Source organism: Geotrypetes seraphini, chromosome 6, assembly GCF_902459505.1.
Source record: "Geotrypetes seraphini chromosome 6, aGeoSer1.1, whole genome shotgun sequence".
NCBI classification, from domain to species: Eukaryota; Metazoa; Chordata; class Amphibia; order Gymnophiona; family Dermophiidae; genus Geotrypetes; species Geotrypetes seraphini.
The window spans coordinates 162,696,847-162,768,935 of record NC_047089.1 but is presented as its reverse complement, the minus strand read 5'-3'; positions in this window follow the sequence as shown (position 1 = coordinate 162,768,935).

Genomic DNA, 72,089 nt, shown 5'->3' with positions numbered 1-72,089 from the left:
AGAAGGGTAAATAATGGGGTTCAAGCACAAAATCTATACAGACACTTTGAGAGAAAAATATTAATCTAGTACCTACACAATACTCTCTCAACCCTATTTCTATTCAACAATTTCTAATGTTCTTGAGCAGTTCATATCATGGATGGAAGCGTTACACTTTAACTTTCCACTCCTAGGCAGATGAATTCCACCTACCAAAAAGTTAGTCTCTACTAATAGGAGGAAAAAGCCTCAGATCCCTGTTTGCCGCCAGACATAATCTTTGCCAGCAAACTTGAAAGGGAAAATCCTCATCAGCAAAAAACCCTCCAACCTCCTATTAGTATTTTACATCATCATTTATATCTCCTTCTCAAATACTTTTATATATATTAGTTAACGCAATCCACTTAGCTTTTACATATATTCCTAAATTGCTCAATGATGTACATTGTCCACCACTGACGAAGGCAAGCCTGCGTTTCGCTTCTGCTGTGTCAGGGTGAGGAACGTATCAAAACTTTTTGTTAAAGCAAAGACTACTGTTAAAACAATATCCAACTCTAAGGGCCTCTTCTACTAAACCGCGCTAGTGGTTTTAGCGCCGGGAGCTGTGCTGAATCACCCGTGCTGTTCCCGACGCTCATAAGAACTCTAGCGCGGTTTAGTAGAAGAGGGGGTAAATGGCTCTCCCCCCGTCATACAAATATTCACTTCAATCGGCAGTCAACATTTCATGCTCAAACCAGCGGCTAAAAGCCAGATTCTATAAATGATGCCTAAATTTAGGTACCTAGACAGATGCGCCTAGCCAATCCAATATTTTTAACTGGCTTGATTGGTGCTGATAATTGAAAGCACTATTAAAAAACTTTAAAAAAATTAATTAGCTGGTAGGCATCTAGACCGAGGTGCCTACCATCAAATAACATAGTAAATGACACCAAGGGCTCCTTTTACGAAGGTGCGCTAGCATTTTTAACGCACGCACTGGATTAGCGCATGCTATAGCGCATGCTAGCCGAAAAACTACTGCCTGCTCAAGAGGAGGCGGTAGCGGCTAGTGCGTTCGGCATTGTAGCGCACGCTATTCCGCGCGTTAAGGCCCTAACACGCCTTCGCAAAAGGATCCCCAATTGTTTTTAAAGCTCCCCTATATACTCTTTCAAACATAGAGCAAAGGTTTACTGATTTCAATTAGCATTCAATAAAGAAAAAATATGCTCAGAGACCTGGAGGACCACAATAGGGGACACGCCCCAAATGTAGCTCCACCATCCATTCATAGCATATAGGGGTCCTTTTACGAAGGTGTGCTAGCTGTTTTAGCGCACGCTAAATATTAGTGCATCTTAAATGCTAACGCGTTCATTATATTCTATGGACGTGTTAGCATTTAGCGTGCCTTAGTAAAAGAGGGAGAGAGTTCTTTAAATTTTGCTTGCTTTTAATGTCCAATAATCAAAATTCTCCAAAACTTCAAAAAACTGTATTCAGGCTCGCGAGAACTGAAGGCAGCATTCGGAGGGCGGCGCTGGCCCAGGCAGGCGGGCGGAAAGCTCACGCCTGCCAGCCGATGCTGAAAACATCATTCAGAGGGTGGCGCTGACACCGCTGGACCACCAGGCAATGGGATAGGCTTAAGGAGGTGCGGAACAGGACGGGAAGAGGCGGCGCGGGCCCAGGCAGGTGGGCGGACTCGCGCCTGCCGACCGATGCACCGCCGAACCACCAGGCAATGGAGGAGATTTGAAGAGGGACGGGACTGGGCGGGGTGTGTTTTAAAAAAGGACGAGGGTTAAAAAGGTACTGGGATGTTTTTAATAAGCCCGACTGAAGGGGGGGGGGTGTTAAAAATTTATATCTTCGTTACAGGATGGGACAGGGGTGTTGTAAAAAGGAACGAGGATTAAAAAAGGTACTGGAGGTGTTTTTAAAAGGCCCAACTGGGGGGGGGGATGGTGTTAAAAACTTATATCTTTGCTACCGGATGGGACAGGGGTGTTTTAAAAAGAGACGGTGGTTAATAAAGGTTGTATCTAATTTTTGTTTCATGGTTCTGCATACTGGAGATTGCTCTCTGCTTTAGGAGGGGTTGGGGGTTCATGCTGTGTTATTCTTGATTATTGTTCCAGTTTTGTTTGGGACTTGTTTCTGTTTTGGGCTATGCCCTGTTTGTAATTTATTTTGGAAACCAATAAAAAATGTACCATAGAAAAGAGAGAGGGGATTAAAAAAGGTACTGGGGGGCAGGTTTCAGGACAGGGCAATGCAGTGGGACAGGGTACAGAGCCTGGCAAGGAGAGCCTGGCAGGGAGAATTTGGTTCAGAATGATTTTTTTCTTGTTTTCCTCCTCTAAATGGTCAGGTGTGTCTTATGGAGCGAAAAATACGGTAACTTAATACCTTAAAGTAGTCTTACTACCGTAGTTATAAATACTGTATATGTTAATGTTAGTAAAAGTTAATGGCTAAAAAAGGAGGGTACCTCATAATGCTTTAAGTCATTCAAAAGTACGGCATTCAAAGTTGCTTGAAAAATGGCGAAAAAACGCTGCCAGAGTCATTTAAAAAGGGAGCTACGTCATGATGTACGAAGACGTGATGACGGCATCACTGTCAAAATTCCCACCAATAGGGACAGAAGAAATCCAAAGTAATGCAGAGAAATCAGCTGGACTTTTAAATGGATCAAACATTAAAATCAAGCAAAATTTAAAGAACTAAATGTTCCCAATGGAGCTCACCCATTTTACAGTAGCTTCATCAGGAGCCGACACCTACTTGATCATTACCACTGATGCTTGTTGATTTCTTCACTTCAATCGAATCCACCTCCTAAGTCACCGCCGGAATTTTATAAATTGATGATCTGAATGATTTTTTTTTAACTGCTAAAATTTGAACACAAAGGTGTATATATAAAAAAGTAGGGGTTGGGTTTTCTGATTTGTGATGGAGTGTTGAAGAAGCACAACCAAAGTTAGCATGACTGAAATCTTTTTCTCCCCAATATGAATTGTACTTTAGTTAACTTAGGCCCCCTTTTATGAAGCCGCGTTAGGGGTTTATATCACCGGCCGCTATGGTAAAAGCTCTGATTCTGATAGGAATTCTATGAGTGAGCTTTTACCGCAGCAACTAATGATAAAAAAAACCCCTTCTAACGTTCTTGATAAAAAGGGGCCTTACTCAATTAACTGGTCTGTGATTAGCTTCTATTAGGCTACCACAATCTGTTTCTTCCCTTGAACTGTTTATCTAACTATAGTTTTATTTAAAATTCAGCTATCCTCCTTTTATGTGTTCATGACCATGTAGTCTGTCTTATCAAGTCAAAACTTCAACAATACTGTTTAAGCTTTTCTTACATATCAAGAAATGCATCTTCTCACCACCTTCTCTCCTTCTAGGTACTTCCTAATATCCTTTATTTTGGGGGGCCAAGCTGCTCTCACCCGTAGCCTTGTCTTCTATCACTAACTCTTGAGATTATAAGTGTCACTTTTTGTGCTGAATACCTAAAATACCTTTCTGAGATGGTGTATCATGCACCTTCTCTAGGCCAAATTCAAATCCCACCTGAAATGCCATAATTCTCCAGTGACTACATTCTAACATAGTACAGTAAATGACAGCAGATAAATATCCGTATGGTTCATCCAGTCTGACTAATAAAGAGATTAGGGTTGTACCTACTGTTTTGTGCAGGTTATACATAGTGTGACCATATGGCTCCAGAAAAAAGGGGACGGATTGAGACATCCGGGTTTTACTTCCATTGAAAGCAATGGAATGTAAAACCCGGATGTCTCAATCCGTCCCCTTTTTTCTGGAGCCATATGGTCACACTAGTTATACACCTCTATGCAGTGGCGTAGCCAGAGTAGGAGGCACCCTCCACCTTCCTTTCCTTCCCCCCCTGCTTTTCCCCCGCCCCCATACCATACTAGCTCCAAACGTCTAAAAAAAGTCCAGAACTTTTGTTAAAGTTTGATGATGCCTGCTGAGCATCCAAGTCCTAAGCCTGCCCAAAACACGCCTCTAACACCACCCCCTTAAGGTTTGGATGAACTGGAGACAAAACGACCAGTAATTGACTGCGCTGATTAAAAACCAATTAAAATGCCATTAAAAAAATGGAGGCGCCCTTGTATTGCCTAAGCCACTGTAGGTGTATGTGTGGTTCCAACATCAGAAGTTGGAACCACACATACACCTACAGTGGCTTAGGCAATACAAGGGCGCCTCCATAGGTACAGTTAGGTGCCTTTGTAGATTTGATTCTTGGAAATGTAGGCCTTTAAAACCCTGGCCTATATTTCCGGTGCCTACCTTACACATAGCTGTAATTCTCCAAATGGTGCATGATTGACACGCGATCGGTGCTGCTTTTGTAAGCGACTACCAATTATGGCGCCTTTTGGAGAATCTGGTCCATATTATTTATACTACTATAAACAAAATGGAAGAAACTTCTTGTGATACACCCCCAGTCAGAAATCAGGTTTCTATACAACTAGAGTGCTGTATAATAAGAGGAAAAGGTCTCGGAGCTCCTACGCTTTCAATGAATAATCATTAGAATAGCTTATGCAGGTCAGGTTATCATTCATCGACCAAAAACCTCTCTCTTTTTTTAATCTTTTTTGAGTTTGTTTTAAATAACTTCAAATGAATATATTTAATAAAGATGCACTTATCTTAGTGCTTCGTTTTAAAGTGCAATCATGCAGTTCAATGTAAATTTGCCCAACGAGTCCCGTTTCGCCACCATTAATGGCTTCCTTGGGGGATCCTTTATTGAAAATGCATTTCTGGCACCTACCTTACACATAGCTGTAATTCTCCAAACGGTGCATGATTGACCTGCGATTGGTGCCGCTTTTGAGAGCGACCACCAATTATGGCGCCAATTATGGCACCAATTATGGCGCCAATTATGGCACCAATCCTTTTGGAGGATCTGGTCTATATTATTTACAGCAAATAAGAACCTTTGCTGCATGATGCCTGGTCTCTTGTTTTCTTTTTGTTGTATTGATGCATTTGGTAACTGGCATAATGAAAACCCTTTTTGAGTGCAGTGCTAAAAAGAATCAAAAGATCTTTTTTTTTTTTTTTTTAAATCTCCTGGGACTGTCTTTGGAATCATGAACTACTTTTCAAGAAGCTGCATGGCTTTGTCTGAAGCTCCAGCCTTTCACTTTGCATATAACTGTGTACCCACGCTGAGGTCTTCAATAAAGTGAACTGGCTGGTCTTGATTTGAAGTAGACAATGCTCTATATCAAGTAGCCACCTACTAACCATTCTCTGTGCCAGACTTAACATGAAGTTGCTTCTTCCTGACATTAGTTGAGTAGTATGTACAGGTTAGGATGGAAGTTGTTTAGCAGAAAATATTGTGAGTCACATTGTGAGTAATTGCATTATATCTGTACTTCCTGACGAAGAAGAAGGGACTTTGCTGTCAAGCACTTTCTTTTCTTGTCAACCTCCTCCTTTATCAGGGCATGTTTTGTATCATTAGAGGAAGCTCTTAAATAAATGACATTCCCACTATCATGGGAAAGATTTTAAAGACAACATCACTGTAGTACATTTTCTTTTTCTCAGTTTGAAACTTGCTTCTATGGGTTAGGTCAAATGACTTTAGTTTTGTGAATTTATTTATTTTACAATGGAATTTTTATTCCTTAAGTAGAAAACCAGGGCCCCCAGGGTTCCATGTTTCTGGAGGAAAGACGTAATCGGAATGCAAAATTATGAAATGATAGTCTGATATCCTACATGTTGACTGGGCTGACAGGAAGGGCCCCCATCTGCTTGAAACAAGTTTAGGCTAGGTTTTACAGCCAGGGCTGTAAAGTTCTATGGCACAGAATGTTGGCAGAAAACCACAGAAACACGATGGTAAAGGCCAAAGGGCCTATCCATTATGCAGATTTACATCCGGTACGATGTGTTGGAGGATGACAAAATGCGCCTTATTTACAACAACAGCAAGAACATTCTGTGTTCCTGTTCAAATTAAATGAGAGGGTGGGCTACTGTAGAGAATTCCTGATAGTGGGACTTTGAAGGGAATTATAAAAGTGGGGGTAGAGAGGTGTATGGTGCCTTCCTTCCACCAAGGAATTCCAGGAATATATGAGTGTTTTGAGTGAGGTGCCCACCCAGGGGGCCAAGAGAAGGAAACTTAGTCCTTTTCCCCAGAGACCAAGGGAGAAGGAAAGGGTATGACCTTTTCTCCGAGAAAGTAGAGTAAAAAGAGTTTATGCCAAAAGCTTGGCTTACCAACCTAGGGGTACAAAGAGGGTAAGTCTATAGCAGGGCTGCTACACTTTCCTGGGTTTCCAGGGTCTCCAGGACACTTACACTTTCCTGGGTCAACTGAGTGTATACATGCTTAAAAGTTTAGGTGTGAGCCCTTACATCATCCATGTTTTCATGGCAGAATACAGAACTAGATTGCCGGCCTTTTCTTCTGAACAGTATAAATTTGATGTTGTTGCAATTGTCGCATCAAATGTGATTCTCTGCCTCCAACACTGCCCATCTGCTGCTGACCAAATGGGTGGTACATCATTAGTTTGATATCTCTTCTGAAACCTGTCCACCTTGGGATGCCCTGCTGGTAGTGAAACTACCGACAGCATAGCTTTCAGCTTCACAGATGTGCGCAAGCCCCAGTAGCGCAACAAATCCATATACCATGGCTGGAGATGCCATCTACAGAGCTGGTGTAAATGCTTGCATCTAAATCCTAGAGTTTGTACGTGTGGGTTCTACATATGCTTCACCCAAATGAACACTCTGTAAATTAAGTGGATATTTGCAAATTAGTGTTTACATGGAATTTTGGCATTTTTGGGTGCTTATGTACACACATGGGCATTAGTGCCATTCTTCTAAATCAGGCTAGTCCAAGTTCAGTCCTTAGGAGTAGGGTTACCACACGTCCGGATTTACACAGACACGTCCTCTTCTTTTTAGAGGACATGTCTGAGCGTCCAGACGGCTTTTCAAAACCCGGCACTTTGTCCGGGTTTTGAAAAGCTTTCAGCTCGGGCCGTCGACAGGAGGCATCTGCACATGTGGATGCAACGCAGTGATGTCACATGCATGCGTGCTTGCATGTGATGTCATCATGTAACACATGCACATATGCCCTCCCAATGTGGCTCCGAGCACTTGAAGGGGCGGGGCTGGGAGTGAGGCTGTGGCAGAACGGGGCGTGATGTGGGCAGAACGGGGAGGAACTGGGCAGGCCTGAGGGCGGGGCCATGGGTCTGGATTTCATAAACATAAAATCTGGTAATCCTACTTAGGAGGCTCAAAGCAGACCGGATTTTCAGGATATTCTTAATGAATATACATGAGAGAGATCTGCATTCAATGGATGTGGTGGGGATGCAAATCTTTCTCATGCATATTCATTAGGGGTATCTTGAATACCTGGCCTGTTTGCAGCCCTTAAGAGGAAAGAAGGTGGAGGGCACAGAGGAAGGAAGGTGGAGAACATAAGAAGAACATAAGAATTGCCGCTGCTGGGTCAGACCAGTGGTCCATCGTGCCCAGCAGTCCGCTCACAGGGTGGCCCTCTGGTCAAAGACTAGTGCCCTAACTGAGACTAGCCCTACCTGCATATGTTCCAGTTCAGTAGGAACTTGTCTAACTTTGTCTTGAATCCCTGGAGGGTGTTTCCCCCTATGACAGACTACGGAAGAGCCTTCCAGTTTTCCACCACTATTTGTGGTTTGAAGGTGAAGCAGAAATCAAAGGTAATGTCAAGCATAGGCACCAGCTTTGTGGGTGCCGTGGGTGTTAGAGCACCCCAAATATATTTTGCAGCACTGCTCAGACATCAGAGCTGAAATCTTCCTGATGTATAGCTTCAGAGGAAAGCAGAAAGTAACAGGAATATGTGAGGCTGGATTTAAAAGTTTGGTGAAAAAGCAAGTTAAACAATATAGTCTCCATCGAGGGCTATACACTTAATCCAATGAGTTTCCAGTTTTTTCGTAGGTTATTTTTCCTATGATAATGAAAAAACTGGAAACTTGCTGAACTAAGGGGTCCTTTTATCAAGCTGTGGTAGGGGTTTAATGTTCGTAATACCGCGCGTTAAACCGCCTGCCACGCTAACCGCTAACAGGCGTTAGTTTTATAGCTGGCTGGTTAGTGTGTGATGAAATGTCCGACACGCTAACCCCGCTAGCGTGGCTTGATAAAAGGACCCCTAAGTGTATAACTCTTGATGGAGACTGTTTAACTTTCTTTTTTTACCAAACTTTTCAAACCACCCTCGTAGGTAAACCTTTTACTTATATGTTAAATTACAATGCTACATTCCTTCTGGCCTTACATTTCCCCAAGAGAAAAAATTACTGATTTCATCAAGGTAATGTATTAAAAAGAACCTGCCAGTTTCATTCAGTTTGAATGCACAAAGAAATCGATGACTGAATCATATTAAAAAAATACACAAAGCTTTGCTGACAGTTAAATGTACCTGCTTTAATATTGTTGTATTTCTTCTTAAAAATACAATGTCTTTCGTTTTGCTGTAATATGCTTAATGTACTCTGTGAAGAAAGGTAGCCTTTTCTGTCCTCTTTGTTAAATCTTTTAGGCCTTTGCTACTTTCTTTTCGATCTTTTGTTCTTTGAGCCTTTTTTTTCAAAACTTACAATGCTGCTGAATCAAATATATGCATATCCTGTCACAGGGAAAAATATATAAATTTTAGTGAAGCAAATTCAATTCCAAAGTGGGTTAGAAAATATAAGAAGAATTGTCATTGTGCATTGAAGCTCAAATCTTGCCAGCTATGTATGCAAAGAACACAAGGGATGAATAACATTGCAAAATGAAGTGTATCAAATATACCAAGTTTCATCATAATGGAGAAAGGGGAAGAAAATATCAATAGTTTACTTAGAAATAAAGCTCTAGATCCTACTGGTATAAATTCTCAGATTACAAACAGGAATACAGTGAGAAGATAGCAAATATGTTAGTCTGAGAAACATGGCAATGAGTCTGATGCACGCAAAAGTTTATTTTTCCTGGCTTTCTCCCTGCTTGTGCCTCTTCCTTGAAGTTGACAGGAAAGTGGGCCCTGTGGTCTTGCACTGTGTGCTGCTGCTGACTCATCTTACCCAGCTCAGGGAGGGCAGGGGGACAGCAGGAGTGAGGAGAGGGCAACGCTGTCTCACCTCTTTGGCTGTAGCTTCTAGAGTGCAGCAGATCTTCCACAGAGGAACTGAAGGGAGTAGCACTGAGTACTGAGATTCTGACTGAAAGTGCTTGGGGATAATTTGAAGAATGACATCTCCATGCATAAAACAGCATTTTAGGAACAGAAAGGACTATTCTAAAACTGCCTGGAATACTTACATCATTGCTGAAAATTTCGGGATATAAGAAACTATATAGTATGGTAAATGTATTTACATAACCCTTTATGGACTCTTTGCTGGGAACACTTCATTCAGAAGGTTTACTGGGTTCTAGGTCCCCACTCTCATGAGCTTCTAAGGAAACCAGACACAAATTCCAGAGAATTACTACTTGATACTCTTACAAAGATAAAAGCACTCTAGAAGCACTAATTATAAAGACAATTTATACTGAGGATATCATACCACGGTCATTCAGACAAGACTCATACTCAAAATGAAATATCTTTAAATATTAAACTCATGGACTTAAGTGGCTACCCTCGGAGATAAAGGTGTGGCTTGCTTGTAGAGCTGCTGCCTCTGCACCCAAAGATTGTGAGATCAAATCCCAGTGCTGCTCCTTGTGACCCTGGGCAAGTCAATTAATCCTCCAGTGCCCACCACTTTGAATGTCAGCTTTGAAATGCCAAAGCCACAAAATGGCAGTATATAAGTCTCCATTCCCTTTCCCCTCCCTGGCTTAGAGGTTAAAATTTGTCCAAACTGAGCTCAAGTAAGACAGATTTTTTATAAGTCCAAAAAAATCTTTTATTTTACAAATATTCATATCATTCAAAAAGAGTTAATGTAGTACAGTACTCCTTTCATTTTATATATATTTTCTTTTGTTTATGTTATTTTGTTCAATTAATTCAGTAGGGACTCCGACATGATGTCACATTTTGCCAACTAGCTGTTTCAAGGCATGTCCCCTTACAAAAACATGGGGCTCCTTTTACTAAGTAGCGTAAGAGTATTTTACCATAGGCCAGTGAGGTAAATTCTCCATCGCTCATTGAATTCCTATGAGCATCGGAGCATATACCTTGTCAGCCCTTGTTAAAATGCTCTTATGCTGCTTACAAAAACCCAGCAATAATCTCTTATTAAAAATCTAAAAAAGATTTTTATATATTAGCAAAGGTCTTAAATATAATTTACTAACAGTACCTTTAACTAGCACAACGGCCTTCTCACAAAGACAACGCTCAAGACCACTGGATGACGGAGACAGGAAGGGAGCGGTGAAGGAAGAGAAAGAAGTCGCAGAAAGACTTAACATGTTCTTTTCATCTGTATTCACAAACGAAGACACAACCAACATACCGGAACCTGAGCAATTCTTCAATGGAAATCAAGCACAAAAGTTAACATCCATAGAAGTGAGCCTTGATGATGTGCGCAGACAGATAGAAAAACTAAAAACTGACAAATCCCCGGGTCCGGATGGAATCCATCCAAGGATGCTGAAGGAACTAAAGGAGGAAATAGCGGAACTACTACAGCAAATTTGCAACCTATCTCTGAAAACAGGTGTGATTCCGGAGGATTGGAAGATAGCCAACGTTACGCCCGTCTTTAAAAAGGGATCAAGAGGAGACCCGGGAAACTATAGACCGGTGAGTCTGACCTCTGTTCCGGGGAAAATGGCGGAAGCACTAATAAAAGAAAAAATTGATGAACATTTTGAAAAACACGAACTTCTGATAACCAGCCAACATGGTTTCTGCAGGGGGAGATCGTGTCTGACCAACTTATTGCACTTCTTCGAGGGAATTAACAAACAGATGGACAAAGGAGACCCCATAGACATCATATACCTAGATTTCCAGAAAGCCTTTGACAAGGTGCCTCATGAACGTCTACTCCGGAAACTGAAGAACCATGGGGTGGACGGAGACGTGCATAGATGGATCAGAAACTGGTTAGCGGGTAGGAAACAGAGGGTAGGGGTGAAGGGACACTACTCAGACTGGAGGAAGGTCACGAGTGGTGTTCCGCAGGGCTCAGTGCTCGGGCCGCTGCTATTTAATATATTCATAAATGATCTAGAAACAGGAACAAAGAGTGAGATAATAAAATTTGCGGACGACACCAAACTATTTAGTGGAGCTCGGACAAAGGAGGACTGTGAAAAATTGCAAAGGGACTTGGACAAATTGGGGGAATGGGCAGAGAGATGGCAGATGAAGTTCAATGTTGAGAAATGTAAAGTATTGCATGTGGGAATCAGAAACCCGAGGCACAGCTATACGATGGGAGGGATGTTATTGAATGAGAGTACTCAAGAAAGGGACTTGGGGGTAATGGTGGACATGACAATGAAGCCGACGGCACAGTGCGCAGCGGCCGCCAAGAGAGCGAATAAAATGCTGGGGATAATCAAGAAGGGTATTACAACAAGAATGAAAGAAGTTATCCTGCCGCTGTACCGGGCAATGGTGCGTCCGCATCTTGAGTACTGCGTCCAGTATTGGTCACCATACCTTAAGAAGGATATGGTGTTACTCGAGAGAGTTCAGAGGAGAGCGACACGACTGATTAAGGGGATGGAAAACCTTTCATACGCTGAGAGATTGGAGAAACTGGGTCTCTTTTCCCTGGAGAAGAGAAGACTTAGAGGGGATATGATAGAGACTTACAAGATCATGAAGGGCATAGAGAGAGTAGAGAGGGACAGATTCTTCAAACTTTCAGAACATAAAAAAAACAAGAGGGCATTCGGAAAAGTTGAAAGGGGACAGATTCAAAACGAATGCTAGGAAGTTCTTCTTTACCCAACGTGTAGTGGACACCTGGAATGCGCTTCCAGAGGACGTTATAGGGCAGCGAACGGTACTGGGGTTTAAGAAAGGATTGGACAATTTCCTGCTGGAAAAGGGGATAGAGGGGTATAGATAAAAGATTACTGCACAGGTCCTGGACCTGATGGGCCGCCGCGTGAGCGGACTGCTGGGCGCGATGGACCTCAGGTCTGACCCAGCGGAGGCATTTCTTATGTTCTTATAAGACAATGGGTGTGTGTTGCAAAATCAAAAGTCTTTACTGGTAAATAACTTTCCACACAAACTGCAAACACACTGGGAATAGCAAAATGCCTACTTTACCCAAAATGTAGCTCAGTTTGGGAGACCAATGAAACAGCACAAACAAATTCTAACTAATCCTAATACTTGACAAAGAGAAAAGGCATAGAGAACAAAACAGGAAATAATCCTTTCTTCTGCTGTTCTTATGGTGCATCTTATGTGATATCTATGACATGTTAGATGCCCTGTTATAAAAGTATTTTCTTTGGGAACAATTTTATAAGCAATTTGAAACATAGATATATAGATAAATGGCAACATATAAATACCATAGTGCCTATCCATCTATGAGAGCTCTGCAATCTCTTTCTTTCCCTCAAAAATCTGAGCTTCTTCCATGCTTTCGTAGATTCAGATATCACCTTTGTTGATATCACCATCACTGGGAGGAAGTTTCATGCATCCATAACATGACCATTTATTTTATTCCTCAAATTGGGACATCTACTAATTTTTAGGTAATAACATTGTAGATATCTGTCTTTCTTTTTCTCCCTGCCCCCCTTTCTGCCTCCCCCCACCGCTGCTGATTTCTCCAAGCCACTGCCGCCGATTTCTTCCTGTTTCCCCAACGCAGCAACAAGCCAGGTGCGTGCTGTGACTTTACAAGCGGCAGGCCCACAAGCCTTCCCCCCCTCCAGCTGGCCCAGAACTTCCTCTCCGACATCAGAATAGACATGGGGGGGAGAAGCTTGTGGGCCTGCCACTTGTAAAGTTGCATACCATTGTTCCCAAGCACAGTGCTTTTTTTTTTTTTTTTTTTTTAAATTGCTCTTTCTGAAAACGGGACATTTCGGTGTTCTGAAACAGTGCTTTGGGACAACAGGAAAGGCTACCTAAAAATGGGATGGTCCTGTTCAAAACAGGACGTAAGGTCACGTTATGCATCCACTCTCTTTTCCATAAAAAAATATTTCCTTAGATTACTGCTGAATATTGCCCCTTTTACCCTCATCCTTTGTCCTCTCATTGCTGAGCTTCCTTTTAATTGAAAGAGTGAGTGATAATATAGTTCTATGGACTTGTATTTCTAGGCCTGAAGGGTATTCAGAGGCTTATGTGAGCATTTCATGAGTGGTTTTTTTTTTTTAAAAACCAAACCCACCAATATAAAGGAGTCTAAATCACTTATATCTTAATCCAAAACAGGTTGGCACTTGAATGAAAATGAGGAGCATCTGATATAATGCTCAAGAAAGTTCTTTATATTTTTTCCCTTGTTTTTGGTGAATTCCTGCTTGAGAGCAGGGTATATATCTGTGACTGGTTATTCTGTTTTTATGGATTTTTTTCTGATGCATGATGGTAGTTTTTGCCCCTGTCCTGGTATTATTTCGGTAATGGGAGGGTGCAGTTATATCTGAGTCTTTTTTATTTTTTTTTTTGGTCACTTTTTGATACAGTCAGTGCACCTGTTTCAGATTATCCCATTTGTTCGCTCTAAACATTTACTGTGTGATATAAGCATTTCATGAGGACAGCTTATGTCATGTGAGAAATAGTCCTGGAAAAATTACTAAGAGCTTGACCATTCAGCTAGTCAAAGAAAACAGACTTTATAACTTAACGTAGAGACAGGATAACTGCAGTATACTTGGCAGCAACAGCATACAAATCATAAAAAAGGTTAATGATAAAATGTGGACGGCTGTGAAACTGGACAGGCAAAGAACAGAAAACGTTTTACCTACAGGTACAGAACAAAGAATTTCTAAGCACTCAGGCCAGATGCAAACAGCTGTTGTACTGATTTCTCACATTGCTTCCTTAGCATTTTATTTTGTTTTGTTAATTATTTATGTATAATGAAAAAAATTTGACATTAGAAATATACTTATTAGTATTATTAGTGCAATTGTTGGATATGTAGAAAGGGGGGGATGATATATGTATTTGTCATAAAATATAATTTGATAGAATTTAAGTGCTGTTAAAGTGTACAATGTCTGTATAATATGTTGCACTTATTTTTGGCTTTAAAATGAATAAAGATATTTAAATAAAAATAAATATACTTAATAATGTATTGGGCTGTGATTCTTCTGGAACCGTGTTCTTCTGGAATCATGTTACATTCTTCTGGAACTAGTAAGATCATTAATTATACCATGTATGGCTGAATGTGCATCTGATTGCCCTTCTGGAAAGGAAAAACTTTGTAAGTCACTCCTATCTTGCGTAGTGACCAGTTTATAACCCTAATAAATACTAGGCCTCTAGATGGTCAAGAGGGTGAAGGAGAGTGTCATGGAAGAGTAAGCTAACCTATGCACCTTTAATAAATAAATCTATTTTTATGTATTCATGTGATCCGTTTGGGGGAAATTCTATAAGATGGGCCTAAAGTAAGGCACCTAACTTACCCCCCCTTTTGCACTGTTCCCGATGCTCATAGGATCTCTATGAGTGGAGCAGCACAGAGCGTTCAGCACGATGGCCTGTGCTAAAATTCGCTTTTACTGTTTTGTAAAAGGAGGGGGGGGGGGTTAATCAGTAAATTGGCTTCAATAAAGAGCTTTAACAAGTTCATAATTGAAAAAAAAATAAAGTTTAATTTGGAGATAAGTATGTATCTTCTTAGGTGTGATCTACAAAAATAGGTGCATATCGCATCAAAGTAGTTGTGTTTAGGGATGGAGAAACACTTCCAGACAAATTTGATCAACCTTAACATGCTGATGTAATTTCAAAAGTTTTCTGTAATATCACTGTCTGTATACAGACTCTTCCTCTATAAACTGCTCTGAACTGTTTGTGGTATTGCGGTATATAAAAATAAAGTTATTATTATTAACTAGTGTTTAAGCCCGTTACATTAACGGGTGCTAGTAAAGCCTCCTTCCCTCACATGTCCCCTATTTTCAGCCCCAGGTCCAGCTCCAGCTCCAAACCCATTTTTACCCCCCAGCCCCCTTCTCCCATATTTTCCCTTTCAGCCCTAATCCCCTTTTCTCACCAGCAGCATTTCCCTCCCCACCTCACTTCCCTGTGCAGTAACAGCAGCAGCATATCCTCCCCCCTCCATTTCCCTGTGCAGCAGCAGCAGCAGCAGCATTTCCCTCCCCACCCCACTTCCTTGTGCAACAGTACCTCTTCCGTGCTCCCCCTGTCCCTATTCCCTTCTCCCCCTGTCCCTCTTCCCTGCTCCCCCGGTCCAGCAGCACCTCTTCTGTGCTCCCCCTGTCCCTCTTCCCTGCTCCCCCTGTCCAGCAGCACCTATTCTCTGCTCCCCCTATCCCTCTTCCTTGCTCTCCCGGTCCAGCAGCACCTCTTCCCTGCTCCCTCAGTCTAGCAGCACCTCTTCCCTTCTCTCCCGGTCCAGCAGCACCTCTTCCCTGCTCCCCCAGTCCAGCAGCACCTATTCCCTGCTCCCCCGGGTGGTGCTCCCCCTGTCCCTCTTCCTTGCTCCCTCCGGTCCAGTAGCACCTCTTCCCTGCTCCCCCTGTCCCTCTTCCCTGCTCCCCCGGTCCAGCAGCAGCCCTTACCTGCTTCCCCGGTCCAACATGGTCGTTTGCAGCCTGGTGAGGATCGCGGACGGCTTTTGCGAACCTCGCAGGCCGCTCTGCATCTTGATAGCATGTTCCCTCTGACGCGATCACATATGTCAGAGGAAACGTGCTACCGAGGTGCTGTGCGGCCTGCGAAGTTTGCTACAGCTGGCCGCAATCCTCACCAGGCTCCTTTGAAGGCGTCGGCAGCGGTTGGTGAGTGAGGGCGGGAGGGGGGAAGCTCCGGAGTGTTCCCTGCCACCGTATTCTATAATAGAATTCAGCCAGGGAACAGAAAACACGGTGGCAGGGATCATGAAATCCTAAGTGCGCATGCGCGCTTAGTGTTTTATTATTATTGATAAACACAATTCTGTAAAGGACTTAGGAGCCTATAACGTAGGCCTTTAAATCCCTGACCTTTATTATAAACATCTAAGTTTTAAGTTAGGCACAATTCTGTAATAGGTGCCTAAGTGTGATTGACATGCAATAGGCACCTAACTGGCCCTAACTGCCTCCGCTGTATTACTATGTAGCAAAATTTTATTTATTTTTTTTGTTCCTGGGTAATAAGTGTTTTTTCTTAATTGCCTATGCCACAAAAGTATAGAAAATAACTATCATTCCTCTCAAACTTTGCTTTTATGACCAGGACATTGATATTTTGAAATTTATCTCTTTTGCAGAACTTTCCAGATTGGTTTCAAGCTGAGTAAACTTAGGGGCCCCTTTACCTACTCCCCCAGAGACAGCAGCTGTCTTTAGAAAAAAGCAGCAATTTAGAGAATGAAGGAGACATAGATCCAATTTACAATATCAGTGGTGCAACTGATGAGAGAAAACCATACTATCCAAACCAAAAAGACCTCAACAACTTGATCATAGATCTTGGTCTCACTAAGTCCATTGCCAAGCTTTTGACATCTAGGGTCAATCAGTGGAACTTGTTGGATGAAAGTATGCAAGTCACAGAACAGAGGAAGCGTCAACAAGCTTTTTCCATCTTCTTCATCCATCAAGATGGGCTCTGTTTCTGCCACAATGTGACCAGTCTTTTGAGGCAATTGGAATTGCCTGTATCCCGAAGAGTGGTGTCTCTTCATTGATAGCACATCCAGGAACATCAAAGCCATGCTGCTCCATAACGGGAATAAATATCCATCTCTTCCATTGGCTCACTCAGTATACTTCAAAGAGGATTACCTTACTAGGTATCTTGAAGTATGATGAGTACATCAGGGACTTCACAATGGTAGCATTCCTAATGGGCCTTCAAGGCGGATTTACCAAGTTTCTCTGCTATCTTTGCCTTTGGGACAGCAGGGACACAAAGGTGCACTGCCAAAGCTGGGACTGTCCACAGTAGACCGAGTGGGGAGAAATGTGAACCACTGGTGGACCCCCTGAAGGTGCTGATGCTACCACTGCACATTAAATTGGGCCTAATGAAACAATTTGTTAGAGTTCTTGATAAGGAGTCAACAGCCTTCAAATACCTTCAAGACATCTTCCCTAATCTGTCAGAGGCAAAAGTCAAAGCTGGTTTCTTCATCGGACCACAGATAAAGAAGATGCTGGAGTGCAAGGAATTTCCCAAGAAGTTAACTAGGAATGTGTAAGTAGATTGGAACAGCTTTGTTGCTGTGGCTTGGGGCATCCTGGACAATCAGAAGACTGAAAACCAAGTGGAATTGGTTGAGAGACTGGTGAAGAATTACAGTAAAATGGGCTATAGGATGTTGTTCATCTTTAGACAGTCATGGATAACATGGGAGCATACTCAGAAGAGCAAGGTGAGCACTTCTACCAGGGTATACTGGGCTTCGAACATTGCAAGTTTCCAAGTTTCAATAAAATTTGATAGATGCTGCTGCTACTTCAGGAAGCCCAAAAGGGGGTGGGGGGATCAGTTGGGAGGTGTGCACAGGGGAGTAGGTGGAATGGAAGCTGCTGCACAGGAGGATGGGAGGGAGGGATGAAAAGCTGCTGAACAAGGGGAGAAGGAAGGAGGAAAGCTGCTGCAAAGGGGGATAGGAGGGATGGAAAGTTGCTGCACATGGGGGGGGGGAGAGAGGAGAGAAGAGAGGAAGAATTGGTGGAGATAGGATGGAGGAGAGGAAGGGAGAGATGCAACAGAGGTAGAAAGGGGTGAGAGGGAGATATCCTGCATATGGTGGAGGGGCGGGAGATAAGCATGGAGAAATGAGAGGGAGAAATGTTAGACATAGGGTAGAGGGCAGGGATAGATGGTACATGTGGAGAAAGAAATGATGCACATGATAATGGAGGGGAGAAAGGAAGAGGTGTTGCATGGAGGGGAATAGAGAGGTTTGAACCAGGGCACAAGGCAGGGAGAGAGCGTTGGTAGACAGTGGGAAAGAAATATTGGATATGGCAGTAGAAGGGAAGATACAGAGATGGAAGATGGATGGTGAGCACAAAGAAAGAAGAATATGTCAAACGGGCAGGAGACCCTGGCGAGCGAGTTAACAAGACAAACAGAAACCAAAGCCTAGCACCAACATGATTTGAATAATAAAATGATCAGATAAGAAAAGGTAGAAAAAATAATTTTATTTTCTTTTTTTGTGATTACAATAAGTCAGATTTGAAATGTGTATCCTGCCAGAGCTGGTGTTAGACAGCGAGTGTGAGCTAGGACTTAACAGAAAGAGGAAAAGTCTTTTTTTATTTATTTTGTTTACAGCGCCGGTATGGGGCTGGAGAAGGCAAAGAGGGCTGGGGTAGGTGAGGAGGCTACAAAATAAACCAAAGCCAGGACGTTTGAAAAAAAAAAAAAGTCCTATTGGGCAGGAAAAGTGAACTGAATTGAATTGAATTTTTTTCCCCTGAATCAGACAGCACATACCACAGCAAGAATTGGCATATTTTGGTGTGTACTGTGGCATCCCACGGTAATTTTACCATGTGTGCATGATACCTATATATTAATATTTTTTTCTTTTTTGACACAGGAGGCATATCTTGGGGCAGAGTGTGGGCATGTTCTGTGCTAATTGGTTAGTGCAGCTACATCGCAGTGAGCTAACCGATTAGCGCAGTTTAGCATGTGAGCCCCTACCACCTACGAAATAGTTAGTGGTAGTGGCTCACTTGATAATGACCATGTACTAATGGGAACATTAATGTGGCACCTCTTACCCTCACTATGCCACTGATGTGGGTCATTATTTAAAAAATTCAGAAAATCGGCCATTATATCTCAGTAGTAGGAATAGCCTAAGCATGTGGAATTGACCCATGTAAGGGCACGCTAAGGCAACTTTCTACCACAGTTTGGTAAATGGGTCCCAAAGGCAGAGTATCACTGAAAACTGGCATGCACTGTATTTAGATAGTCACGGTTTTTGTATGGAGATCTCTCACTGAAACCTTAGGGCCTCTTTTATGAAGCCGTTTAGCACGGGCCGCTGCAGTAACGGCCCTGAGGCTTCAGGGCTGTTGCCATGCGGCAGCCGCTAGTGCGGCTTTGTAAAAGATGGGGTTAGTTTCAGAAAAAAATAAAAATTTCAGTTTTACCTTGGTGTGTGGTCATTGGTTCATAAGCGAAGTGTTCGGGGATATTACTTGAATACTCATTTCAGGGACACTTTTCCTTAGGGGTCCATCGCTATAAAGACCATCCCCCTGGGTGGAGCTACATGTTTATCATTAGGCCAGTCATACCAAAAAACGATGTGGCCCTTATTTGGCTCAAAAATTTGGAAATCTAGAGTACTCTAATTTAACTGTTAGGTTCTTTGAAAAGAAGCTGTAATAATGATAACCTTAATTTGTCTTTCCCATCAATGTAATTCGAAGTCCATGCATGAAAAGTCAATTTGCTCTTGTGCAACTAAAGCTTGGAATTCCTTACCATTAAATATTTGTTTAATTACTAATTATGCTGTGTTCTGAAAGAAGAATTGAAGACTTATTTCTTTCTTAAATGTATTAATTCTTGATTTTATTTGTCGTAATGAAGGCTGTAATTTTTCTGTATTGTTACCCACTTTGAACCTGGTCTGTAAGGATTTAGTGAGAAACAAATTCTTAACATAACATATTAGCTCTCTGTGTGATAGTTATGACAATCTCTTTGATTCTGCCTTTCAAATACACAGTGAAATACATAGCAAGACTGGGAAAGAAGATAATTTCTGGTTAATTCACCCCATCCTCAAAACGCAATTGTTCTAGCACAATTAATTAACTTTAGGTTTTGCAGCACCCTAAATTTACAAAAATGTTAAAGCCCAAAAAATGAGGCTTGGTGCTGTGTTTCTCCCTCTTGCCTTTCTACTCATCATCCAAACTCATTCAATCTAACCTTTTCTTGAGACTGAATTCATATTGATCTTGACATTTACAAATCAACTACTCTGTTCTTCTAGGAACTCCTGCGTTGAGAGCAGTTTGTTGCTAAGCATCAGTGTTATGTTTTAACTAACCTCTCCTTTTACAAAGCAGCGCGACAAAAGCCCCCGAAGCCCTTTAAAATCTCTATGGGCTTCGGGGCAGTTACAGCAGCGGCAGCTGTTAGCAAGGCTTTGTGAAAGGAGGGGAAGGGGGTTAAGTTAAAGTAACTAAATTGCTGTACTTAAGTAAAATTTTTGTATCTTTTGTAAAGAAATACAGGATTGCATTATTACTTTTACTGAAGGTAATAATTTCACTACTTTTACCTAGTTACTTCGGATGCTTGCAGTTAAAAGTAAAAGCCGAAGCAAGATGTAAATGGCAATTCCTCAGAAAGCAAAATGAAACAGCAAAACCTGGATCGGAATTTTGCTACTGCAACCTCGTCACACAAACAGTAGATCATTTCATCTTAGATTTTGCTGTTCAGGGATTATAGCCTACTAGTCTTTAAGCCCATTACATTAACGGGTGCAAGAATAGATGTGTCTTTCTCTCTCTCTCTCCTTGGCTGCTTTCTGTCTGTCTTTCTTTCTTTCTGTCTCTTTTTCCTCCGCTGTCCACCACTATCCCTTGCCAGCTCCCCCTGTCCAGCAGTAGCCATTCTCCCTTCCTTTTATGTCCCCCATGTCCAGCAGCACCTCTTCTGTGCTCCCCCTATCCCTCTTCCCTGCTCCCCAGTCCATCAGCACCTCTTTTGTGCTCCCCCTGCCCCTCTTCCCTTCCCCCTGGTCCATTAGCACCTCTTCCGTGCTCCCCCTGTCCCTCTTCCCTGCTCCCCGGCCCATCAGCACCTCTTCTGTGCTCCCCCTGTCCCTCTTCCCTGCTCCCCGGCCCATCAGCACCTCTTCCGTGCTCCCCCTGTCCCTCTTCCCTGCTCCCCGGCCCATCAGCGTCCCTTACCTGCTCCTCCTGTCCAGCATGTTCGTTTGCAGCCTGGTGAGGATAGCAGCCAGCTGTAATGAACCTCGCAGGCCGCTATGCACCTCAGTAGCAAGTTCCCTCTGAGGTGATCGCATACGTCAGAGGAAACGTGCTACTGAGGTGCTGAGCGGCCTGCGAAGTTTGTTACAGGCGGCTGCTATTCTCACCAGGCTCCTTTGAAGAGCGGCGTCGGCAGTGGTACTGGGCGGCAATGATGCGGTACTGGGCGGCGATGATGCGGCTCTGGCGCTGCTGGGAGAGAGCTTGCCTGCAGCTTCCTCCAGTAGCAGCAGTTGGTGAGTGAGGGTGGGAGGAGGGGAGTGGCCAGAGTGTTCCCTGCCGCCGGGTTCTATAATGGAACACGGCCACGGATCACACACCATGGCGGCAGGGAACACGAAACCCTAAGTGCGCATGTGCGCTTAGGGTTTTATTATATAGGATAAGAACAGTAGAGTGGGTTGTGTTTGTTGAACTGGTTACTAGTCTTCAGCCAAACAGAGGTGATGAAATGGGTCGCTTTGAAGTGGAGAACAAACCGAAAAGCTGGCTGCAATTCTTGGCCTGAGGATTTATGATCACGTGACGCCTTTTTACTGTGAGTTGCATGGGCTTCCTATGGAAGCCCGTGTCACCTTTAAGTTAGGATGTTTATGTTACAAAGTTGTTTTTGGCTTAGCTCCATTATACTTAGCCGATAGATTTCTCAGAGCGTCCCATAAGAATAGCAGAAAGTCACACATCCTTTTGGGTTTTCCATCAGTCAAGGGATATAAAAGTAAGACCTATCTTGAACACACTCTATCATATCAAGCAGCCTAGCATGATAAAGATTTTCAACACCTAATGCTTACATCCTGTTCATATGAACAATTTAGAAAACAATTAAAAACTTTCCTCTTTTCAAAATTCCTGATTTAATACCTTTCATTGTATTATTGAATCATTTCAAAATGTTAAGAGACATCTAAAAGCACATTTTTTTTTCAAATGGCTCTCCCGAATTGAATAATGGAATGGGGACCGCAATCTGCATTAATTTATATTAATTTGTTCTGATTTGTGTTGATTTGGATTTATTTATTTCATATAACTGTTTTAGTGGATATGTTTTAGAAATGTTAATTTCTTTGATGCTCTCAAGCTCTGCCAGTGACGGATCTGTGAAGTGTGCTGTGCCCAGGAGTTGTATTAAGACCTGCACTAAAATATGACTGTTTGCTATCAGGCCACTTCAGAGACTTTTCTATCTCTTAAATTTGTTTTATTTTATTTTTAATTTCTTTGATTTTTGATCTTGGAAATGTATTATATGTTGTTATTACTTATTTTTAGTTTATCAGGTACTTTAGCTAGATTGTGAGCCTGCGGGACAGATAGGGTAGTTTTTCTCAAGTACCTAATTTCTAAACTAAACTAAACTAAACCTTAAGTTTGTATACCGCATCATCTCCACGGAAGTAGAGCTCGACACGGTTTACAGGAATTACTAAAGAAAGGAACTCCAAAGGGAAGAAGAAGGGCTTGGTGGAAAGGAAAGAAGGAGGGGACTAAGAAGGGTGGAGAGGGAGGGAGTGGTTACATTTTAGAGAAAAGCCAAGTTTTCAAATGTTTTCTGAAGCGTTGGAGGGAGATCGAACTTCGAAGAGGGGCAGGTAAGCTGTTCCATAGCTCGGTGATCTTGAAGAGGAGGGATGATCCAAGTTTTCCTGAATGGGAGATGCCTTTTAAAGAGGGGAATGATAGTATGAATTTTTGAGTGGATCTGGTGGAGTTAGGATTCGGGGAGAGCCAAGATAGTGGAAACAGGGGAGGAAGGATGCCTTGTAGAGACTTGAAGTCGCATTTGTAGTGAACCCTGAGGAGAACTGGGAGCCAGTGAAGTTTAGACAGAAGTGGGGAGACGTGGTCGAATTTGCTTTTTGCGAATATTAATTTAGCCGCGGTGTTTTGAATCCGTTGAAGTCTGAGAAGACTTTTCTTTGTTAGGCTTAGGTAGATGGAGTTGCAGTAATCCAGTCTGGATAGAATAATGGATTGAACGAGGACAGCAAAGTGTTGTTGGTGGAAGCAGGATCTGACTTTCCTTAGCATATGAAGGTTGAAAAAGCATTTTTTTACTAAGGAGTTGAGGTGATCGTTGAAGGACAGTGTAGAGTCGATGATGATTCCCAGAACTTTGCTTGAGTGTTCAAGCTGCAGTTTGATGCCAGAGGATAGTGGGATGAGGGTGGGCAGTTGATCTAATTTTGGGCCTAGCCAGAGTAGTTTTGTTTTGGTCTCATTAAGTTTCATTTGAACGGTGAGAGCCCAGGATTGGAGATTCGTTATACAAGATGAGATGTTATCAGAGAGGTTGGTGAGGTTGGAATCGGTATCGAGGAGGATAAGGATGTCGTCGGCGTAGGTGTAAAGTGTCTCAGAGGGGGATAATTGGAGGAGTTTCAGGGAGGACATATAAACATTGAAAAGAATCGGGGATAGAGGTGAACCCTGAGGAACTCCGCAGATCGGTTTCCAGGGGGAGGATGAGGAACCGTTCATGTTAACGCAGTAGGAGCGAGAGCGTAGGAATTTTGAGAACCAACCTAAACCTGTGGAGTTTATGCCAATTTCAGAAAGTTGGAGGATTAGTATGTCATGATGGACAATGTCAAAGGCTGCAGATAGGTCGAATTGAAGAAGGACAGCAAATTTGTTGCAGGAGTGAAGATGTTGGACTTTTGAAATTAAAGAGGCCAGAAGGGATTCTGTGCTGAAGTTGGGTCTGAAGCCATGTTGATAGGGTAGGAGGATGGAGAATCTCTCAAGATAGGATGAGAGTTGGGTAGCTATGATGGATTCCAGCATCTTGGTCAGAAGAGGAATGTTAGCTATTGGGTGGTAGCTGGATAGTGTGGAGGGGTTTAGATCAGTTTTTTTGAGTATAGGGCATAGGGCAATGTGTCCCATTTCTGCAGAAAATAGGCCTGAAAGTAGGGCGGAATTTAAAAGTTTGGTGAGAGATGAGATGGCTTGTATGGGAATATTTTCGTATAAGTAGGAGGGGAAGGGATCAAAGGTACAGCTGCAGGATTTTAACTTGAGGCAGAGTTTGGAGACCTGGGAGTCGGAGACGGGATCGAAGGCGGTCCAGGATCTGTCGACTGGGATGTGGTTGGCATCGGTTAGATTAGGGTTGGAGGTGGCAGGCACCAGAGAGTCGTAAGAGGGTGTTGGAGGGAAGGAGCATCGTAAGGTAGTGACTTTCTCATTGAAAAATTTTGCTAGTTCATCAGCAGATGGCGAGGAGGGGGGTGTGGCGGGATCGTGATTGGAAGATATGGAACGCCAAATGTTGAAGAGTGTATTGCTTTGATTGTTGGATCATTTTAGTTTGATACATTGTAAATCGCTTAGGTCAGTAAAATGCAGGAGCGGTATATCAAGGGCTCCTTTTACGAAGCCGCGTTAGCGGCTTTATTGCACGCAGCTTTTTAGCACGTGCTAACCCCTGCGCTAGCTGAAAAACTACCGCCTGCTCAAGAGGAGGCAGTAGCACCTACTGCGGCCGGCAAATTAGCGTGCGCTATTATGTGAGTTAAACCGCTAACGCAGCTTCAAAAAAGGAGCCCCAAATCTTAAATAAACATAAACATAATACTTTTATAAGCTTCTGTAAAACACATCGAACTTATGGTCTAGAAATCTGGTGTTACATTATGTTACCACAACACACTACTGGCCATCCCATGGAAAATTTTACTATGCTACTAGAGTCAGTGGCATAGTAAGGGGGGGGGGGGTGGACCACCTCAGTCACCGTCTTGGTGGGGACACTGGCACCCCTCCTCCTCTCAGCTATCCACTCCTTCCCACTTCTCCCCTGCTGGCGTGCACCTTCACTTCCCCCCCCACCATACCTTTTGCTCTTCGCCAGCGCGAGCACCAACTCCAACCTGCTGCTTGCGCCAGCGTCGGCTCTCCCTCACATCACATCTGGGTCCTGTACCTAGGAAGTGATGTCAGAGGGAGAGCCGGCACGGGCAGCCAGTTGGTGATGCCATTCGCGCCAGAAAAGTTAAAGAGGTATGGGGAAGGGAAGGGGTGTGCATGGTAGGGGGGTGGAGAAGAGGGAGGGGAGGGTCACCACCGCCTCTGCCACTGACTAGATTGATAGTCTTTAGAGAGAAAGTCTGCTTGTTTGACCCCCCCAAGATTAAAGGGTTTCAACACATTTCACATTTTTGAATAAGTTCGCAAACATATTTAAAGAGAGTTTGTCATCGGACATGATTTTTGCCAGGGGACATGATTGAAACCTTCAAGATAATGAAAGGAATAGACTTAGTAGATAAAGACAGATTGTTCACCCTTTCCAAGGTAGGGAGAACGAGAGGGCACTCTCTAAAGTTAAAAGTGGATAGATTCTGTACAAACATAGGGAAGTTCTTTTTCACCCAGAGAGTGGTGGAAAACTGGAACGCTCTTCTGGAGGCTGTCATAGAGGAAAACACCTTCCAGGGATTCAAGACAAAATTAGAAAGTTCCTGTGGAACTAGAACGTACGCAGGTAGGGCTGATCTCGGTTAGAGCGCTGGCCTTTGACCTGGGGGCCACCGTGGGAGCGGACTGCTGGGCACGATGGACCACTGGTCTGACCCAGCAGCGGCAATTCTTATGTTCTTATGGATGAAAAATTGTTAGAACAATAACAGACAATGATTCCAACTTTGTGAAAGCCTTCTTTGCAATTGGCCAGCATGATGATGATAATGAAGATGAAGATGCAAGTGATGAATTAAACCACACTGCTTCCAATGAGGATGATGATAACAGTGATGATGATAAAGTATTATTTGTTATCAGCTATTCCGGACAGAGATTCTCTTGACCAATACCTGAAGACCCAGTCAATAGATGTCAGTAATATTGTAGCAAAGTTTGATTTGAAGGAACTTTTTAATCAAACTGAGCAATGCACCTTCTGTCAGTGCAGTTGTGAACACCTTTTCAACTTTTCAATAATTTCTCACAAGCATACTTGCATGAGTGAGTCTTTTTGCAATTTACCCCCCTTTTACTAAGCCATGGTAGAGGTTTCTACAGCAGCCCGGGGTGCTAAATGTTTTGATGTTGTTCCAACGCTCATATAATTTTTTTGAGTGTCTGACCTGCATAGGAGCATTTAGCAATAGAAACTTTTACCATGGCTAAGTAGTAAAAAAAAAAAAAAAAAGGGGGGGGGGGTAATTTTACTAAATTCAAAGTGGTTTAAATTATAAACCAATAAAATTGTTGGGATAAAAATGTTAATACTGTATTTTTTGCTCCATAAGACATACTTTTTTCCCTCAAAAAATTGGGTGGAAATAAGGGTGCGTCTTATGGAGCAAATATACTCCCCCCGGTACCTTTTAAAAAATCTGTCGGTCCAGCGCTGAAAAGCTCCTGCTTCTCCCTTGCTAGACGGCTGCCTCCATCTGTTGCGGCAGACTCAGAGCAGCGTAGAAGGCAGGCACGAGCTTTTCATGGTCCTGCTTGGTCTCGTGCCACTCCCTGATTGGCTGCTGTCAGTTCTCACAACTCGCGAGAACTGATGGCAGCCATTCAGGGAGCGGCGTTGGCCAAGCAGGACCATGAAAAGCTCACATCTGCCTTCTGCACCGCTCCGAGTCTGCCGCAACAGAGGGGGCAGCCGTCCAGCGAGATAGGGCAGGAGCTTTCAGAGCTGGACTGACAGATTTTAAAAAGGTACTGGGGAGGGCTGGGGGGCTGACTTGGAGCCGGCTGGCTGCCACTATATGTGCCTACCATTAGATGTGCCCACCACTAGATGTGCCCTGTACGCTGTCCTAGCCTACAACTAGACCACCAGAAGGGGGACAGGGTACAGGGCAAATCATTTGGTTCAGAATTTTTTTTCTTGGTTTTTCCTTCTCTACAGGTAGGTGCGTCTTATAGAGCAAAAAAATACGCTAGTTGCATTCATTATAGATATGATACTTTTGCTTTTTATCAACAAGTATTATATTAAGCAATTACTATTTTTTCTTTCACTTAAGTGATTTTTTTAAATGTGTCCTACTTTTACTTGAGCATTAAAAAAATACATTTATTTTCACTTTTATTTAATATTTTGACCAAGTACTTTAAACAACACTGCTAAGCATACATATCTTCAAAGTACCACCATATTTCTTCCCTCTATTACCCTTTATTCTTGACTGACAAAGGGACATTGACACACAGAATAAGAGAGTGAATCAAGTTACATTATACAAGTATAGAAATGTAGAATCATAGAAAACAGTGGCACTTAAGAATTTATAAGTGACTGTAGCTGAATTCAAGAAAGTATGGCAACACATAGGATCTCTAGAGAGAAGAAGGGCTAGTAGAGGGTATGCATGGGTAGACTGGAAAGGCCCTATGGTCTTCATTTGTCTTCATTTTTTCAGTTTCTCTGTTTCAGTTTGATTCCTGTGCAACATAAAAAACAACAACTGATTTCTGACTTTCAGACCACATCTTTGCAATTAAGAATCTTCTGTATATTACGTCAGAACTTCATATGACAAGATATGAAGTAACTTTACTTTTGGGGGGTTTTTCTCTTCATATATGTTCTGCCCAAACTCCACCCATGTGCACACATGCTGTTCAGTATTTTATATGAGGTCATTAATATGTGCATGTGGTCATATACACATGTAAAAGACCAAGGGGGCCGATGAACAGTGTTAAGTGACCTGCGCTGTCCCCAGCATGGGTCTTTCCTGTATGCTAAGGTCATTTTTAGCACTGCCGGGAAATGGCAGATTATTCTATGTTGACAATAATGGTGACATGCTAATGTTTCAATTAGTGCATGGCCATTAGTGCATGAGCACTTACCACATACAAAATATGTGCTGGTAAGTGCTCACACGCTAACCGGTAAGTGTGTAGAACTGTAGCTGCACTAACCAATTAGTGTAGGACATACCTACTCTCCAACCCAAACCTGCCCCCAGCACTATTAAAGAAAAACTATTTTTTAGCAAGTGGGTAGTGCATGTATTTGCAAAAACCACAGCGTGCATTTTAACCTGTGGGATTAGAACTGAACATAAGACGAAGATCATGAACATGATGAAGATTTTGAGCTTGAAGGCGATAGAATAGAAGTTGAAAAAGATTTCGATCTCCTGGGCTCTTTTATAAACAAGAAGCAACAAGCAGGGAGGAAATACTCCGTAGAATAGCACTTGGTCGCTCTTCAATGAAGGCTCTCAACAAAGTATTCAAAGGCAAGGAGGTAACACTCCAAACGAAGATCAGACTTGTCCACACACTCATTTTCTCAGTGGTCAGTTATGGATGTGAAAGTTGGACACTACAGAAACAAGACAGAAAGAAGATTGACTCATTTGAATTGGTGCTGGAGAAGGATTTTAGGCATGCTGTGGACTGCCAGAAGAAATAACAAATTGATTCTGGAAGAGATCAAACCGGCTATGTCACTTGAAGCCCAAATGATGAAGTTACGACTATCTTATTTTGGTCACATCTTATTTTGGTTTTCAGAGTATCCCAAATTAATATGTATGAGAAAGAGTTGCATGCAAAGGAGGCAATATATTCAAATTGGTCTCATGCATATTCATTATGGATATCCTGAAAACCTGACTGGCTGAGTGTGTCCCAAGGACTGAGTTGAGAACCGCTGATCTATAGCATTGTCTGCTCTGTTTTGTACTCTATTTGTCCCTCATAATATATATATATATATAGATAGATAGATAAATAGCTAGTGCAATGCAATCATATAAAAAAGTAATACAGTAGACTCTCATGAGGATTGATTGATGCCTGTTTCTGGCTGCTTGAGAGTTGAGTGTATGTTTGGGCAGACTGGATGGATCATTCAGGTCTTTATCTGCAGTCATTTACTATGTTACAATATGGTATATATTGAAGAACTAAGGCCAGTACTGGGCAGATTTGCACGGTCTGTGTCACGTATATGGCCATTCAGTTGAGGATGGGCTGAGATAGTTTAGATGAGCTGGAGTAAGCTTCGATGAAGACTCCAGTAGATGCACAGTACCGGGTAGAGCTCTGGGTTTCTGGCCCAAAAATATCTAAGAAAAAGAACAATTTAAATTAAATCATTAAATTATCCCAGGACAAGCAGGCAGCCTATTCTCACATATGGGTGACATCATCAACGGAGCCCAGATATGGAAGCCTCTCAAGCAGACTTGCTTGTGGAAACTAGAAGTTTCGAGTCGACCGCACCGCGCATGCGCGAGTGCCTTCCCGCCCAGCGTAGGGCGTGTCTCCTCAGTTCTCAGTTTTCTGCGGAGCCAAGAAGTCCGTCTTTGACTCTCTGCATTTAACTTCTCTCTTCATGCCTTCTCTCACTGTGGTTTGTGTTATTTTTCTTCACGAATCGCTATACTTACTTTATTTCTAGTTTAAAAAAAACCCAAAACTATTTATTCGGCTGGCTGCTCGGCTGCAGCGGCTGTTTTTCCTTCTATGTCCTGGCCAGCGACAGGCTTCAAGAAGTGTAGCCAGTGTCAACGTGTGATTTCTGTGACGGATCCACACACCAGGTGCCTCAAGTGCCTTGGGCCACAACATCATCCAAAGTCGTGCGAATGCTGTGCTACTCTTCTACCTCGAGCCCTTAAACGTCATCTACTTTCAGTGGAGAAGCTCTTCCAGATGGATTCGACCACTTCTTCAACTCCGAAGCCGACCTCAGTCTCGCCTTCGACCGAGGGCCCTCCTGCCTCCACTGCTTCGACCTCGAGCCTCATCAGACCTTCTTCGTTTGCAGCAGCTCTTTTCTCGACGACGTCTGCTGTACCTCCTTCTGTTTCCTCAGGTCAGATAGCTTAGCAGACAGTTCCACCGGTGGTGCTTAAGGTGCCTAAGACTTCTAAGTCAAAGCACATTTCCACTGTCTCAGTGGAACCTCCATCCAAGGCAGGTGGTCCGGTTTTAGACGTGGATCCATCCTTGCTGGCTTCTTTCCAGACCATGTTAGAGCAGCAATTTGTTCAGTTCCTTACCAAAATGAGACCGAAGCTAGCTACTCTAATCCAGCCTGGGCATTCTGCAGACTCCCGCAAGGTCAAGCCTCTTTCTATGCCTCAGTCTGAGTCTTCATACTCTATGCAGGGAGTAGAGTGTCTGTGAGTGTCTGGTCTGGCATCTAAGCACGTGAAGCAAGGAGCAGATTCTTTGCAAGTGCCTCGGCAGGAATCCTCACACTCTATACAAGGAGTAGAGTCTTTGGGAGTGCATCAAGGTTCCTCCATCAAGCCTCTGGAGCTTCGATCCACAGCTTCCAGTCCTATCCATTCTTGGTGGCATCGGCTGCTTCCCTCTCCGGGGCGAAGTCTCCTCGATCTTCGAGATCTGCTTCCAAGCATCGTTCTCACCGACGATCGAGACCTTCATCGAAGCATCTTTTCAGGCATAGTTCTTCTTCTAAGGAGCGTCCTTCTTCAACTAAGCCTCGATCTACACCTACTTCTACTAGACCGCCAACTCCTCGTTCGAGGTCTCCACTTCCACACCTTGAAGACTCAGCGATTTCGCTTGCCTCATCCAAGTCTCCCTATTCTTTTGGTATCTTTTTTCCAGCCAAAGCTTCATCTTCGACCCAGGCTGCCTCGACGTTCTCGAGTCCTTCTCGAGGCAAGGCATTACCGGATCAGCTATCTTTCTCCTCTTTTCTTTGTCAGATGGCTGTGGACTTGGACCTTCAATTGGACGCTGGTTCCAAATACTCTAAGGAGTATCTCAAAGTCATGCATCTTCCTCAACCTCCAGCAGAGTCACTTAAGCTTCCTATTCACAAGCTTTTGTCTCAAACTTTTACCAGATGCCTGGAGACTCCTTATGCAATTCGAGCTGTTCCAGGAAAATTAGACTCCAGATATAAAACTCTCCATTGTAAAGGATTTGAGGTTTATGCTACCGTTCCTCCTGGAAGAGAAGGGAAAACAATGGACAAATTTTGATGTCGCATCTACCAAAATGCCATGATGTCCTCTAAAGTCCTCAATTATAATTTCCATTTTGTCACTTACTTTGAGATCCTTATTGCTCTTTTGCCTAAATATCTTACTCATTTAGACACTCAAAAGCACTTTGAATTTTAGGAAGTCATCACTTCTCTATCACAACTCAGATTACATCTTTTTCAGTTGTCTTATGATGCCTTTGAGTTGTCTGCCCGGGTGGCTGCTTGTTCTGTAGCAATGCTTCGCCTTGCCTGGCTTCGTACCATTGACATGGATCCTAATCTTCAGGACCGCTTGGCTAATATTCCTTGTGCAGGCAATGACCTCTTCAATGAATCTATTGAGGCAGCCACCAAGAAATTGTCTGAACATGAAAAATCCTTTGCTTCTATTGTCAGACCTAAGCCAAAGCCATCTCCTGCCAAACCTACACACCCTCCTCCCATTTACCAGAGGCGTTTTGCTCCGAGGACGGCTCCTTACACTCGCCATCCTCCTAAGAAACAGCAGCCTCAGAAGCAACAAAAATCTCAACCTTCTGCTGCACCTAAGGCTACCCAGCCTTTTTGACTGTTTACAACAGAGCATAACCTCCACCGTTCTGTCTCTGACCTATCTTCCCCCCATTGGAGGTCGTCTCCATTATTTTTACCACTGATGGACGACAATTACATCCTACCTCTGGGTGCTGTCCATCATCAGGGAAGGATACTCTCTTCATTTCACTCGGGTTCCACAAGAGCTTCCTCCAAGAGAGTATCCTTCCAGTCCATCCCAGACCGCCCTTCTTCTTCAGGAAGCTCAAGCTCTGCTTCGTCTCCATGCCATCGAACCAGTTCCTTTGGAACAGCAGAACAGGGGTTTTTACTCCCGTTACTTCCTTGTTCTGAAGAAGACGGGCGATCTGCGGCCCATTCTGGATCTCTGGGCTCTTAACAAATTTTTAGTCAAAGAAAAATTTTGAATGTTGTCCCTGGCATCCCTTTATCCCCTTCTAGATCAGAACGACTGGTAATGCTCTCTGGATCTCAAGGAGGCCTACACTCATATTCCCATTCATCCGGCCTCCCGTCAAATACCTCAGATTTCGGATGGGGAATCTGCTTTATCAATACAGAGTGCTGCCTTAGGCCTTGCTTCCTTCCCCAGAGTGTTCACCAAGTACCTGGTAATGGTAGCAGCAGCTCTAAGGAACCATGGTCTTCAGGTATTTCCCTACCTAGACGACTGGCTCATCAAAGATTCCATATCTCAGGGGGTTATTGTAGCGACCCAACGGACTACGTGGTTCCTACAAAGTTTGGGATTTGAAATCAACTTTCCGAAATCCCAGCTTCAACCCTCATAGAATCTACAATTAATCGGAGCTGTTCTGGATACTATCCAACTCAGAGTATTCCTTCCACAACAATGTCTGGAAGCTCTCCTTCAACTCTGTCATGCAGTGTCTTCCTGCTCTTCCATCTCAGCGAGACACATGATGGTACTACTAGGTCACATGTCCTCCACAGTACACGTGACTCCTTTTGCCAGACTTCACCTCAGAATTCCTCATTGGACCCTGGCTTCTCAATGGACGCAGGTTTGTGACCCACTTTCTCAACACATAACAGTCACTCCTTCTTTGAAGCAGTCTCTCCGTTGGTGGATGCTCTCTTCCAATCTCTCCAGAGGCATGCTTTTTCAAACACCCCCTCATCAGAAGGTCCTCATGACAGATTCTTTGACCTACGCTTGGGGTGCTCATCTCGATGGTCTCCGTACGCAAGGCCACTGGACCAGTACAGATCGTCAATGTCACATCAATCTGTTGGAACTCAGAGTGATTTTCAAGGCTCTCAACGCTTTTCAGCATCTTCTTCACGACCAAGTAGTCCTCATTCGGATGGACAACCAAGTCGCCATGAATTATGTCAACAAACAGGGAGGTACGGAATCTGCCTCCCTTTGCCAAGAAGCTCTGAAGGTTTGGGACTGGGCAATCCACCACAACACCTTCCTCAAAGCTGTCTACATACAAGAGGTGAAAAATTGCTTGACGGACAACATTGTTCTTCCTGTGTTCTTTCCAAAGCCTCATTCTCATCCTGGATAATCAGCTCTTCATACTCTGGACTGTAAACGTGTTTTGGCCTTCTATTTGGAACGCACCAAACCACATAGAACTGCTCCTCAACTTTTTGTTTCCTTTGATCCAAACAAGACTTAAAGATTTCCCATATGAAGAACGTCTGAGCAGACTACGCTTATATTCTCTCGAAGAGCGAAGAGAAAGGGGGGACATGATAGAAACATTCAAATACATCACGGGCCGCATTGAAGTGGAGAAGGAAATATTTTTTCCTAAGGGTCCCACGACGACAAGAGGGCATCCGCTAAAACTCAGGGGGTGGGGGAGGTTTCATGGGGACACCAGGAAATACTTCTTCACCAAAAGGGTAATTGATCGATGGAATGGTCTTCCATGTCAGGTAGTCGAGGCAAGTAACACGCTCGACTTCATGGGACGATGGGACATACAGGTGGGGTCGCTCAAGAGGAATGCTTAATAGATGGACTCTCGAGGGAGGGAGGGTTCTTGAGTGGGCAGACTTGTTTGGCCGTCGGCCCTTTTCTGCCGTCATACTCTATGTTTCTATGTTTCTCTATGTTTCCTATCTCTAAGCGTATCATCTCCAACTGGATGGCTGCTTGTATCTCATTCTGCTATGCCCAAGCTGGATTACCCCTACACAGTAGAGTCACAGTCCATAAAGTCAGAGCAATGGCAGCTTCAGTAGCTTTCCTCAGATCTACACCTATTGAGGAAATTTGCAAGGCTGCTACTTGGTCCTCGGTTCATACTTTCACTTCTCAATATGGTCTGGATGTTTTCTCCAGACGGGATGGCCAGTTTGGCCAGACAGTAGTACAAAATTGATTTTCCTAAATTGCCAACACTCCCACCATCCCATTCTGGTTAGCTTGGAGGTCACCCATATGTGAGAATAGGCTGCCTGCTTGTCCTGGGATAAAGCACAGTTACTTACCGTAACAGGTGTTATCCAGGGACAGCAGGCAGCTATTCTCACAACCCACCCACCTCCCCTGGTTGGCTTCTTTGCTAGCTATTTGAACTGAGGAGACGCGCCCTACGCTGGGTGGGAAGGCACTCGCGCATGCGCAGTGCGGTCGACTCGAAACTTCTAGTTTCTACAAGCAAGTCTGCTTGTGAAGCTTCCGCAACCGGGCTCTGTTAATGACAACACCCATATGTGAGAATAGCTGCCTGCTGTCCCTGGATAATACCTGTTACGGTAAGTAACTGTGCTTTATAGACAGTGTATGTTTGGGCAGCCTGGATGGACCATTCAGGTCTTTATCTGCCGTCATTTACTATGTTATTGTTACTATAAAAATAGGCCATACCATACTGTTCTAGACATGTGGTAGGCAAAGCATGGGCATACTCAGGTGTGGCGTGCCAAGTTTACACTTATATTTCTGCCAGAATTGATTTTATTTTCATTTTTATTTAAAGTATGACAGTATTTCTTTGATATTTTTTTCTGGTTGCTTGAGAGTTCTGGTTAACAGAGAGTCTACTGCACTGCCACTTGTTTGCAGCCTTCTAAGTGCACTAGTCATAATTCTTTATTCCTGTCTGAAGATACCACCTCACTAGCACACCCAGGCTCCAAAGGTCTCTCTAAACTGAATCCAGAAGGTTAGTTCAGCATTAATATTATCATTTTATTTTACAGTATTCTCACTTCATTGTTGGCTTAGAGTTTAACAGCTGAATTGTTAGATGCAACCTTCTATTGCAATGAGAGTTAGAAGAACAATGAACCACAAAAATAGCTACTTTGAAATACTTCATGTAGGCTACCATTCTTTGGTAGTTACACAATTAAGCAATACTACATTTTTTCTCTTTTATTTCATACTTGCCAGAATTTTTTTTTTTCAATGCACTGGAAGGTGGGAGCCTTGATGTAAAATTATGCTGATATTATATTCCAGCTGCTGGAGGTCTTTTGTAGTCAAGTCCCTCTAATTTTGTAGTCAGTTACCCTGTCTTTAACAAATCTACTTAGGAAACACCATTATAACAAAAAATTTAGCTTATTAAAACTTCTGGTGTACATCTATATTGTTTTCATTTGTTGAAAATGCCTTATGATTTTCTGCTGTGTCATAACATGACAGGAAATGCCTTGTTTCTTTATTAGCTGTGAGCAAAAACCTGTTGAAGGTTTTAGTTTTGATGATGGAAATGAATACCACTGTTCATAGGGAGCACTGTTGCGACATGCAGGCAAAATAAAAAGAAGGAAAAGGGAGCAAATGAAGATAAAAATAGTTGTTGTTCCTTTTTTTTTTTAACAAAGTTTTACTATGTAATATGAACGGTAAATTCACATGGAGGAGTGTGTGACGCAGTGGTTGGAGCTACAGCCTCAGCACCCTGGGGTTGTGGGTTCAAACCCCACGCTGCTCCTTGTGATCCTGGGAAAGTCACTCAGTCCTCCATATCCCCAGGTACGTTAGATAGATTGTGAACCTACCAGGACAGATAGGGAAAATACTTGAGTACCTGATTGTAAATCCGCTTAGATAAACCTTGATAGGTGGTATATAAACATCTAATAAACTTGGCACTTGAAAAGTGATTATTTAGTATGTTGGCCTAGTTCTAAATTGTGTGTGTGGGGTGTTTTTAATAAGCAAAATTTCACAGAGAAACTACTTGCATTTTTCGTTTTGAAAATAAATAAGTCCAAAGTATTTATGTTAAGAAGCCAATATAGAGAGGCAGGTGCTATGGGATCCTTTTACTAAACTATGGTAAATGCTAGTTCATGCTTTAAGAATATGTCCAGATATGGTTAAATGTTAAATTCCCTAAAAACCTGACGCCTCAGCCCCACCACTCCTCCGCATAGTTTGATTCAAAAAGCGGGAAGTTTTAATGTGGGAGCTTCATCATCGGCTGTCTGGTTAATTACAATTTTCACTTGCTTCTTTGTTTTGCTGTTCGTTTATTTTACTATTCGTTAATAAAGCATCAATGTTTTAAAGGTCATAGTGTGAAATTTAAGAATTGTTTATATAACTTTAAGCTCCTAATATGAACTTTAAGAGTTCTTCATATACTCATCTCCGTGTCCACCCAGGGAGTCAGACCCGACATGTTTCACACGAATGTGTTTTATCAAGGGTCTCCCTGTCGAGTATAAAGAAAGAGAAAATAATCAGTTATGGGTATATAACCTCTCCCTCCCATATCTAATAAGTTTCAAAACTTTACATTCATTTCTGTGATATGCTCACCAAGGGCGCCGCTGTCATCCGACTCCACTCAATTCATGAGGAAAGATGGCGGCGGCGTCCTCGGAGTGGAATTTAAATCCCCTGTCACTAATTTCAAAAAACTCCGCCCCCTGCATCCTATTGGTCCTTTCTGTGTTACAACGTGCCCCATTCAATCTCTACATTCAATCCTTGAGGCTGTACCGTATCTAAAGAAAAAATGAATCTCTGTTCTATCTCATTCAGTTTTAACCGATCAACCTCCCCCTCCCCCTCCCGTCCTCCTACTTTCCTGATGACCCGCCATCGTAAGTCTGTCACAGTGTGGTTAAATCTTCCCCAATGCTCAACCAGCGGCGCTTGTGCGATCTTATTTGCAATTCTTGATTTGTGCTCCGTTAACCTAATCTTAATTTTCCTACTTGTGCGACCCACGTATATAAGGTCGCACGGGCATATTATAACATATATCACCCCTTGGGAGTCACAGTTAGTAATGCTAGAAGCTCTTAAAGTAACAGGGCGCCCCGGTACTTGCCAGGATGTGCCCTGAATGGCAGAAGGGCACCACTGGCATCTTCCACATGTGCCGTGGTAACCTATCCTGTGTTCTTCTTCCAAACGAGTACCATATTTTTGGAAATTCACTTGTTGTCCTAGCGTGCTCCCACGGGTGTAAGCGGACTCCTCTTGGCTCGAACTGGAGAGCATTATGAAGAGAGCAATTAGAGCAGAGTTACACTGCAGTACACTAGTCCAATACCTTAAGAATGCAATGATCCCCAGGGGATTACGCATTTTAAAAGAACCGAAAATGATTACAACTGATAAAACATTTGGAGAACGTTGGACAGCTATCTTAAACAAGTGCTCACGCGATCTTATGATCCTTTTGGTAGAAACCACTGAAATTACAGAAAAAGAACTGTGTAATAAGGTTAGCACTATTGAAAATGAATTACAACAAACATTAGATACGAATGAATTTGACAAGAAACTGAAGGAGCTGAAAACCACCATGAAGACCTTTAGGGATGAAATCAGGACTAATAAAATTAAAAAATGGAAGAGGGACCAATGGGACTACTCACAGGATCGTGTATATTCGTGGCAAAAGAAAATTCCTACACCTATATATAAGAAGAAAGTCACGTTCGACAGCACCTCGGGTGAGTCGGATATTTCAAGTGAAGGCTCGTTGGAGACATCAACAGAGAAACCAGGGGAGTCTACCAATATAGACTCCCGAGGACAGGGACGGACAAGACGACAGCGGGCGAGGGGCAAGACTCGGACATCCCCTCGACAATAGTAAATCTTTCAACAGTAATTCTCACGAAACCACAGACGGAAATCCTAGAGAAAGGACTAGGTTTTGTCAAGACACACCCGCCGGATTTTTTCAAGCTACACGTAGCATTCTACAAGTTCATTAGGAAAATGCAACTGAAGGTCTTTTTTGGACAACAACAAGAACAAACTTTCCAATTGGCAGAGGAAGAACTAACGGAAGATGATTCATTAGTAGAGAGGGATTCTATTTTAATATGCAAGACAAAATCCTTTTGGATTCCTCCAGGTCCTATGGACCCTTTAATCCATACCTTTCGTGAATTAGTTAGCAGGGAATTGAGAGACCTTCAAAAAACTTGGCATACCATGGCACCCTATAATACTACAAGAGCCCAAAACATAGGTTTTCAGGAGCTATTGGCAAATAAAGATATTATCATCATTAAGGCCGACAAAGGGGGTGCCACGGTTATCCAGGATAGGGCTAAATATGAATATGAAGCAGCACGCCAACTAGCGGATACTCGAGCATACAAACTTTTACACGCGGACCCCACGGTAAAGCTGGGGGAAGACATTCTTGAATTTTTGAATGACTATCGTGAGCGAGAGATAATCACTAAGAAAGAATACACCTTTCTATTTGAGAAAAATCCGAGAATTCCGAGGATCTCATTTCTACCGAAAATTCACAAGTCCTTAGACAATCCACCGGGGAGACCCATCGTCAATACCCGTTCTTCTATTCTGGAACCTCTTTCAAAAGTGGTAGATTTTTTTCTGAGGGAAGAAGTACCAAAGATAAAATCCTATATTAAGGATTCTTCTCACTTTTTGAGAAGTTTAGAAAATACCCAAATTAACACAACAGAAACATGGTTGGTCACTCTGGACGTTGTGTCGTTATATACACAGATCCCTCAAGATGAAGCTTTAGGTGTGATCAGAGAGTCCCTCCAAAGACGTGAACCCCACCGGATCCCAACCGAATTCCTGATGCAGTTAGCCACTTGGGTCATCAAGAATAACTACTTTAAACATCAACAGGCGTTTTACCAACAGATACAGGGGGTGGCTATGGGCGCAACCCTCGCCCCTTCTGTGGCAGCCTTATATATGGCTAGATTCGAGGAGACTTGGGTCTACACATCACCATGGATGACATATATAGAATCTTGGGGTAGATTTCTAGACGACATTTTTTTCATTTGGCGAAGCACCGCACATGACCTACATTTATTTGTAGATTTTTTGAACTCAGTGGACCCCAATATAAAATTCACGATGACTTACCATAGGACTGAAATTGATTTTCTAGATATCACAGTACGAATACAGGGGGACAAAATTCATACGTCTCTATATCGTAAACCTGTCACACGAAATACGATTTTACATTTCAGTAGCTTCCACCCATTTAAATTACGTTTCAACCTACCTGTGGGGCAGTTCTTGCGGTTACGTAGGGTTTCCTCTACTATAGAAGAATACTATCGACAGGCTAAAGATCTGAAAACGCGCCTCTTAAATAGGGGCTACCCTTTACGCTCTATAAAGCAGGCCTTTTATAGGGGCAAGTATGCCCAAAGAGAACTTTTGCTGCAAGAACCCACCACTATTCAAGAGGAAGTTGATAGGCTTACCTGCGTTTTACCTTTCTCCAGAGTGGTAAAAGCGGTAATAATAATATTCAAGAAATATTGGTTTATAGTTCAACCTCACATAGAGTTGAGTTCTTTTCCAAGAATTGCTTACACCCGTGGGAGCACGCTAGGACAACAAGTGAATTTCCAAAAATATGGTACTCGTTTGGAAGAAGAACACAGGATAGGTTACCACGGCACATGTGGAAGATGCCAGTGGTGCCCTTCTGCCATTCAGGGCACATCCTGGCAAGTACCGGGGCGCCCTGTTACTTTAAGAGCTTCTAGCATTACTAACTGTGACTCCCAAGGGGTGATATATGTTATAATATGCCCGTGCGACCTTATATACGTGGGTCGCACAAGTAGGAAAATTAAGATTAGGTTAACGGAGCACAAATCAAGAATTGCAAATAAGATCGCACAAGCGCCGCTGGTTGAGCATTGGGGAAGATTTAACCACACTGTGACAGACTTACGATGGCGGGTCATCAGGAAAGTAGGAGGACGGGAGGGGGAGGGGGAGGTTGATCGGTTGAAACTGAATGAGATAGAACAGAGATTCATTTTTTCTTTAGATACGGTACAGCCTCAAGGATTGAATGTAGAGATTGAATGGGGCACGTTGTAACACAGAAAGGACCAATAGGATGCAGGGGGCGGAGTTTTTTGAAATTAGTGACAGGGGATTTAAATTCCACTCCGAGGACGCCGCCGCCATCTTTCCTCATGAATTGAGTGGAGTCGGATGACAGCGGCGCCCTTGGTGAGCATATCACAGAAATGAATGTAAAGTTTTGAAACTTATTAGATATGGGAGGGAGAGGTTATATACCCATAACTGATTATTTTCTCTTTCTTTATACTCGACAGGGAGACCCTTGATAAAACACATTCGTGTGAAACATGTCGGGTCTGACTCCCTGGGTGGACACGGAGATGAGTATATGAAGAACTCTTAAAGTTCATATTAGGAGCTTAAAGTTATATAAACAATTCTTAAATTTCACACTATGACCTTTAAAACATTGATGCTTTATTAACGAATAGTAAAATAAACGAACAGCAAAACAAAGAAGCAAGTGAAAATTGTAATTAACCAGACAGCCGATGATGAAGCTCCCACATTAAAACTTCCCGCTTTTTGAATCAAGGAGTGGTGGGGCTGAGGCGTCAGGTTTTTAGGGAATTTAACATTTAACCATATCTGGACATATTCTGGTGGATCATATATTACCGGTCTGGGTTATACTATATAGTTTATCTTTCAGCCACTTGATTTAGAAACTGCAAGTTCATGCTTTAAGGCACATTCTGTTACGTCCCTTCCGGATTCCATGCGCTAGGTGTTCAAGCCCAACCTGCAGTGCAGGTGTTGCAGAAATCACATCTTTTCTGAAATACATGTTCCACCCCCTTAGCCTGAGAGTTAGTAAACAATGCTAATTTCAATTTCTGCAAACAGTCCGAGCAGAAGTCTTTTGCAGTTGCTCTGCTTCTGTTTCTTATTTTTTCGCTTAATGTTCCTTCTTTTGGTAGTTTCAGTGCCTCAAGCCCCCTCCCTGGTGGTACCCTGTCAGAGAAAAGGAGGCAGTCCTTTGATGCCAGACTGCAGTTTCACAGAAAACCTCTGGTGGATCTGTGGAGCTAGCCTGCTGTGTGCCACCTTCTTCACCCTTCCCATGGGAATCTGCTAGCCAGTGACTCTGTCACAGGTTTCTAGCACAGGCTATGTGCGTCTGGACTGAAACCCACCTGGGTTTCAAGGCACAGGCTGCCTTTCCCATCCCTGACTGCAGGACGGAGGTTGTGAATGGTCTCTGGCCAGTTGGCAGTCTGAAGATCTTCACTAACCCACCCACTAGTGCAGCTGTACTAGGATGCCCCTTAAGAGAGACACCTGTGTGCAGCTGTACTAGGATGCCTCTTAGGATGCTGTTTTAGAGACAGGTATGTACCTTTTTGTTCTCATTTTTGTATGGTGGAATGTGATCAGTGAGCACTGGGGGAGTGTGGGGGTGTCTTACCTTGATGCATGCAGTGGTCATCTGGTCAGTTTGGTATCTTTGTGGCACTTAGACTCTTCTAAAACAGATCTAGTTCTAAACATATAAGTTCTGTCCAGGATGTCTTGCAAAATGTTTGATTGTCACTGCAAGACTTCCATGTCTAACCTACCCTTGACACTGCCCAAAGTATGCCCATAACATGTCTCCACAATGCCCATCTCGTGCCCTGAACATATAGAAGATGGAATACCTTGCTCAATGTACAAAAAGACTATTTCGATTATCGGCACTTGGACGTACTGGCAATTAGGATGTCCAAGTGCTGATTTAGGATGCTCTTTGGCCGTTTATGTTTTTTGATTATGGACCCTTTGGTGTTTGGGTTCCAGAATGGTGCTGTCCCAGGAGATGTATGTGCAAGAGGCAAGGCTCTTGGTGAATCCATAATAGTTTAGTCTTAGATGGGTTCATCTGGGGTTTGCTTAGGATGTCCGAGCCATGGTAAGTTGAAAATAGGTTTGCCTGGAAAGGGAAATGTGCACCTTACAAATGGCAAAGTCCACCATGTAGACCCTGTTATAAGAGCTAATAGGAAAAAACTAGAACCTTATTAAAATGAGCAAAGGTGGGAGTCAAACCTGGGAGTTTCAGAGGTCAGAACAGGAGCATTACCGTGGTGAGCTAGAAATGCTTTCTTGTGCTTATAGCAGTTTGGATTTGCTTATACCGCTTCTTATAGGCCGTTAATTCTGCTACGAGACAAAACACTGCAGTTGTATATTATTGTTTCTTCACCATTTCAGAAATGTATACTTTACCATGATAAAAACTAACAAAGTATGCCATGTTTAAAAGGAGAAATATAAGATGAGTTGAACTCAAATTCTTAGCATGGAAGGGGGAAAAGTTTATTTTTCTGCTACACAGCAAAGTTGTACAGTAATGTTATATTCAACTCCTATAAGAAGTGGAAAGCATCATCAAAGTGCACCTGGAAGATACATGCAGTGCTTTTAAGCACTTGAGCTATGTTGGGGATTTGGGAATGGGAGGCTCCAGAAATGACTTTAGGTACAAGCTTAGAAGCTTACCATGTAAACCTAATGAAACTTCACCTCCCCCAAACACAATGACAAGTTATAAATTAAATAAATGAAGATTGGGAAGTGAGGTTCACATATTTTAGCTTAGCTATGCATGTTTGGGTGGGTGGAAAATAAAAAGAATATTATGTCTTTGGTAACCTTAATCAGGACTTGAACCCCTGACCTTTGGAAGATACATGCAGTGCTTTTAAGCACTGAGCTATGTTGGGGACTTGGGAATGGAAGTCTCCAGAAATGGCTTTAGGTACAAGCTTTGACAAGGGGTAATCATTGCAAGTATCTACAGGTGTATTTGATCTGAGAACACCCAATGAATGTCCAAAACGATTTCAAAATTCTAACGGCTTCTATGACGTCAGATGCTACTTTATGGTTAGGGTTAGGGCTACAGTTAAGTAGCTCGGTAGCTCAGTGAATAAACACGCTGTACCAATCATCCATAGGTTGTGAGTTCAACTCCCGGCTTGTCTTTTACTTGATTATAACTTTTACTTGATTATGCTGCAGGAGTGTGTTGTTGGGGTGTTGCAGGGGTGTCTAGGATGACAGAGAATAGTCACTTGCATTTTCAACAATGCATTTGAATTTCTTAAGATGAAACCTTAGTGAGCCGGGGGAGGAAGGTCACCGCAGCCTCGCGCCTCAGATGAAAAGGTTAATTTTTTAGGGACTGTGTAAGCTGATCTGGGACAGTCTTCAGCGACTCGGAGCCCTCCTCCCGGCTGGGCAGAAGGAGGAGGCTTTGGCGGTGGTGGTTTTGGTGGTGAGTGAGGGCGGGAGGGAGGAGTCGCCTGGCTGCTGCATCTGCACTCCTGCTGGCCACAGACCTACTGATCACAGAGCAGAGATCGCAGAAGAACGCAGGTATGTGCGCATGCGCGGCTAGGGTTTTATTATATAGGATATACACCTATCGCATCTCATTTTCATCACAAACACATTAGTGAGACTATACACAATACATTACAAAGTTGAGCTTGGGTTTGATAAAATAAACAGCATAATTTTGACTCTGTATTACATTTATTGAACCATACTTAAGAATATGGGTGTTGCATCCGTGACAACGGTGCTTTACACCATTGAGCTACCAGTCTTTTGCCTCAACTGACTGTGATATGATAGCTAAGTAGAGTATACTTTAGCACATCACTAAGGTATGCTATGACAGGGGAACCAGAGACACAGGTGTAGGTCAGTGAGTAAAAGCACTATATCGATCATCTGTAGGTTGTGAGTTCAACTCCCAGCTTGTCTTTTACTTGTGGCATATCTACCTTCCAGGTGCACCTTGATGATGTCACAATGAGATCAGCATTGTGCTGCTTGCTACTTCCTCTTCCTGTGAACTAGAAGCCACATTCAGGTCTAATCTGTGTTTTGATTCTGTTTCTAAGTTGGGCCAGTGTAAGTTATGGGATTTACCTTTGTTCTGAAGAATGAGCTGATTGTTGCAATGTTTTAAGACCAGGAGAGTGTTCTTTCGAGCAAGATATCACTTCTAAACTATCCTCTCTGTAATAATGTCTCTGGGAAATCGAGAGAAAGCTTATTGGATGACTTAGGGTGCCTTTCCTGCCAGTCTTTGTGGAACTTAAACGAAGTTTATATGGTGTTCAAAGTCCTATCCTTTCCACTTCTAATAGGAGGTGAGTATGACATTTCTGTACAGCTTTCTGTGTAGCATACATCTACCAGTTCCCACCTTCCATACTGATAATGTAAGTTCAACACCCACTTGGTACGTTTCATCTTCTAGTTCTCCTTTGAAACATAACATATTTTTTTCCCTTGTATTAATGGTAAACTGTACAATTCTGATATCCTAGAGCGGGGGTCAGCAACCTGCGGCTCCAGAGCCGCATGCGGCTCTTTTCCACCTTTGCTGCGGCTCCGGTAGTGTGTCACGCAGGCATGCAGTTACAAGTCCGGCGTCGCGGCGGGAAATAGCCATGCTGAGCAGTGAGCTCAGCACATACACAGATGAAAGCCTTGCTTGCTGATTGGTCCGGCGGTCCCGCCCCGCCGTGCCGCCGGACCAATCAGCAAGCAAGGCTTTCATCTGTGTAGTGCTGAGCTCACTGCTCAGCATGGCTATTTCCCGCCGCGACGCTGGACTTGTAAGGTGCCTGAAAAAGAAATCATCCTGGCCGGGGTCGGTGTCATGCTCTGGAGATCTACAGCCTTCCTATCTCCCTCTCCCTTCTACCTGCTTCCGGCCACATCCCCTGCTCCGCGGCTCTCTTCGGCAACTCAGCAGCAGCTTCTGACGTCGGGGCCTACCCTCTGCGAGTCCCGCTTGTTTCAACTTCCTTTTTCCACAAAGGCGGGACTCGTAGAGGGAAGGCCTCGATGTTGGCAGCTTGTCTTGATCACTGCTGCTGACAAGTTGCTGAAGAGAGCCGCGGAGCAGGGGGGTGTTGCCAGGTGCAGGTAGAAGGGAGAGGGCCAGATGCAGGACTCGTGGGTGAGGGAGGAGAAGAGAGCGAGAAAGAGAGAGGGGAGGGAAACAAAAGGAAATCTTTCATACTGGGCTGGGCCGGAGTGGAGGGAGGGTGGAAAGATTCTGGCTACAGGGTGCATTAACAAAGGAAAAGGGGGGAAAGCTGAAAATGGAGATAGTGACACAAAGAAGAGAAAGGGTAAGCAGGACCTACTGAATAAGGATAGAGATACAGAGGGGACTTGAAGAGGAGGTGAAATAGAGACATAGAAGTAATGCTGAAAAAGTGTGTGGGGGGAGATAAAGACATTGAAAGGGCAAATGGTGAACATGGCGTAAAGATAAGGACAGAGACAAATGAAGATTCTGAAAAAGTGGTGAGATAGGGATATAGGTGAGATGGACACAAAGAAGGGTGATGCTGGAAAATAGGTGGAATGATAATTCTGACAGACACAGAAGGGAAATGCTGGATCAAGGAGAGATGGGGCTCAGGCTGGATGGAATGAGGAGAAATGCCTTGTTGGCCTGGAACTTCCTCTCCTATGTCAGAATTGACGTCAGGGAGCGGAATGCTGGTCAGCGCAACACTTCTGCAGGGAAAGCTTGGGACGGTGGTGGCTTGGGGGCTGTTCCCCGATTGCGGTGGCAGCAAACCGAGTGGCTTGGGGGACGGCACGGAGACAGAAAGAAGGGGGAACAGGGAGACAGAAAGAAAAAGTTGGGGGAGAGAATGAGGTCTGGAGGAGAGGAAACATACAGGAGGCTGAAAGAAAGGAAGAAAGATTGGATGCACAGTCAGAAGAAGAAAGTGCAACCAGAGACTCATGAAATCACCAAATAGCAAAGGTAGGAAAAATGATTTTATTTTCAATTTAGTGATCCTGTATATAGCATTAAGATAAGAAACAATATATGCAGTGTTAGATTTGTTTTATAATGGTTTTGCGGCTCCAAGTTTTTTTTTTCTTTTCGAAAACGGGTCCAAGTGGCTCTTTATGTCTTAAAGGTTGCAGACCCCTGTCCTAGAGGAAAAAGATACAACACAGCAGTGTTCTCTGTCTGCCATTCCCTATCTCACTGATATTGCTAGATCAACTAATATATAGTTTACAAAATGGTATACTGTGTTTTAGTTATCTTTTTCATCATCCTATACTTACAATGCTGAATGAGTGATAATAAAGAGTATAAATAAAGTATAATTTAAAAAAAACACAAAAACAAAACCGTACCCACGTCTATCACGGGTCCATTGGAGACGTCTTAATGATGTTTCAGAAACCTGCGTCTATTTTGCGCGAAGAGGTTGTAGGGACGTCTACCGCACGCCTAAGTACCGTTTGATTGACACTTGCGTTTCCCGGACGTCTAAAGCACGCCTATGTTAGACATACTAATAGAGAATTTACCCCTCAGTGTCTAAAATAGGGAATTCTTGTATATCTTTTTAGCTTACTCTGCTGCTGCCCAAAACACACACACACACCATGGCCCCTTTCAAATACAAGTATTTGAGTTTTGGATGGGCATATCTCAGCTTTCAAAAATTGGCATTTAGATGTAAAAGCAATATACTGAATCAACACTGAAAAGTATTCAAATAACACAACTAATATCAGAAGACAGAAAAGGCAGGTTCATGTCACGGAGAAAAAGACCTCAGTGTTTCAGGGAAATCAATCCAAGAAACTACTATGATAAATACTAAGTTGTCATAGAAAACACATCCTCGGTCAGAAAAAACTCCGTAGGTTAAATTAGAGTACTAAAGTAGCACAAACAAAGCAAAAAGCTAATAACAGGCATCAAAAAAAACCCGCACTTATTGAATCGGTTATACCTATGGAGCAGTGGAGATCTTACTTTTCAGAAGATGTATTGAAGATAAGTGTGGTTTTTTCGATGCCTGTTATTAGCTTTTTGCTTTGTTTGTGCTACTTTAGTACTCTAATTTAACCTATGGAGTTTTTTCTGACCGAGGATGTGTTTTCTATGACAACTTAGTATTTGTCATAGTAGTTTCTTGGATTGATTTCCCTGAAACACTGAGGTCTTTTTCTCCGTGACATGAACATGCCTTTTCTGTCTTCTGATATTAGTTGTGTTATTTGAATACTTTTCAGTGTTGATTTATTATTTTTTGGTATTCAGCTTGTATATTTTTGTTTATTTTGTCAAAGCAATATACTGTACATATCTAAATGCTGGTTTACACATGTCTAAAATGTGAACAGGGCTTCATTATTTCTGAAGAGAGGCAATATTTCTTACCTGATAATTTTTGTTCCCTTAGTCACAGCAAATGAATCAATCAGAGGTGGAGTTCCAGAGGTTCCTTTCTTCAACGGGCGCTTTAGTGAATTATTCCCCAATGATGTGGAGAGGGAGAGGGAATGTGGTGTTCATCATAGTTTTCAAGTGCAATGTTTACCTCGTGGCTCCCTTATTAGGAGGGTTTTCTGGTGCTGGTGCCACATTTCCTGCACAGTCCTTGCAGTCCGACAGTGCCTTTCTCATTTCTCCGGTGGCTGCTGTAAGGATGAGCCCCCCAAATGTAAGGTTTTGCAAGCCTCCAATGGTAAAGGTTGACGGCCTTACAATCCGCCAGGTCCCGGGTTCAATGCCTTCATAGAAGGTTCAGTAGGAAGTGAAATTCATAATCATGACAGCCAAGAGTGATTGCATAAAGAATATAATATGTAGAAAGGCAATGTTTAGAAAGATACTTTACCACAGGTGCCTCTCAACCATTCTCTACCACAGCAGGTTGATTTTGCCTTTTGCTAAGCCGCTCTTGGTTCCTGAGGAAGAAGGTTCGTCCTTTGAAACAGTGTCTGTTGAACTTTAAGGCTGAGCGTCTTTTTGTCTGGGCCATTCATTCTACTCAAGCCCGAAGATAAGTACCATGTTGGTTTTGAATTATTTTCCCTGCTATGGGGTCTGCTTCAGCAGTGACTGCCTTATTTTGTTGTGCATGTGTTTAGCAACAGCTATGACCTTTGATTCATTCTAATTTTTCCACCATATTGTTTGGCACTTATTGATTTGCATTATTGGGCACTTGACTTGGTGGGTTAGGGCCCGGGGATGTAGCACAGGTTACCCTTTTGGGTTTCAATTTATGACAACTTTCCTTTGTGGAGTCTACGATCTCTTAGGTTGTGAAGCTATGTGAACTGAGGGTCTATCCCACCATTTATTAATTTATTGATTTATCTTAATGTTTATTAAATTGCATTACATTTTGGTGGCTCTTTGGTCTTGCTGTCGCTACATACAATACATTTATACTTTTTGGAGAGATCTGTTTTTCATCCAACATATGCGGGGCTACAAATGTACAGAAAGAGATAGAAATAAGCTTTACAAATAGACTTCTGTGTATGAGAGAGAGAGGATAGTTTACTTGCATTAATGTTTGTCTCGATAAGTGAGAGGCTGTGTCTGTGAGAAAACAGGGGGATGAGTTAGAGTACAGAGAAAATAAAGAAAGAGAGAGAGAGAGAAGGGGATAAACCACTTATATTTATAAGTTTGAGACTTGTTCTAAAAATAGAACAGAGGTATAGGGGAAGGGAAGTGGCATGCACGGAGAAGGAGGTTGCGGGGAAGGAATGTGTGGAGGTGGAGGAGCAGAGAAGAGGGCAGAGGAGGGGCACCTCTCAACCTTGCTACGCCACTGATGGCACGCTCTGTTTTCTGTCCTTTAACCAGTTTGCAGTCCACAAAAGTGCATTGCCTCCTATCCAATGACTAACTTTTTAAGGAGTCTCTCGGGAGGGACTTTGAAAAGCCTTCTAAAAATCCAAATACATTATGGCCCATATTTTAGAAGCACTATTTTTGTTTTGGACATCTGAAAACTGGTATTTAGTTACCCATATAGCCTGATATTATAAAGCCAAGATATGGACCTCTAAAAGTGCTGTATGTCCTAATGGCAAAGGGCAGTGTTCTGGCATGTTTTGGATGGGACAAGGTGGAGGGAGGGGCAAATTATCGATTTCCAGCTCCAGTTTCAAAAGGGGAAGGAGGTTTATGTCCAAAAAAGATGAAGGTTTAGACCTTGGCATATCCGAGTTACACCAAGGCGCTCTGATTGAGCAGCTCTTCATTAGAGGGATTAAGGCAAATCATCTCCTTAATCCCTCAGTGGTGGTTATATCCCTCCCTCTCCTGAATGTTAACTGGCAAGGGATATGAGGCTCTATGATAATTTCAGGAACTATGGAAAAGACATTCATATACTAAAATCTTTTTTTTTTTTTTTAATCTTTATTGATTTTCAAACTTCGATAGTGCAATACAAATGGTAAATCAGAAAAACTGCACAAAACACACTATTCACTATACAATTATTATACTAAACAATCATTTTCTCCCATCCTCATCTTCATTCTTAATATAATAATACATATGATGTGATTACAAATTATAAATAAATAATTTAACTATTCAAAATACATTTCCCTCCCCTCACCCCCCCACCCTCCCTGGATGTGTAAGGAAATCTAATGATAAAGAAAGAAACATGACCCTTATAATAATGCAATAAAATTAGTCCATGGACTCCATACATCATTAAAGGATTTACTAGTTCCCAAACGTTCCACCATCATCCTTTCATACTTATATGTGGTACATACATTTACCAACCAAAAAGTGAAATTGATCCTATCATGATTTTTTCAATTCTGTGTACTCAATTGAACAGCTATTCCCATCATAATCAGGAAAAGGTGACTTTTATACTTATCTAAAGTAGGCTTAAATATGTAGTAATGTACCACAAATTATAGCTTCATAAGATAAGGGAATAGCTGCTTCAAGAATGAGATTAATTTGTCCCCAAATTGACTTCCAGAAACCAAGTATCAACGGACAAAAATATAACAGATAAAATCTTTTAAAAACGTCTTAATAGACCTCCATAACAAGTTTCTTTCAACATATTTCTTACAATTTTTTTAAATAGTTAAATGTCAGTGCTTGTGCTTGTTCCTGTTTTCTTCATTAGGGTCTGTTTTCCAGCTCCTTTGACTTTCATTGCCTCTTCCTCTTTGCCATTAAACCATGTTGGTTAATAGATATTCCACAACAGAAAGGAAAATACAACCCCACATACAACAGAAGAAAGCACAAGAAGAAGTGGGGAAGGGACTATTCACATCAGCCTTCGGAACAATTATAAGTTTATTAAATTTAACAATTAAAACATATACAAAAAACAATTCAAGCCTAATAAATAGTCCTTAGTCCAGCTAAAGAGGACAGAAGGTAACTTTATGTGGCAATCATTCTTTGAGTATAAATCCATGTGCTGTAACACTGTACTAGAAATATGATGGCAAATAAAGGCCAAATAGCCAATCCAGCCAAAAGTCCAAATGGCCATCCACAGCATCCATTATTTCCTCCTCTCCCTAAGAGATTCCATGTGCCTGCCCGACACTTTCTTGAATTTAGACAGTTTTTGTCTCCCCCTCCTCTACTGGGCCTATTCCACACATCTACCACCCTTTCTGTAAATATGTATTTTCTTGGATTACCTCTTAACTTAATCCTATGCCCTCTCATTCCAGAGTTTCCTTTCACTTCATGTGTATTTATGCCATGTAGGTATTTAAATGTCTCTATCATATCTCCCCTCTCCTGCCTTTCCTCCAAAGTATACAATATTGAGATCTTTAAGTCTGTCCCCATACGCCTTATGACAAAAAGTACTCACCATTTTAGTGGCCTTCCTCTGGACTGACTCCATCCTCTTTATATCTTTTTGAAGGTGCCGTCTCCAGAATTGTACACAATATTCTAAACGAGCTCTCACCAGAGTCTTATACAGGGGCATCAATGCCTCCCTTTTTCTACTAGCCATACCTCTCCCTATGCACCCTAGCATCCTTCTAGTTTTCGTGGCCACCTTTTTGACCTGTTTGGCCACCTTAAGATCATCACATACTACTCTGTTGCTCAAATATAAGGAGTCATGCAAGTCTCTAAACTTAATTTTAAGATGTCTGAAAATCCCCCTCAATTTAATAGCAACCAGTGCAAAGAAATGAGAAATGGAGTAGCCCGATTCCAGCATTTACTTTGAGTAACTAATTTGACCATAGTATTTACTGTAGCTTATAGAGTTTCAAGTTTGTTTAAAATTTGATATAGTGCTTATCAAATATCTAAGTGGTGTACATAATTACTAAGTTAATAAAAATAGGGCTTCACAAAACCAGTACAGACTAGCAAAATAATAGGAAAAGGGGGGGGGGGGAGAAATACATTAATCAAAAGAAAAGAGAAACATTAAGAGGGAAACACAATAGGAAGGGTTTTTTTAATGACACGTCTTTATACCAACTGTTACAGTAATCTAAACGGAATAATACTGTGACCTGTAAAAATTTGTCTCATATCTGAGTAACAGATGGAAGACTGTGGGCTCCTTTTACTAAGCTGCGAAAGCGTTTTTAGCGCACGCAGGATTTTAGCGCGCGCTAAACCCACGCTACGCGGCTAGAACTAACGCCAGCTCAATGCCGGCATTAAGGTCTAGCGTGCGCGCGCACTAAAACCGCTATCGCAGCTTAGTTAATGGAGCCCTGCATTTGACGGACAAACTTCAGATTTAAAAATTGAAAGCAGAACGAGCAGCATGCTGAATAGTGAGTTGTAGGCCAGCCCAGGATCCTCCTCGAACAGACTTGTAGTATGAAGGACAGAAGAATTTATGCTTCACTAGGTCACATGATCTCTCAAGATCTATGAGAGTAATTGTGCAAAGAGATACAGAGGAGAAACACAAAGCAACATACAACCAAGGATTGACAGGAACAGTGGAAGTCATCTGTGTTGCTAGCAGAATTTATGTCCTCAAAAGTGAGTAATGATTTAGGCCTGGCGGTCTGTACATTGCACTGAAAAGCATTGCAATAGGAACAGAGAAAAATGTCTAGAAGAAAAGGACATTACTTTTCTCTCTGTCGCTCTCAAGCACAGACACTCCAGGTCCGGCTATAAATATAAATCAAAGAGTCACACATGTAAGCAGGTATAAGAACAGGAACTGAAGGAAGCTAAGAAAATCAATCAATTCTTCAGTTTTTCAAGACAGACAAGAGCTCTTTGTAGTCCAGCTCAGGCAATGCACTAACAAGGGAAGTAGATTAACAAAAGCAGAATGGGAATGATTTTAATATGGAGGCTGTGTCTGTGGCAACCAATTATAAAGAAATGTAGTCAGATGCATCCTAAGTCTCTACTCAAAAACAATTGTAGTATCAGCCAGGGCATTACAGCATAACTCATAGCAGTGTGGCACTGCTGTCTTCCCCACCAAGCAAAAATGGAAATGCCCTAAATACTGTGGTGCCTGGGTAGTGGTATAGCTAAGACTGAAGGGTCCCCTGGTAGAAAAATGAAAAGATGGGCTTCAATGTTGCTCAAGATAGTGGGGACTATAAGTCTCTCTAGGGCTCCAGGCAGGGAATGGAAAGGGTCTGGGGGTATATGTTTAAATTGAGGGTTATCTGGGGTAGTGTGTATGTGGGTGCATGTAGTGGTTAGGAGTGTGTGTGATGGTAGTGTATTCTGTTTGCTAGGTAGGTACAAGAGAAATATCTAAGACAGGGGTACCCAAAAGATTGATCGTGATCGACCGGTAGATCGTGAAGGCAACGTGAGTCGATCGCGTTGCCTTCACGTTCTACTTGCTTCCCAACTCAGAAGCACCGAGCTGATCAACTTCCCCCACCCGACGTCAATTCTGACGTCGGAGAGGAAGTTCCGGCCCAGCCAATTGCTGCCTGGCTGGCCCGGAACTTCCTCTCCGACTTCAGAAATGACATAGGGGAGAGGAAATCTGGTCGGCCCGACGCATCTATGTGGGGAAGCAGGGAGAGCTTGGGGCAGAGTAGTTTGGAGGCCTGTTCCCCGATGGCGGTGGCAGTGGCTTGGGAGCAGGCAGGGAGACAGAAAGAAAGAAGGGAAAAAGAAAGAAAGAAAGGGAGGACAGGAAGACAGAAAGAAAGGGGGCATGGAAAGAGAAAGACAGACAAAGAAAGAGGAGCAGGGAGACAGAAAGAAAGAAAGGGGAGACAGGAAGACAGAAAGAAAGGGGTATGGAAAGAGAAAGACAGACAGAAAGAAAGAAAGGGGAGGGGGCAGGGAGAGAGGAAGAAAAAGTTGGCAGAGGGAATGAGGTCTGGAAGCAAACAGCAGGCTGAAAGAAAGGAAGAAATATTGGATGCACAGTCAGACGAATAAAGTGCAACCAGAGACTCATGAAATCACCAAAGGTAGGAAAAATGATTTTATTTTCAATTTAGTGATCAAAATGTGTCTGTTTTGAGATTTTATATCTGCTGTCTATATTTTGCACTATGGCCCCCTTTTACTAAACCGCAATAGTGGTTTTTAGCGCAGGGAGCCTATGAGCATCGAGAGCAGCGCAGCTCCCTGCGCTAAAAACTGCTATCGTGGTTTAGTAAAAAGGGAGGGGGTATATTTGTCTATTTTTGTATGGTTATTACTGAGGTGACAGTGCATAGAGTCATCTGCCTTGACCTCTTTGAAAAAAAACCTGGAATATAAATGATAATTAACATTTTCTCTGCATACAGTGTGCTTTGTGTTTTTAAAAATTTTATTGTCAGTAGATCATTTTGACTTGGTCATTTTAAAAGTTGCTCGCAAGCCCAAAAAGTGTTGGCACCCCTGATCTAAGACTAGGGGTCCGGAGGATTGTTTGGTGTTGGTGAGTTATCTAATGTGGGGCATTAGGGCTTAAGTATGTTGTGGGTGCGATATGTGTATATTCAGATGGGAGGTGGGGTGCTGGTGACAGTTTTCAGTAATCTGGAACAGCGGCACAGCAGGGTTGCCTGAGGCAAGGTATACATGAGTGTGTGTCAAGGACCAAGGAGGGGGAATGTTGTATGCACAGGAAGGGTATAAGGAGGCAGAGGGCCTGGATTGAAAAGGACTTGTGGAGCAGCAGGAGATGAACCTGCAGGGAAGGTGTCAGGCTGCAGTGGAGAGATGAGGGAATACATTCCTTTCTCTCTCCTCCTTTGCAGATAAAATATTTTTGAAGTTGAGGGTGTTGGAAGGTGAGCCGAACACACATTGTACTTACCACCATTATTTATTAAGCATTTCTATTCTGCTAATAACAAAAACAGATTACAAATCACATACATTAAATCAGTGTTCTTCAACCTTTTTACACCTATGGACCGTTAGAAATAAAATAATTATTTTGTGGACTGGCATTGGTCCACGTACTGGTGGTTGAAGAACACTGCATTAAATCATAAAACAAAACAAAACAAAAAAAAAATCAACACAATAAACCACAGATATGTACTCTATCATAAAAACCAATACAATCATCCATTAATTGTAAGAACCTGGCAAAGGTGCAGAGAAGTTGCACCTAACCTGGCACCATGTTCCCAGTACCACTCCACTTACTCCCTTTTCCCTTGCTCTCCTTTTTTCCCCTTGAATATGTGCACATATTTCTCATTCACAGGAGGAATGAACTGTGTTATCAAGCCATCCGGAACTGCAGATGGCAGAGCATAAGAGGCACTGGTCATTTCAACTTGCAGAGCCAGTGAACTGCAGGCCTAAGTAACTGATCCACCTTGCACAAAGTTTCACCATAACAGAGTAGTTCTCCGCACACATCCTAAATTCCATCCTAAGGTGGTGGTGGTGGAGTTCTATCTTAATCAGCTAATCGTCTTGTGACATTTTCCCCAAAATCTCATGCCCCTTCTGGTGAAAGTACACTGCCTCTATCTGGAGTGGACTAAAGCCCACAAACAGTCCACCCAGTTTTTTGTCTCTTTTGAACTAAACGGGATGGGGGCAGTCATTATCCAATTGACAGCAGACTGCATCTCTTTCACTTATGTCCTGGCTGGGCTGATTTTGTGGGTCATGTTTATAATATCAGAGTCCATACCTGTGTCAGCCTCTACAGAAGAGATCTGCAAAGCTGCAACATTCAAATCTTATTACTCCCTTCTGCAGAATACTCAATGTGACAGCCAGTTTGGTCAGAATTTATTTGGAGTCTAGCATCCAACTTCAGCCTTCAGCCTTCAAACCCACTCTTTTTTGTTCTAGGCTGCACCTTCACAACAGTCATATAAGTCTTATTAGTTCTGGTTGGCCTTGCAGTTGCAATCCTCTATTGACTGTTGTTTGTTGTGTAAGGTGAACCTGGTAGCTGGGGATTCCCATATGTGAGAACCTCTGTCCTGTTTGTCCTCAAAGAAAGCAAAGTTACTCCCCCTATAGCAGGTGTCCTCCAAGTATAACTGGACAAGTAGTCTCACATACCCCCCTACCTCTTCTAGGAGTTACATTCTTTATGGTTTTTTATGCAACTACAGATCCTGTGGGACTTGGGCAGGTTTGAAGGCACTCACGCATGCGTAGTAATGGCCTGCCAAAGAGTTCCAGAAGCTATAGAATGCTGGGAAGCATCTGCACTGAGGCTCTGTCAGTGATGTCACCCCTCATGTGAGAATACTTGTCCTGCTGACCTCAGAGAACCCCTGCTACAGGTAAGGAACTTTGCTATACTGACTCTATATTGTGCTATCCCCAGCATGCTCCAAACCACATCCGGTTTTCAGCAGTATAAATTCTGAGTGTGCAACTATTCACATGTCCTGTTTAATACTTTCAGCTGATTTGATTATTTTTTAAATGACTTATGCATTGGGCACAGACCCAGAGGGTTCTATTTATTAGATTCTTGATATGTTCCTTTTCCGTGGTACAACCAAAGTGGTTTACTTGTTTTATTCAAGTACTTTCTCACAATCTGAGTTTTGGACTTGGGGTTGGGGTTAAGTGATTTGTCCAGGGTGATAAGGAGCTGCAGAGGTAATCAAACTTTGCTTCCTTGGTTCTCAGCCAGTGGCTGAGAGAGGTTGGCACCCAACATTGCCGCACCGTGTGCCCCCCACCCACTCTTCCCCGCCACTTGGGCACCCCACCACCACCACCTCGTCCCACTTAAGAAGTTTGCTGGCATGAGCGGCATCTTCCACCTCCTGCTTGTGCTGGCCTCAGCTCCCCTTTGACCTCATCTCCTGGTCCCGCGACTAGGATGTGATGTCAGAAGGGAGCCAAGGCTGCTGTGAGCAGTAAATGGAAGATGTTGCTCGCATCGGTGAACATTTAAAGAGGTACGTGGTGGGGTTGGAGAGAAAGAGAGGCACCAGCACCACCCCCCCAGCGCGAAGACGGCGCCTCACCGCCCTTCCTTACTATGTCGCTGTTCTCAGCTCATTGCACTATTAGGCTACTCCTGCACTCCAATTCTATAGAAGAGCGCCTACATTTAGGTAGCTAGAGCTCACTTACTTGGAGCCTAAGCTATAAATAGAAAGTAGTTATGTTCCTACAGCTACTTTCTTTATACACTGTAGATTGTACTGTTATGTTTATTGACAATCCACAGTACCAAAACTAATCTCAAACGCCCTTTTAAACAGATCTTCAGAAGTGCCTCTCATGAGCGATACTTTTCTGTTTCACAAGAATCAAAGCACTGAAGTCGTCATATGATCTGTTATCTTTTTGAAACTTTTTTTAATGAACTTTCATTTGAGAAATATTCCTTTAAACTTAATTTTTTATGTATTTATATTTTTATATAAATACGTTTTAATGATAAATGTAGCTACTTAGCTTGTGCTTATACTGCTTGTAAATGTCAACATCGGATGGGGGCTTCTTCAAGACTTCAGTGCGTTAATTCTTGTGAAGCAGAAAAGTATCGCTCATGAGAGGCATTTCTGAAAATCTGTTTAAAAGGGTGTTTGAGATTAGTTTTGGTACTATGTATTTGAAGGATTGTCAATAGATAGAAAGTAAGCACCTGGTTTCCAGTTTATAGGATACTAGTGTAACCAGATGTATATGTGTGTAAATAATAATAAAATTTATTTATAACCCGCAGTACCTTGCAGATCAGAGCGGTTTACATCCTAGATGATGTTTTCTTCCTGTGAAACGGTATTAGGCAAGAACTGGATGAGTTCATCCACTGGATCAATACAATAAATCAGAGTTTACAGTTTACAGCTTCTTATAATACCAATTCTATTGAGTTCTTAGATATTTTAATTGGTAGAGACGGGAATAACATAGTTACTACAGTTGATAGAAAGGCCCGTAATACCTTCCTACACTTCACTAGCTTCCACCTCCACCTACTTAAATGCAGCCTCCCAGTAAGCCAATTTCTAAGAGTGAGGAGGATCTGTTCCACCATCCAAGAATTTAAAAAAGTAGCTAATGACCTCCAAGAACGTTTTCGAAAGAGAGGATATCCAGAGGGTGCCATATGCAAGGCTTATTTAAGAGCGCGCTATGCGCAATGTGAATTATTGATTCAGGAGCACCAACCTATAAACAACACATCTAGGGACACTGATAGTATGTGTTCTACCATATTCAGATGTTGTTCCTAAAACCGTCACTCTTATTAAAGAACACTGGTCTATTCTACAAATCCTGAATGGCTTTGAATCTCTCCCCATGTTTGCCTTTAACAAAGGGAGGACCATTGGCCAGATTTTGGGGCCGCAAACCAACAAAATTAATGTGGGGAATAATGGGGTGCATACAAGATGTGGCCATTGCCAATGGTGTGAAAATGCAATAGAGGGAGGTTCTGGGCATAAAATTACAGCTTCATATGACACCAACTGTAAATCTTGTAAAGTGATTTATATAATCGTATGCCCATATAATTTGGTTTACGTAGGACGTACTAAATGACCTATCCAACTACGTTTGAATGAACATAAGTCCCGTATTAGTACGGGCAATCTTCAAGCCCCTTTAGTGCAACATTGGGCTCAACATCAACACACTGTTAAACAGATTAGATGGAGAATAATTGACATTTTGGAAGGAGGGAGGGAGGTAAGTAACTGGGAGGAGAGATTGAACTATAAGGAACAGAGGTAGATATATCGTCTCAATACAGTAATCCCAAATAGATTAAATTTAGAATTGGAATGGGCTTCATTACTTTAATGAAAGTGTGTAAGGGACTCCTCTTTAACTCAATTATCAAACCCACAGTGCAAGTTATAATTTGGAAAAATGTTCTTTTTAATAAAAGAATAAGGTCTCCTCTTGGGGTGCGAGTCTCCGCCGACGTAATGATGTCATTGGTGATGTCGCTCCACCGGAGGTTAATTTAAGAGCCTTTCAAAAATGCGGCGACCATGTTAGTACATGCTGTGGTCGAGTGGAGTAGCACTGAGCTTACCTAAGGTAAATAAGATTAATCTCTGGTGGTAGGATGTAGATGATTTTAAAAGGTCAGGGGAAGGTTTAGCTGGATTTAGATTATGATAAGTAAAAGAGATGAATGGTTTTTCATTTTCTTGCAGGGATGAACGGCCTTGAAAAAATTTGGTAGTGAAACATGTTGGCTAAGTTATCCCATTAAGGAAGACCACATTTGAGATAAGTTTTATCTTAATATTCAATGCTAAACTATTTATATATACACTAAAATCTTATTATTACAAAATCAAAATGATCCAGTAAGGAAATAGCACTTAAAGCCTAGGACAATGAATTATAGGAGTCCAAGGTGGTGTTTCTGAGGATCAATTAAACTGGTGTATGAAATTGTTTGAATGAGAGCCATAGGTGGAACAAAAAGTGATTGTTTAACTAATTAAATTCAGGAGAGTGTGGCATAGTGGTTAGAACTACAGCCTCTGCATCCTGAGGTTGTGGGTTCAAACCCCACACTGCTCCTTGTGACTTAATCTTCCACTGCCCCAAGTACATTAGATAGATTGTGAGCCTGCCAGGATAGATAGGGAAAATGATTGAGTGCCTGATTTGTAACCAGTTCTGAGCTTCTTTGGGAGGATGGGTTAAAAAATCAAATATATAAATAAATGTTGACAAGCCCTCCTGTTGCTGAGATTTCATTCTTTTTGTCAAAGCTTGCCTTGGATCTCACACAACATGTTCAGAGTCCTACATATCTGAAAAGCAATTTGTTGGAGCCCTTGTTCACCTCAAATTCTCTTTCATGTTCAATTCCCATTGTTTCCTCCCAGGTGGTTCTTTGGTCTGATCATGCTCTGTCATTAAGAACATAAGAATTGCCATACTGGGATAGACCAAAGGTCCATCAAGCCCATAATCCTGTTTCCAACAGTGGCCAACCCAGGTCCCAAGTACCGAGCTAGATCCCAAGTAGTAGAAGAGATTTTATACTCCCAGGACCTATTCCTTCTACATTATTATGGACCTAGGATATTCAAAACCTCAAGGATCTGAATGCTAAGGGGCTCATAATCAAAACTTTAAAACATCTAAAAACCCGCCTAAGTCAGTACTTGGACATCCTAATAGGATGTCCAAGTGCCGATAATCAAAACTGACTTTCTGGACATCTAGCGGGACTTCTTATGCCTGTGAATGCTGCTGTGCACCCAAAGCTGAAAGGGGAATATCTGAAGGAGTGGTCAGGGCAGTATTTGGGTGGGCTGTGGGATGACCTAGACATCCTGCAGGGATAATAGAATGTTTTACTAGACATTCTGGAGGAAACTTAGACATTGTAAGTTAGATGATGTGAAAACAAGTATAAGTGCTAAAAAGGTATTCAAAGTGACCAGATAACCACTGCAGAGACAAAGTAAAGACCCCCACACACTCCCCCAGTGTTGACTGACCCCTTCACACCCCCACAAAGATCAGAATAAAAAAGTATATACCTGTCTCCAGAACAGCAGGATCTGGTATGGGAAAGCCTAGTAGACCTACACACAGATGTCTTAAGTAGCCAGGTGCACAGAGTAAATTTGAAGATTTTCATGTTCTGATACTTCTAAGAGATATTTAGAAAGGTTAAATTTTGCTAGACAGAGGTTAAGAAGGCAAAAAAGTCATACTGTATTATTATCATTAAATTTTACATGGTAACCCCTTATGCTATATATAGTACTCAAATTTGGATGCACAAATTTGGGTACACACCCAAATTGCTCATGCAGTTTATTTGCTTAAAGCCCCTTCTACAAAGCCAAAGTAGCGATTCTCTGGGGGTAAATGCACCAAAGGCCATAGAAATTGAATGGGTTTTGGTGTATTTGCCATAGCGGTATTTCCTACCGCTACTTAGAAAAGGGGCCTTTAATGAGCCAATAAGCACCCAAAATTGGGCACTAATTGAAATAATCTGAATTTATGTGCATATCTTTATAGTCACTATATATAGATGTGTGTAAATTTTTCTGTGCATATCTGAAAAAGGGGTGTGGCCATGGGAGGGGTATGGGCAGGTCGGGGCATTTCTAGGAGTTATAGAATTCAGGGGATCTGTGTCTAATTTAGGCATAGGGATTTGCACTAGGTTTCAGTTGGTATAAATCCGTACACCCAAAATGAGCGTGGATCCAGGCACTAAGAGCCAGATTCTATGATCAGCGTCCAACTCTGAGCACCATTTATGGAATAGCGCTTAGTGTGCATTTTTTGGGGGTGCACCCAAATTTGGGTACCATTTATAGAACTGAATCTTAAATGTCTGGCCAAGGCCTTATTTCAATTCACTGGGCAAGAAAGTCTTCCTTGCCTTTCTGCTTTTGCTGACCAATTGTCCATACTAAATAAGATTGCCATTCTACAGAACTCATTTCTTCCATTAAGTATAGTTTATTATTTGTAGTCCACCTATAACAAGATGGATTACAAGTTTACACACACAATAAATATACAAACAATATATGAAAATATCTCATTCATCTAATACAAAGAAACGTCAATAGCCATATGTCATCTTACAAAATAAATGACGTTTCAACAATTTCTTAAAATTACACACGTCTTTCTGCTGTCTAATATAGACTGGGAGTTTGTTTCATTCAGTGGGGCCCATGTTCTTATTGCTTCCAGATGTAACTTTTTTCGAGTTGGAATAATCGGGTCAGAATGCCCCGCTGAACGTAATGCACGAGAAGGTACATAAGATAAAACACAGTCTTGTAAGTATTGGGCTGCCAATTGATGCATACTCAAATAGACCAACAACAACGACTTATATTGAATTCTAAATGCCATCTTCAGTCAATATAGTGTGACATAATATGAAGAAACATGATCCTGCTTCTTTATTTCAAACAATGCACGAATTCTGAGTGACTTATAATGCATGCATAGCAGAAGAAGATATGCCTAAAAATACAACATTGTAGTAATCTAAGCTGGACAATGCTATAGTTTATAGAACTTGCTTGTAATCACAACCAGGAAGATATTTCTTTAAATTACTTATCATCCGCAACTTAATATATGTCTTTCTTATTACAGATTGAATATGCACCTTAAATGTTAACTTCGAGTCCAGAATCACACCTAGATAACGAACTTCACTTGAAAGATTCATGACTGTGCCCAACACATTTACTCAGGTTTGAGAGTTTGAAACTGGATCTTTTGAGAGGGATTTAAACCTCCCATTTTCTGATGATAGTCCATAGAATATCTCTACACTTTTTTAAAAAAGGGATTGGACAAGTTCCTGAAGGGAAAGGGGATCCAGGGGTATAATTAGAGGGTTACTATACAATACAAAACACCCTTGAGTAATAGATCACTACAGGTCAATGACCTGGGGGGCTGCCGCGGGAGCGGACTGCTGGGCATGATGGACCTATAGTCTGACTCGGTAGAGGCAATGCTTATGTTCTTATGTTCTATGGGATCATAATTTGAGGTTACATGGAGGAAGACTTAGGAGCAATATTAGGAAATTCTTTTTCACGGAGAGGGTGGTAGATACCTGGAATGCCCTCCCAAGGGAAGTGGTGGAGAGGAAAATGGTGATGGAATTCAAAAAAGTATGGGATAAAAATAGAGGATCTCTAATTAGAAAATGAAGGATGTATAGTAAAGAACTAAGGCCAGTATTGGACAGACCCGCACATTCTGTGTTCCATATATGGTGATTCGGTGTAGGATGGGCTAGGGTGGGCATCAATGTGACCTCCACTAATATGGAACAGGAGGATGTTACTGGTCAGACTTTACGGCAGATGTCCTAGAAACAACGGGATGGTTGGATAGGCTGGAGTGAGCTTGGACGGCAACTTCAGCATTTGGAACCTAGGACAATACCAGACTTTACAGGCTATGGCCCAGAAAGATCAAAGAAGAGACATGTTAATTTAATCATGTATTTTTTAATGAGTATAACTTATGGGCAGATTGGATGGACCGTTCAGGTCTTTATCTGCCGTCATTTACTATGTTACTATATGAGTCACTGTTAGCCTATGGCACTAGTTTAACAAAACTTGAATGAAGAACTATCAAGTAATTGCCAATCAAAAAATCTACCCCTGCATGAAGCATCTTTGCACAGCTAAGTACTTTTAGTACATATCTATTTAAGAGAGACCTATGTCTAATTTTTTTTTTTTTTAGCTCCACGTGCAAACGCAAAGATGTTGCTGACAAATGAAATTTTCTACTCTTCAAACAATTGGGATTTAGAGACCACCAGAGCATAGAAACCTATCCCCCTCCTTTACTAACATGTAGCGCGGGTTTTAGCGCTGGCAGCGGCGGTAACTGCTCCGACGCTCATTATGAGCGTCGGAGCAGTTACCGCCGCAAAAACCCATGCTATGTGTTAGTAAAGGAGGGGGTATATTTGTAGTTATCCTAAGTCAGGGGTGTCCAATGTCGGTCCTCGAGGGCCGCAATCCAGTCGGGTTTTCAGGATTTCCCCAATGAATATGCATTGAAAGCAGTGCATGCACATAGATCTCATGCATATTCATTGGGGAAATCCTGAAAACCCGACTGGATTGCGGCCCTCGAGGACCGACATTGGACACCCCTGTCCTAAGTGAACTACATGAATCACTGGATAGAGGGAAAATCCATCTTTTAATGTTAGGAGATTTATTCTTAGCTGGTTGATCATGGTCTGTTACATTTGAAGGTAATCGGAATGAGAGGTACTATCCTTGCTTGGGTTCAGTCCTTTCTTAGGGATCACCCTTATAGCTCATTTAATTCAGAGTTCTAGTATTCATTCTGTTCCTCGTGGTTTTTATTTATTTATTTATTTTTCTATACCATTCTCCCAGGGGAGCTCAGATCAGTTTTACATGAATTTATTTAGGTACTCGAGCATTTCCCCTGTCTGTTCTGGTGGGATCAGTCTATCTAATGTACCTAGGGCAATGGAGTGATTAAGTGACTTGCCCAAGATTACAAGGAGCAGTGTGAGTTTTGACCCCACAAACTCAGGGTGCTTAGGCTGTAGCTTTAACCGCTGCGCCACTCTAGAAATCAAAATTTAACAAAAGTGAGCCAAGTACAGGACAATTAAGCTATGGTGACATCACTGATCAAGTTGGCTCTTAGGCACTGGTTGAATGAGGCATTATGATGTCACAATATCAGCTCTGGTTATCAGAGGCTGAAACTTTTCACACTATTTATTCAGTTTTCTATATTGTTCTCCCAGGGAAGCTCAGAACAGGTTTTACCTGAATTTATTCAGGTTCTCAAGCATTTTTCCCTGTCTGTCCTGGCAGGCTCACAATCTGTCCATTGTACCTGGGGCAATGGAGAGATTAAGTGACTTGCCCTGGGTCAGAAGGAACGGTATGGGTTTGAACTCACAACCTCAGGGTACTGAGGCTGTAGCTTTAACAACTGCACCACACTCCCCCCTTCTTGCTCTTGGGATGCGCCCTCCACCTTGAGAATGCCAGAAAAAGATCTTACTCGCACTACCTATCGCACATATTCTCTGGGGATTTGTGCTGTCACTCATACTGATCCATCTTTAGTGTAGGCACTTTGGCAGACCTAACACTGCTACTTCTCATACTAAGGGCTCCTTTAAAAAGTAGTAGTGAGTCCTGTACAGCAATTGTGATGTAGCCCATTCAATTCCTACGGGCTGCGTTGCATTTGCCTCAGGGTACTTGCTACCGTGGCTTTTAAAAGAGGTTCAAAGCATTCCAATTAGGACTAGATATAAAATAGCTCCCTCCCACTTGTCTGTTCTTGAACTAATTGCTCAAAGAAGCAGTCATTTTATTACTGAACGTACATCTAGGAATTTTACTTCCCTAGCACTCCCTGATGTGACATTATTTAAGCATTATTGGGTAAATTAAATCACCTATTATACTCTAATACTGTTATCACATGTCCTAGTTTTTCTAATTTCTGTTAACATTTCTTCATCTGTCTGTTCTGGCCTGGCAGGTGGTAGTATATCCCTACCAGGATATTCGTTCCCTTCATACATTTCTATCCATATAGGATTCCACATTGCTATCGGTTTCCTGCAGACTCCAGAAAAATAACGAGGACTATAGTTCAACTGTGGTCATGGAGAAGATCTGTGAATGTACCTTGCTACACTATAGGCCTCTATTTTGCAAATCCAGAACACACTTAACACCTGGGAATATATATATTTCTCCATATGTTTATCACACATGCCTGGTTAACCTTGTATAACCCCTAGAACCAATATATTTGGCCTTTAGGTATCCCATGAATTTTTCTGAACAAAAGCCAAAGGATGTGATCCAAGTAAAAATCTCAGTCTGTGTAGGGCTCTATTCAGATGCAGAAAACTTTCTGTCTGTAGCAGGTCTCAACATTTTCCTCATTGACAAAAAAGATAGAAATGGAGAACAACTGTGTTGAGCAGAGCCCTAAGTGACATTCCTTGTGTCATAAACTAATTGTCACTATGGCAACAATCTGAGTAATAATTAATTAATGTATTCATTCATCTATTTAGTCCAGCTTTAACACACTAAAATTTACCAGTTTATTTTAATTGTCCTGGTTCCTCTGTTGTACCAGCTGCTGAAAGTTTGCTAATATCCCACCCTCCTTGACTTTAAATGGAAACCATCAACTTGGTAAAACCCAAGAAACCCTGTAAACCGTTGTGTACTGGTCTAGGACCTTTGATACATGTGGCTGAAGTGTCAGCAGGGTCTATCCAAACATGTGATGTTCCCTTTATTTGATACGAGAATAGCCTTTAATGCAATCTTTTGCCACTTTCAATTTCGGAGATGGCATAAGATCCTGCTGTGTTCAAGGGTAGTGTTGGGTGAACTTTGTCCCTGGTTGTGTGTGTGTGCGCGCGTGTGTGTGCCAGGGGTGACATTCAGCTCCAGCATTCATTTTTATGATAATTCAGAGTAAATTGTGGTGCAATAAACTCTTCAAGCCTGTCTTTCTTGTGAAAGCCATGAATCAATCAGCTGCAGGCTTTTTTTTTCTGGTGGTCTTTTCAATGTATAGTGATCATTTAGATTTGACATGCATTGTGAGACCTTAGCTTGCCTTCTCTCTGTGGTCTGTCATTAATTCCAGCCTTTGCTATTCTGAAGTACAGTGAAGGATGACTGAGAAATCATTGCCCCTCTTCAGCTCTGTTATAGCACAAAATAGCAGCGCAATAATTTTTTGTCAATGTTTTACTCTAAAAGCTTTCTACGTCAGTTTTGAAAAGGAAGCAATAAAGCCCATTCAATGGTATGAATAAAAATCCTTTGAGGTTTAGGCATAGGGCTTCTTTTCTTCAGCTGGTAATCAAATTGGAGCTGAAATGAAATTGAGTTTTCTTATGAAAATAGCCTTTGTTGCTGGGAAGGCTGGTAATTCATAAACAATAACCTGCTCTTTTGTGTGGATAATAATATATTCATGTTCTTTCAATAGGGTAAAAGCCAGACCTAGTGCATTATGGTACAGTAAAAATAGCAGAAGGAGCTTGCCGGAATAATCTTGAAGAAGAAATGCAGCCTTCAGTGACTTAAGCTTTCAGTTTCCAGATGAAATTGCACTTTGCCTTTTTTTTTTATTATTTGCAGGCTGGGGTTTAGCTGTTGATTTGTTGCTGCCATACAATATTTGGTTAATTGTGGATGATATCAAGCTGTGCTCATCACTGTGGCTGCGACAGCTGCTGGAAACAGAGCCCGCTGATACAGGATGTAACATTATTCACAGCAGCAGCTACTCAGCACTGAGCATCACCCCAAGAGTTCTGCGCTCTTCTTTACTGGACACACATTTTGACTCGCAGAGCACACACAGGTAGGCTGAATCTTTTATTTATTTATTTTTTTAATGCTCGGCTTGGTCATGGTGAAGGGAGGCTGGTTTTTAAATTGAGAGATGCAAAAACTGTGAACTTGGCTGTGAATAATTTGAAAGTATGGCCATGAAATAATTTTGCATATCAGAGGACGCCGTGCAAAGTGTTGTTCTAGTCAGATAACACATGTTGAGGGCTTGAGGGGGATAGGCATTGCAGAAATATATGTTTTTAAAAAAATATCTTTTGGATACATGCAAAGGACCTTTTCTGCATCTATTTCCTTTGAGTTTTTGTTGCTGGTTGCCGGTATGTGAATATGCTAGTTTCTAGATACTGTGATTTGAGATGCAGTGTGCATCCTGCAAGTTATTGTTAAACTTCAAAGATGCAACACCAAGTTTTTGGGCACTACGTCTTCTTCTTGAGTTAAAAAAGTCAAATAAGAGGGTAAAAATGTAGCATATTTATAGATATATGTGCCTTAGCCTGGCCAACAAAAAGTTTGATGTATATATGGATTTTTTTTTTTAAATGTGCAAGCATAGTTATAAGCTAAATCCTGGTAGATCAATATATATAGATGATCTGTTGTCCAAGCAATAGATTACAGAGGAATATGTTAATCTGAACATATTCTATGATGTCATCTTTCAAGTTTTATGCAAAAGCTAAAAAAAAAAAAAAAAAACCAACCCAACCCCCCAAAAACAATGGTTCAGATTTGGTCTCTTCTCTCTGTGACATGTGAAGTTTAACCATGCTAATAAGCTCCTGTTACGGAGCACTTGTTCTTGTTTCTCATATGCTATGAATAAAGTGGTGGTAAAGTAATAATTATGCCAGAGAAGACACTTGTTTTAATTCTTGCTTCAGGCTGTTTTTGAAGATATTAAAAAAAAATGTATGTTTCAGTCAAGCGCTTTGGTGAATTTCTAGTGCATGGTGAGAGATGCACAGACCTCACTCATGCTAAGGGGTACCATTGATCTCAAACAGAGTTTCACATTTTACATGTTGTAATGTTCAATTTCAAGTTTAGGATGTCTGCATTTTAAGCCACTGTATTTTAACTATGTTGTCCATCACAGGGGATAGCTTGTCTTATTCTGTGTTTCTCATGTGAAAGATATCAATCAGTACGTACAGGTAAAGATTTTGGAGGCTCATTGGCGTGTGAGAATCCACAAAAAAGGGTACAGTTTATGGAATCTCAGTTTTCTTACTTTTCATGTGAATTGTATTAACACAGAAGAAATCCAGAAGGCTTTGATCACTAAGAGCTCCTTTTACGAAGGTCCGCTAGTGGTTTTAGGGCACGCACCTGATTAGCGCGTGCTATAGCGTGTGCTAGCCGAAAAACTACCGCCTGCTCAAGAGGAGGCGGTAGTGGCTAGTGCGCGGGGCATTTTAGTGTGCTATTCCACGCATTGAGGCCCTAACGCACCTTCGATAAAGGAGCCCTAAGTATAGGGCATGACAAAGTTTAACTTGAAAGGGGCTCAACTTCATTATAGCATTCAGTTGTAGACGCCAAATCAAACCAAAATCTAAAAATGGCAAGCCACCGGATCTACAAGTGTTATATGACTGTACGAAGTGTCGTGCAGCGGTTGCAGTTGTTAAACATTTTATGTTCAAATCTTTTTATTGTGAATGCAAATAACAACCAAGAACAGGGCAAAGTCAAAAGAACCAACTATTAACAATACAGCATTTTTAGGTTTGTAGTCGGTAAAACAGAAGTAAGAAACCCCACCCCCTGCCTTTTTTAAACGACAGCAATATCTCGGAATCACTGTCATGCTTTGTGTAACATTCCATAATACCGTGTTCATAAGCTTGACTTAGTATAACAACTGTTTTCTATTCTGCTCTGTGGAACATGCTTTGACAATGTGCTTTGATACTGATTTGAATCATAGATCCATGTTAGTTAATGAAATCTACTTGATGTGGCATTGGTCACTACAGGGTTAAGAACGAGTTACGTTTTTAAAGCTGTTCTTAAGTCAGATTTGTATGTAACTCAGAGCATGTAGGTTTTAAGATTCTTGCTGCTTACCTCTGCTCCCAGCTGACAAAAGTGTTCCCTCTAAGGTACAGCATACACAACCACACACTCTTCTTAATGTTGCCATGCATCATTCCTGAATCTGCTGCAGGAGAAATGTAGGAGTCTATGCCGCTGGAAATGCTGCTCAGTGAAATCAAATGAAGCCACAACCGCGTTCTTAAGTATGAGTCTTGCTTAAGTCGGGTGTCTGTAACTCGGGGACTTCCTGTCTTCTGCATACTGGAGATTTGAAAAAAACAAATTGTCACAAAATGTTTGTGTAATATTCATGAATTGTGGTGTGGGTTCTTAAGCTTATCTGAATGCAGATCTCTGTGGGCTAAAACCCCGCTACGTGTACTGCTGTAAGTTTAAAAGCATCTCTCTTTTTTTAAAATTAAGTTTCACTTGTCTTACAAATAGCAGTTAAAGAAGGGTGCAAGCAGCAAAGGCCCAGGGCTATTAAAATGTTATTTAATGTTTTTCTTGTTTGAATTTTTTTTCATATTGGACATGCTTGCTTACAAAAATATTGAAAGAACAACTTGGAGTCTTTTGTTGGTTGTGGTGCTTTACTATATGTGGCAACTCTAATACTTAGGAAATATGACTGGCACCGGGCAGACTCCTGTATTCCATATGTAACTGGTAAAGTCAGATCAGAATAGGCTGGCTTGGGCTTCGATGGCAAATCCAGAAGTTGAGTAATTGGGGAATTAAGGCTAGTGCTGGACAGATTTCTACAGTCTGTTCCTGAAATGGCATAGACAGGTCAAGATGATGGATGCGTATTTCACTCCCCTCTTTTTTTTTTTTTTTTACAAAAGCGTAGTGTGGTTTTTAGCGCCAGCCGTGATGGTTACAGTTCCGATGCTCGTAGAATTCCTATGAGCGTAGGAGCTGTTACCACCACGGCCGGCGCTAAAAACCACTCTACACTTTTGTAAAAGGGGGAGGGGGTTATTTTACATTTATATCATATGCTATGAGTGTGGGTGATGTGTATCTCAATGGAGAAGAAGAAAATATGAGGCTAAAATGAGAAAATAGAACATTGCTAATAACAATATGATTAGATTGTTGGTTTAATCATGAAGGTCATAATAATACAGCTCATCTGGACTAATGGCATGGTGTCCTGCTATTCTGTCATCCCTATATATAACTGCCTATATGTGATAGATATGGCGATAGATTGTGATGCCAGTGTTCATTCATGGGGAATGTGCCAGTCATATATGGAACGCGCTTCCGGAGGCTGTGAATGGAACGCGCTTCCGGAGGCTGTATGGAACGCGCTTCTGGAGGCTGTGATAGGCCGGAGCACGTTACAGGGCTTCAAAGAAGGTTTGGATAGGTTCCTAGAGCAGCGTTTTTCAACCTTTTTACACCTATGGACCGGCAGAAATAAAATAATTATTCTGTGGACTGGCATCGGTCCGTGGACCGGTGGTTGAAGAACACTGGGCTAAGTTGTGGGGCAGACCCCGCCCATCTCTACCCAATCTCCACCCCAGACCCTGCCCCCATAATAGTACTAATTGCACCTTGCATGTCCCGTGCCTCATCTGGAAGCCTTCCCTCTGACATTGCAATGTCAGAGAGAAGGCTTCCGGTTCAGGCACAGGATGCCGGTAGGAGCCACTGTCCGTGGCTTTGTGCACTGAATCAGTTAGGAAGAGGGAGCTGGCTCGAAGATAACGCTGCATCGATCGCACCGTGGACCGGCGGTTGAAGAACACTGTTTTGGGCCTGATGTACACGTTGGCCCTGTGGACCGGCAGGAAATTTCTGTGGACCGGCACTGGTCCATGGACCGGTGGTTGAAGAACACTGTCCTAGAGGATAAATGGATTGAGGGGTACAGATAGGAGTAGAGGTAGGTTATAGGGATAGTCAGGGACCACTGCTCAGGCAATAGGCCTGATGGGCCGCCGCGGGAGCGGACTGCTGGGCGAGATGGACCTCTGGTCTGCCTCAGCAGAGGCAACTTCTTATGTTCTTATGTAACCTGCACAGAGTGGTGAGTGCAGCTGTAGGCATTTTATTGGCCACACTGGATGGACCATGTAGGTCTTTATCTGCCATCATTTACTCTGTTACTGTGTGTAATCATTCCACCGGCAAGAGCCTGGCACTGCAGCCAGTGCTGAAAAATATAAGAGGCCAGTATTCAAAACAATCTGAATGGCCAGAAGTGGCTCCTGACCGTTTAAATTGCTTGTCTGGGGCTAACCGGTAGTGACACCGATTTTACCGTGGTAGCTTCAAAGCTGAAACTGGCCGTTTTGTGGGCAGTCTAAGGGCACAGTTAAGTGTCAACATTCAGACCTTAACTAGAAAAGTTAAATGTATAATAATAATAATAACTTTATTCTTTTACACCACCATAACCAAAAGTTCTAGGTGGTTTACACTAAAAAAAGCTGGACAATCAGCGAAATACAATAATACAGTAAAAGATACATAGATTTGTAAAATAGAATTTCAATAATAAAACTCTCATTAAGTAATAAACTTATCGAACAAAGTGGTTGGAATGCAAATGTCAGTCACATTTTGCTGGCCTACATTTCAGGCGCCTATCGCAGCCCTAGGGAGATGCCTAGGGCCGCCTAAGCTTACCTAAGGCCACTTCCACGTGAAACCACACCCATGCCTAGCCTTAGGTGAGTTTAGGTGGCCCTACGTGCCTCCCTAGGCTCGTGAAGACGCCCTACAATGTAGGCAGCCTGCCTTGGGGTGTTTTTTTTTTTAAATTTATGTGCATCCCGATTGGCTGGTTAGACAGCAGTAGGATGCCTACCGGCGTCTACAGTCGGGAAGCCATTTATAGAATTTGCCCCCTTGTGCTTAAATCAATTAACTTGGGATAAAAGTTTATTATAATGTGTTATTTTGCCACAAACTGTCAGTTTGTGTTTATATCATTTTTGTCACTAATGCTACCGTGAGGCGTCGGTATTTTACTGTTTCTGTAACACAATATTGCATTTTAGGACAGCTCATCGATCACATATACCAGTAATTTGAAAGTTTATACTAAAAAGTTATTGTGCTGCTCTTTCTACCTGTGAATTTTTCTATTTTGTTTGTTTTTGTCTAAGATATTGTAATTATTATGAAGAAACGAGGTTGTGTTAACCATCCTAATAATTTCTCTTATGTCTGCGGACAATTTACTGCACAAGATCAGCTAAAGAATCTGTCCAGCAGACATCAAAGTGCACACAAGCATTATTTTGGCTGTAAAGTTGGCAACCGAGATAAAGCGTTGTCACCTCATGTGTGCTGCACTGTCTGCTATTCCGGATTAACACAGTGGCTGAATGGGAAACGGAAGTAGATGTCTTTCATTGTACCCATGGTGTGAACCAACAAGTCATCACTCAGATTGTTATTTTTGCATGACAAAATTGCTGGATTCACAAAGAGGAATAAATCAAAAATTGTGTATCCTGATTGCCCATCAGCAATTAAACCTATTCCTCATAAGAACATAAGAACATAAGAACATAAGAAGTTGCCTCCACTGGGTCAGACCAGAGGTCCATCCCGCCCAGCGGTCCGCTCCCGCGGCGGCCCATCAGGTCCGCGACCTGTGAAGTGGTTACTGACCACTTCTATAACCTACCTCATGACTCGGAAAATTCAGTTCCAATTCCTCCTTCCACATCTGCAGTACAATATGCCGAAAGTTCGGATGAAAACTGTGCCTCTGCTTCTGTGGAGGAGTTATATGAACCTGAAGTGGATGAAAAACAACCTCACCTGCTAACTCAAGAAGATCTTAGTAATCGACTTCTTCCCACCCAATCTTGGTGATGTCAACGATGAGCATGGGGAAAGATTTCATCAAGATATCGAGGTGATGGAAAGCAGATATCAGGGAAAGTTCAATCCCAGTATGATGGGAGACTATTGTTGGTTCTTGCAAAGAGAGGCAAA